Source organism: Nicotiana sylvestris, chromosome 3 (genome assembly GCF_000393655.2).
Source record: "Nicotiana sylvestris chromosome 3, ASM39365v2, whole genome shotgun sequence".
Classification (NCBI taxonomy): Eukaryota; Viridiplantae; Streptophyta; class Magnoliopsida; order Solanales; family Solanaceae; genus Nicotiana; species Nicotiana sylvestris.
This window is the reverse complement of record NC_091059.1, coordinates 143,270,560-143,324,726: the sequence shown is the minus strand read 5'-3', so window position 1 is coordinate 143,324,726 and position 54,167 is coordinate 143,270,560. Positions and strand designations below refer to the sequence as shown.

Here is a 54,167-nt window from a genome sequence, read left to right as displayed (position 1 = left end):
AATTTTAATCTAAAACAATTACATGCTGGAATTAACCAATATTATTTAACTAAACAATTTTCTTACAAGTTCCGAAATGGTCTATTCGTTTGATTTTTAACTTAGACGGAGTTACTACACCATTTATTTATTTTTAAGCAATATATAGATAGTTCATCCGTTAAGCTATCGTTGGATGTTCCACTATATATACATTAAATAGCTACATGATTCCGATTTTTGTAAGCTAAATAATTTATATATACAAATAAAATTAAGAATATAATTCAAAATAAATTTAGAACTTCAATTCTTCATTTTTCGTATTCATGCTTCCTGTTTCAGTTTACAATAATCAGCGTGTCAGTTGTGTACCTGATATTGGAAGCAAAAGAAAAGTGAGAGATCAGCAGAAATTCAGTAGCATACAACAACAGCAATCCCAGCAACTAGTAACAACCAGCGACGAGAAACTTAGTGACAGATTTTAAAATCAAGACAAAATCCGGAAACAACAACAACCAACGGACAGAAGCAAAGGGAAACTTTTTTCAGATTTTTGAAAGACTAGTTAGTGTTTAACCCTTAATTTCTTAATCCGTATCTCAGAATATTTGGACTATATATCAGGTGTATATTCTTCTTCTTTTGGATTTCCAGAATGTTTTTCTTTTTGTTTTTCTAAAGTCTTAGTATTTTTTTTTTCGGAATTTTTTCTCTTAAATTTTTTCTCTCCCTATTCTTTTTTTTCTCTCTATCTCTGTCTGTCTGTTCTTAAAATCTGATTTCAAGACCTCTCTATATATATCCCCCAATCCATAAATCTTTTAATCAATAAAAATCAACCCATTTTCTCTACCAAACCCATTATCTTCCCACTCATCCCCATTACATTAAATAAACATATCACACCACCCCATTATATTTTGTTCCTCATGCCTAACATAAAATAATGCAAGATTCCCCCCACTAAATTTTGTCTTGTCCCCCCTTTATATTAAATAACCATATCACAACCCACCCCATTTTATTTTGTCCCCCATGCTTCATATAAACAATTACAAAATGTACAATTCCTAAACTACCCCTCCAATCCTATTGCAAATTACTATTTTACCCCCGAAAGTACTATAAATTACCAAACTACCCATCAGCTATAACACATCAATTAATCAAACTTAACCAAAATATAGACAATATGATTAATTTCTAACAATGTTCAAACAACAAATTTCATGAACATGATTTCTTCAACATTTCAACAACAAATCACATGAACATGATTTCTTCAACATTTCAACAACAAATCACATGAACACAAATTGAACAACAAAGAACAACTAAAATTTGATTGAACAATATTTTAGCAACAAACAATCCTATTTTCATATTCAACAAGAACAACAACAACAACAACAACAAACAAGTATATTCAAATTTCTAAATTCAATAATATTGAACTTAAAACCAATTCTAACAACATTACAACCAACAATTCCTATATTAAACTTAAACAAGATTATGAGACCAATTCAAGAAATAATCATAAATGATAAACAAGAAATTAAACTATACAAATTTCGGATTCAAGATCAACCAAACAAAGTATGAACATGAATGAAAATATTCAATAACAATAACAAACATACTTTGTTCAAACTTCGAATTAAACTTAAACAAAACAAATAAACATATTCAAATCACTAATCTTCAAATAATCAACTAATCTTTCTTAAATTAAATCCAACAAAACTTATAACAAAGATGCATGATCCAAAAATTAAAACCAAAACATAACTTCGCATTAAATTACTAAATTAAAAACGAACTTCAAACAAGATGAACACGAACTAAATCTATATTAACAACCAACAACGGATTTGAACGATTTAAACTAATATTTTTCTATATTAAAACTAAATCCTCTTAAAATTAATAAAACAAGCTGAAAAATAATTAAATTGGATCTTCAACTTAAATCTAACAACAATATAATTAAACTAACAATTTTTATCTAAAATAAATAAGAAAACTAAAGCAAACTTATACTAATTCCAAATCTGAAAATATCAAACAAATTATGGACAGAAACAAAACTTAGAACAACTAACCGTAAATGACCAACGACGAACTCGAACGAACTTTAAACGAATCCAACGAAACTTTGACATAAACGGACTTGAAGACGACGAAGTGACAACGAAACAATAGCAGCGAAGAGGACGATGAAGTGAAGCAGCAAATAGCTGGAAGAAAAATGCAGCAGCAGTGGCGATGCGGGCAGCAGTAGCAACGCTACTCAACTAGTGGCAGCGATGGAGACGACGATGCTCGTTTGGACGAAGCTTTTGCTTAAGCAGTAGCAGCTGTGGTGATGCAGTGGCAGCAGCAGCGGCGACACAGTGGCAGCAGCAGCGGCGACGCAGTGGCAGCAGCAGCAGCGACGCAGAAACAGTGGGGGAGCAACCATGGCAGACGCAGCAGCAGTAGAAGAAACAACGACGCAACAAAGAAGAAGGAGAAGAAGATTCGCAGCCATGGGAGCTTGGCGAGCTCGTCGATGGCGGATGTTATTTGACGATGAAGATGAAGCTTGGGACGAAGAAAGCTGAAGATGGGGCAACCATGGATGGAGATCATTTGGAGCTTGAAGAAGAAGAAGAAAGAAAATGAGGGGGGTGGCGGATGGTTAGTGTTAGGGTTTTCTTGGTTTTTTTTTTATTTTTTGTTTTACTTTGTTTTATGAAAAATGAAAGAAAAGAGGGTTTGGATCTCTTTGGGTTATGGACTGGGTCGATCCAGTTCGAAATGGACTGGGTCGTAGGGAAGGTTGGGCCATTTTTTTGGGCCTGTGGCTTGAAATTGAAGAAGAGGCCCAATTCCGATTTTTTTGTATTTTTTATCTTCTTCTTTTCTTCTTTTATTTATCTAAAACTAAATTATAAAAATAATTAAATTATTATTAAGAGCTAAATTAAGTTATAAAAGCGCAAATTAACTCCCAATAACAATTAACGCACAATTAAGTAATAATTAAGCATAAAATTGTATATTTGGACATTAAATGCTAAAAATGCAAACGATGCCTATTTTTGTAATTTTTATTTTTTGTAAAACAAACTTAATTACTAACAATTGTAGAATTAAATCCTACATGCAAAATGCGACATATTTTTGTATTTTTATTAATTAATTTAGCAAATAAACAAACACAGACAAATACAAATAATTATCCAAAATATCACAAAATTGCACACCAAGAAAAATTATTTTATTTTTGATTTTTTTGGGAGTAATTCTCATATTGGGCAAAAATCACGTGCTTACAGCTGCCCCTCTTTGCCCGAAGACACGAAGGGTTTTCGTGCAAAGATAAAGCGAGCGGTTTTTGCCCTTCCGAGTACTCCGTTGAAGCAATTTTTTGGAAAAGATTTGACCGAACCTTTGCTTCAAAGGTTTCCTACATATCCTGGGCTAAACAGGAATCAGGTCAATGTAGTTCGGAAAACTTTGGTAGCTGGGACTACCCTGGGATTGCGATGCTTGCTGTTATTGCTGTTGTTGTTGCTACTACCGCTTTACTGACCTCCTTATTACAACCAAAGGAAATTGAAACTGAACTAACTACTTATGCCTGTCAACCGCTAGTTACAAGATTCCTATCTATAATTCTTTTGCAACTTGATCTTGGGTCTCAGCTAATTCTGCTTGTAGACTTCGATCCGAATCTTGATGCTTGCAAGTTGTAGGCGTTTGTTTATTTCTGCAGTATTGAATGAAACGGGATTGGCGGAGCTCGGGAATTTGATCCAATTTTTTGAGCGACCTGCCCTTTGTTTGTTCCAATATGTGGGAACATCTTTTTTTTGTTCTTTTCTTCTTTTCTTTATTCTGGATTGAGACTCATCCCGTAGGTCGTCTCGATCCATGCACCTCAGGGTCAGACCTGCTGAGACAACAAAAACAAACGAACGAAATTTCTGCCCCAGTTTCACTAGGAAGATTTCGTGAGTTAATTGTCATGAAAATTTACAACACTGATGAGGGGATTGGAAAAAACCCTAATCTACAAAGCGCAACTCAGGGATTGGAGCCCTAATGTCGGCTAACAGAAAAAATGCTTAGTTCAGGGTTGGAGCCCTAATGCTGGCTAAATGGAAACTTGCTCAACTTAGGGATCAGAGCCCTAAATTGGGAGGATTGCCAGGTTATGCTGGACACTGTTCGGGTTATGTCGAAAAGATTTGTCGGGTTTTGCCGGAAAAAGGAAAAGAGTTCTCGGGTTATGCCGGTAGGTCATCGGGTTATGTCGGAAATATTCATCGGGTTATGCCGGAAAGATTCATCGGGTTATCCCAGAAAAGGTCCACGGGTTATGCCGGAAAGATTCATCGGGTATGCCGGGAAAAGGTAAGAGTCCTCGGGTTATGCCGGGGAAGTCATCGGATCATGCCGGGAAGATTCATCGGGTTATGCCGGGAAGATTTATCGGGTTATGCCGGGAGATTCATCGGGTTATGCCAGAAAGATTCATCGAATCATGCCGGGAAGATTGATCGGGTTATACCGGGAAGATTCATCGGGTCATGCTGGGAAGATTCTTCGGATCATGCCGGGAAGATTCATTGGGTTATGCCGGGGAAGTCGTCGGGTTATGCCGAAAAAGGTCCACGGGTTATGCCGGGAAGATTCATCGGGTTATGCCGGGAAAAGGTAAGAGTCCTCGGGTTATTCCGGGGAAGTCATCGGATCATGCCGAGAAGATTCATCGGGTCATGTCGGGAAGATTCAACGAGTCATGCCGGGAAGATTCATCGGATCATGCTGGGAAGATTCATCGGGTTATGCCGGGAAGATTTATCGGGTTATGCTGGGAGATTCATCGGATTATGCCGGAAAAAATTCATCGGGTTATGCCGAAAAGATTCATCGGGTTATGCCGGAAAAGGTCCACGGGTTATGCCGGGAAGATTCATCGGGTTATGCCGGGAAAAGGTAAGAGTCCTCGGGTTATGCCGGGGAAGTCATCAGATCATGCCGGGAAGATTTATCGGGTCATGCCGGGAAGATTCATCGGATCATGCCGGGAAGATTCATCGGGTTATGCCGGGGAAGTCATCGGGTTATGCCGAAAAAGGTCCACGGGTTATGCCGGGAAGATTCATCGGGTTATGCCGGGAAAAGGTAAGAGTCCTCGGGTTATTCCGGGGAAGTCATCGGATCATGCCGAGAAGATTCATCGGGTCATGTCGGGAAGATTCAACGGGTCATGCCGGGAAGATTCATCGGATCATGCCGGGAAGATTCATCGGGTTATGCCGGGAAGATTTATCGGGTTATGCCGGGAGATTCATCGGATTATGCCGGAAAAATTCATCGGGTTATGCCGAAAAGATTCATCGGGTTATGCCGGAAAAGGTCCACGGGTTATGCCGGGAAGATTCATCGGGTTATGCCGGGAAAAGGTAAGAGTCCTCGGGATATGCCGGGGATTTGGATAGAAAAAGCTCCTTGGGTGATGCCAGGGAGATCCGTGATTTATACCGGGATAGTTGAGGAATGAGGTTCTATGTTACCATGATTTGTTTTTCTTCTGGGGATTTTCATTTTCCTTTCCTGTCTTTTTTTTTTATTTTTTTATTTTTATTTTTTATTTAAAAAATGCATGAAAGAATTCCGGGGAAACTTACTTTTGGTCGTTTTCCTGCTGCAAAGCTGTTTCGATGCTCGCGCGCTTCATTTCTTTTGGGCTAACCTGCTTCTTACATGGTTGCTTTGGATTGCACCTGTCTCAATTTTCCTAAGCAAAGAAAAATTGTCAGTTTGAAAACGGTGGTTGATTCGGTGGCCTTGATCATTCCAATTGCTTGGTCTTGGACTAATTCCTGTTGAAAAACTTTGCCATTGATTGGATTCACAGGCGACCCGTTTTAAACTTATCAGACTCGCATTTCCGGATTTGTGATGATTTGTTCGTGTAAGGCTTTGGTTCTTTCATCCCATTCTGCTTGGGGATTCTTTACGAGGCCAACTCAGTGGGGATTTTTTATTGGGGAGACTCTGTGGGGATTTGTACAAGGCAGACTTGTTGGGGATTTGCTGGGCAGACTCTTTGGGGGATTTTTACAAGGGAGACTGGGATTTTTACAAAGGGAGACCCTGTGGGGATTTGTCGATTTTGTGTCAGGGATTTTGATCCTCAAACCTAAACTGCAGTGGCTAACCGCGTGGGACTTAACCTTTCCAACTTTATTTTGCCTTTGTAGGCTTTTCTTTTCTTTCGAAGTCTTTACTTTGGAAGCAAATCAACTACCATGGTCAGTCGGGATGGGACTGACGCACCACTGAGGCCGCGCATTTTCTTTGACTCTTGCCAGGCGGGGCCCTGTGAAACCGGTTCTGCCACCTTTTCTTTGTAATTGTTACGGAATCAGAGTTAGATCGAAAGGGATTCAAAGAAAACTATGCAAAAGGAAAGCATATGAGTTTAAAGAGAAGTGTCCCTTTCGGGGGAAAAGGACTTATCTAGAGTGCATGCTGGCTTCAAACTGACATGACATGCCTTTTGGACTGGATGTCCGATCCGTATCAAACTCCAGCTTCTCATGAACCTATTGATCTGGGTTTCTAAACCGGAGAACCTTTCCAGGACTTTTAGTGATGAAGTATCCTTTTTCCGGTCGACCACGCCCTTTGCGGGTTTTCGCTAATCGACCTCTCTCATATTTTATTTCTCTACTCTCATCGCCTCATGGTGCCCGAAGGTTTTCACAGATAAGACTTTCTCACTTTATTCTTCTCGATTTGATTTCTATCAGATTCCAACAATGATGTTTTCCACTTTCTTGTCTTTGTCGATTGATCAGAAGGACTTGGACAAGGTTTGGGGTGAAAAGAATCGGGATTGAACTACAACTTTGGAACCTTTTGGGCGGGATCATTGCCGAACCATTATAACTTCTGCCCCAATCTCACTTTTGGGGGACTTCTTGGATTTTTATTTTGGTGTGACTGAACCCCAAGGAGAGGTTGCCTACGTATCCTTTCGGAATCAAGTCAGACGTAGTTCGGGCTGCTTTTGTTTTTTTGGAATTTCTTTTTGTTTTTCTGCTTTACTTTGTTTTTCACTTCCTTTTCCTTTTCTCATTTTCATTGTATCTTTTCTTTCTTTCTTTTTTCTTTTTTTTATATATATATTTTATTATTATTTTTCTAATTCTTTCTTCTTATTTTTTTTATTTGTCTTTTTCATTTCAATTTTTTTTTTCATTTTATTTTTAATAATACTTTCAGGTTCCAAAGAGGGTAATCAAAGAAGAGTAACCGGCTCAAATAGGTTTGCAAAGGGTTGATAGTGTTTGGGTAGCAAGAATGAAAGCCTTCGTCATCTCAAACTGTGCGAAGACATCGCCGGAGCGATTTAGGCATAGTACTGCATCTGCTTTCAAAGCGGGGTCGGCGTCATTTCTTTCGACGTCGCCTAGATACAAATGCTCCTCTTGGAAATATTTTCCAATGACGTATGGACCCTTCTTTGTCGGTACAATTGCTCGTGACAAACCGCAGTCATTAAGGTTAACATTCTGTACGGGTATAAACCCATTTACTGTCCTCAAACTCTGCTTTAGTGACGGACATTTTCCAAACCATGAACCAATTTTCTTTAGTTGTCCCTATTTTCTCAAATTCTTTATATTTCAAATTTTGACACTTAACCAAACCTCAGCCCCTTTCCAGCTTTAAGGAGCACTTAGCTAATTAAGAAAGTATTTCTCCCCACTACTACATGTTTTGTTCTCCTTTTAATTCACTTGTTCCCCACTAGAGTATCTTTTTCCCATTATCCCTTGTCCTTCCCTTTATTTAAATTCAAATAGGTATGGGCACCTATTTCTTAATCCATTTCCTTTCAACCTTCCCCCACCATTATGTTTTGTTCCCCATTAGCATTTAAACAATTCATTAGTTTAATGGTACTTTAGTACCCTACTGTCAGAACATTCAACTTAAACCAATTTCAAACCTTTCAATCCCAAAATACCCTCTTAAAGTCCCTGAAATTACTGAAATTACCATTCTACCCCCATCAGCTATATCTAATCCTCCTAATCAATTAACCAAACTATAGCAGCTATAACCAATCTTAAATGAGAAATCCTAACAATTGACTAATCAAATCATACGAGACTAACTCCCAATTGACAACACTTAGGAATCAACATTCAAGATCAGATTCATATCAGAACAACATTAAGATTCATCAAACTCAAATCACAATTTAAGCTTGAAACTCAATTCAGACCAAATATCATCAAAATAAAGATTCAGTTATTAAACTAACACACTTCTAGATTAAACCTAAACAAGAACAAATGAACATTGTCAACATACTGAATGAAAACAAACTGACTTATATGAAAAAACATGGTGAATAACAATGAGAAAGGGAAATTGGAACAATTTGAAACAAATGATACCAACAAGCTTATTTCAACACAAAATTAGAACAGAAAATAAACAGGAGGGTAAACCTACTGGAATGAACCAAAAATTAAACTATTATCATGCTAATCTAAAATTCAAGCATACTAGACTAATCGACGACACTTATTCAATCGATTACACAAATTATAACATATAAAAATCGACAACAAACAGAAGCAATGATAAAATTAGAGCAAATAAAAGGTCTGATGGGAGAAAGAAAAGAGTAATCGATAGAAGACGAATTTGAACTCATCTTAACAAACAAATAACGAAACATGAAAAACAAACAGGGAAACAGAAGAAATACCTCCGAACTCAGAAACTGGACGACCCTGACTTGGGCTCTGACTCGGACCTTTAATTGAGGTCGAACGGACCTTAATTGAGTGTTCTCAACTGAGAACACTTCGACTAAGGTCGACTGGACACCCAACTTCCTTTAATTTGGACAGATTTCAACCTTTGGTTTTCTAGGTTTCTTGGGGGTTCGATTTGGGGTTCGAACGGTTTTGGTCTGATTCGAACCAAACCAACGGTGGTTTGGTGACGAGGGAGGTCAGGGAGATGTCCGGTATGAGTTTGGGACTGGTTGGGGTAGGTTTAGGTTCTGCTCGAATCTTCGATTGAAGATTCGAGAAGCTGGAGGTTGATTCGATTGAAGATTCGAGGAGCTGGGGTAGGTTTGGGTCTGGTCCGTCTCTGAGCTTGAGAGAGACGATGGGGTGAGGGCGGGTTTGGTTTGGGGCGTGGGGTAAGGGATTAGGGTTATATATGGAGGGAGTGGTTTAATCTTGGCCGTTGGATCAAGCACGATCAACGGCCTGGATCAATTCACTTAAAGGAAACGGTGACGTTTGGTCATGCATCGAGACTGGGTCGACCCGGGTTGAAATGGACCGGGTTATGGGGGAAGGCTGGGGCCGTTAGATCATTGGGAACGGACGGCTCGGATCAACTTGCCTAAAACGGCGTCGTTTCAAATAATGCTGGGTTGAACTGAGCCGGCTGATGGAAACAAATCAACGGCTTAGATCTGAGGCGCCGAAACGGAGTCGTTTGGACTGTCTGAGAGACTAGGCTTATTGGATTGGATCGTTTGATATGATTTGGGCCTGATTTTGCATTTGAAATTGGCCCAGTTCCGATTTGGTCCAATTTTTCACTCTTTTCTTTTTCCTTTCATTTTCTTTTAATTCCTAAAAACCAAAATTCCTAAATTAAATTGTAAAACCAAGATTATTTTAAAAAGATATTAATGACACAATTAACACACAAAAATAATTAACACACAAGATCAAACATTGATTAAAATAAAATCACACAATTAAACAATAAAAATGACAAAGCTACCAAAAATTCATATTTTTGTGATTTTCATTCTTTAAAATAGGACATGGTTTAATTAATTCAAAAATGCATAATTAAATCCTAAATATGCATGCAACATGTATTTTGGTATTTTTCAATTAATTAAAACAAGGTAAACATTCACAGACAAAAATAATTATCCAAAATGTCACGCAAAATTCTCAAAATTGTACCCAAAGGCAATTTGTTTTATTTTTCGATTTCTTTTGGAGTAGTTTTCGTGAAGCAAAAATCACGTGCTCACAAATGTCAGTCTTGTCCCAAGTAAGTGGAAAAGAGTTTCAAAGCTCACTACCAACTCCCAAAATTATAAAGCACGGAGTGGTCAAAGCATACTAAGGATAACATGATGTAAGAGAGGGGTACAAAGAATTACCAGAAGTTTCATCGGTAGAATGGATTGGTAATGTCATGGGAGATGCAAAGGTTCAGATAAAAGGGTCAAAGGTAAAATAACATCATGGGTATAGAACACTCGGTTCGTCAAAATTCATGGGGTGTGAGAGTCAGTCAGAAAGTCAAAGCGATTCAGGGCCAGTTCGGAGAAGCCAGCCAGAACAAAACATTGCAACAGAAGGATCTTCAGCAAGAATGTCATCAGCTAACCACCACTTTAAACTGACAAAATTTTCTTTGATTGAAACAGGGGCAGAAAGTTCGTTGGATTCGGAGAAACTCTCCGTGGAGAAAGGCAGTCACCAAACAGGTTTGATTTTCGATTTTCAGGACCCTCCTGGAAAATGGGACCTAGTTTAAATGTTCAGAAATAGCATAATCTAGCATAAATGCATCCCAAAGGAATATAAGTTGGCTTAGAAGTATGCATGTTCGAGATAGGATTCAATTAGGAGTTTCCAGGACCCTCCTGAATAATGGGACTTAACTTTAAAATTTCGATTAGATAACAACATTTAGCGTAAACTCTACTGAAGGGTAGTATAATTCAGACATGAAAATTGTTGCCTTTGAGATAAAATTTGACCTTTGATTTTTAGGACTCTCCTGGATAATGGGGAGTAGTTTAAAGATCCTCTTAGATAGCAAGATTTAGCAAAAGTCACACCTGTAGAAGTTATACCTTAGATTTTAAATTGTCGTTTAGTTAAGAGTTGTAAGGACCCCCCTGAATAATGGGACCTAGCTTTCAAATCCTTAGCAACACTTGGTAATATGATTTAGTTTTACAATCACATCTGTCCCCAGCCGCCAAACTGGGGCAGAAACTTTTCTTTGTTTTTGTCTATTTTGTTGAAGTCAGGAGCCCGCCTAGAGAGCAGGGAATACTTTCAAGTCAGCAATCAGGATCCCGCCTGGAAAATAAGGGAGTACAATTTAAGTTTTAGCTTTCAAATTCTTTGCTTTATTCATTTTGAATTCAGGAGCCCGCCTGGAGAACAAGGGAATACATTTCAAGTTGAAGTCAGGAGCCCGCCTGAAGAGCAGGGAATACTTTCAAATGCAGTAGTCAGGAGCTCACCTGGAGAGCAGGGAATACATTCAAGCGCAGCAGTCAGGAGCCCGCCTGGAGAACATTCAAATTATTTGCTTTGTTTATTTTGAAGTCAGGAGCCCGCCTGGAGAACAAAGGAATACATTTCAAGTTGAAATCAGGAGCCCGCCTGGAGAGCAGGGAATACTTTCAAATGCGGCAGTCAGGATCCCGCCTGGAGAGCAGGGAATACATTTAAGCGCAGCAGTCAGGAGCCCACCTGGAAAACAAGGGAGTACCATTTAAGTTTTAGCTTTCAAATTCTTTGCTTTGTTCATTTTGAAGTCAGGAGCCCGCCTGGAGAACAAGGGAATACATTTCAAGTTAAAGTCAGGAGCCCGCCTGGAGAGCAGGGAATACTTTCAAATGCAGCAGTCAGGAGCCCGCCTGGAGAGCAGGGAATACATTCAAGCGCAGCAGTCAGGAGCCCGCCTGGAGAACAAGGGAGTACCATTTAAGTTTTAGCTTTCAAATTCTTTGCTTTGTTTATTTTGAAGTCAGGAGCCCGCCTGAAGAGCAGGGAATGCATTTCAAGTCGACAGTCAGGAGCCCGCCTGGATAGCATGGGAATACATTCACGTTTTGAAGTTTGGAGCCCGCCTGGATACCATGAGAATACATATCAAGTTCAGCAGTCAGGCACCACCTGAAGAAGGGGAAAACATCTCAGTTTACAATTCAAGGTGGCAACAAATGGATGTCTCCGGGAGAATGGAGGACAACAAGGCAACAAGAAACACAAGAGCAAGTTTGAAGATATAGATAGGACTTTTGTAATCCATAGACCATAGTCTAGTCTAGCTTCTTGTTTTATTTTAACATGGTGTAATAAGGGGGTTCAGTAAGAAGTAGCAACAGTAGCAGCAACAACGAAATCACAGCTTCCTGGTAGTCCCAGCTACCAAACATTCCTGAACTGCACTAACCTGATTCCTTTTTAGCCAAGGATATGTAGGCAACTTCGGAAGTAGGGTGCGGTCAAATCATTCAAAATTCTTCCCACGGAGTATTCAAACGGGCAAAAATCGCTCGTATCCGCTCACTTTATCTTTCCACGAAAACTCTTCGTGTTTCCGGGCAAAGAGGGGAAACTGTGAGCACGTGATTTTTGCCCTACATGAATTAGTCCCATATATTCAAACAAAATAATTTCTTTTCATTATTTGAAATTTTTGAGGATTTTGTGGCATTTTCTGATAATTGTTTGCATTTGTCTGTGCATTTTTATTTTTATTTAATTAATGAAAATTACAAAAAAACAAAATATGTTGCAGTTGCATTTAGGATTTAATTTTACATTTATAGGACTAATTGACAAATTATAGGGAAAAATCACAAAAATAGTTTATTTTGCACTTTTAATTTTAATTTTGAATTTTTGGTATTTTTTCCTTTAATTTGGTTTTTAATTGTTTGTAGTAGCAATTATTAGGGTTAATTAATTTAATTTGGTAGGATAATTTGGTTTAGGATATAATTTAGGTTTTAATTTTAAATTTGGAAAAAGAAAAAGATTTTTAAAAGAAAATAAATTGAGAATTAATGGAAAATTGGAAAAAGAATTGAAGAGATAGAATTGGGCTGCCTTCAGTTAAAAGTGCCCAGGCCCAAAGCCATTTTCCCCGTACCCATCCGTTTGACCCAGGCCCAGACCGTCCAACCCGGTCCAAACCCCCCAGTACCATACGACGTCGTTTCAGCAAGCTTGATCTGGGCCGTTGATATCGCCTGATCCAACGGATCAGAACTGGGGGGGATTTCAATATATATATGTCCGAACGCACCCTACCCCCCTCATTTCATCGTTCCAACACCCCCGTCTTCAGATAACCCAAGCCTAACCCTAACGGAACCGCCCCCTTTTCCGCCACCATCCACCGGCGACGCCACCTCCAACCACTCCCAAAATAACACCCCATGACCATCAAGAGCCCCTCATTCCAAATTCCCCCTCCATTTGCCTCGAATAAACCCAGAACGTCTCGAATCTTGTTTTGAAAGAAAACCCTAGCGCCGCCCTTGTGCTCTCCGGTGGCGGCGGCGCCTCCGTTCAACCCCAAACTAACACCCCACAACCCCCAGGATCCCCTCATGCCAAATCCACAACTACTCTCATTCAAATCGGCCCGGAGCTCCGCGAATCTCGAATCTGAGGTCAACCCCAAAAGTTCAAAACTACTTTTTCGTCAATCCTGGTACATCCATGGTCAGAAGGCATCGTTCTTCGAGTTTTGAAGTTCGTATTCAAATGATCGACCTTAGCTCTGTTAGGGCTTTCGTCTCCGATGGATTCCGAGTCTAAATCGGTAAGCTCTTTTCTTCTCTTATCTTCTCTTCCTTTTTGATTGTCTTATTCTCTTCTTCCTCCCTTTTTCTTTAGCTTAATCTTCTTATACCAGTCTGGCTGAAACTCGACTAATCTCTCGAGTTTAGATTGGTCTTCCGGTCATTGTCCTTCTCTTCTTCGAGAAAGTTTATTTTCTGATATATTTTGTCTGTTGTGTCAATAGCATGGATAACTCTCCGATCTTGTTTTCTGTTTAGCCATCCAAGTTATTTAAAATTAAGTTACTTCAACTGAGTTAAATCCTTGCCTAGTCATTGTTAATTGATTAGTAAGTTAGTAAATTTGCTTCGAAATCACTGCATGTTATCATGGCCTGCAGATTTTTCTTTTCAAATAGATAAGTATTCGTTTGGGCTTTGGTTTGTCTTTGGTCCATTTGGCAAAGAGCATCCCGTCCAAATTGGTTTGGGTTCTTGGGGTAAATTCAGTCGTGGGTCAATTTGACCCATGTCTCAATTGGGGTTCAAGGTAAATAACAGGGGTATGGGGGTTAGTTTGGGTAATCTTAGTGAGGGAATCTATTTGTAACTGTCTGAGAAGCTTCTAGGAAGCCGGGGAGGGGACTACTTTGCAAAAACTAAATTTAAATTAGGGGTGTTTAAGCTAAAATGGAAACTAAAAAGGGACTGAATAGCAAAAACGTATCTCCTTGGGTCTGCCCTATTTGCTTGCCTATAAAGGCATCTCTTCCTTGTCATTCAAGGTAGAATTAGAAGACCTAAGAGCTGAAATTCAAAAAAAAACAACTGAAAATCACTTTTGCATTGAAATCCTGATTAGAACTTTTGGAGTTTGTTCCTTTTACTGCTGAAAGAATACCTGATCCTATCTGAGGTTCAAAATGGTTTGAACATTGGGTAATGAAAGCCTTGCTTTGAGCTAGGGAATTGGTTCCTCTCTTCTGGACTTATTTCATTATTGTTTTGTTAAATCTGGGTGAATTCCTGTTGTTGTTGCCTACTGATCATTTCTTGCTTTCCCCTTGTTCCCAGGTACTCATTCGACCTCAATGACATGTTGAAATGGGAATGGGAATATTGATGATACCATGTTTTATGGCAATCTATTTCTGATTATTAGGTTCTGAACTCATGTGTGACTTGTTAATTAACTTGTGGCTATTTACCTCTTCCAGATTTTGGTTTAAATGTTGGAACAAAGTCATTATATGTTACTGTATTTTGTTAGCTGATTCGAATGGTTGTAATACTTTATTGAAGCCCCTATTTAGTTTCAATGTTGATTAGTAGTAATTCTGATTTTAAGATGTATAAGATTGGTTGTTCTTTGAGCATGAAGTGTGCTATGTTACAATACAGGAAAGTCTCCTACTTGATTTAAGTGAAATCAACCTGTGTTTGTTTTCTTTTCTGGGTTTATAGTTAGGCAGCTCCAAGTCCATTGGTGACTTTAAATTATTGATTAGTAATAAATGAAGTCTTTCTGAAACTTTAAATTGTTTTCTTCTTGCTGGAAGTTCGATTTGGTGGTTTTCAATGATGAAACGACCTGCATATGAGCTGTTGATAATCAGGAACTGTAGCTTCATTTCAGCATGTATGTTAGCACCCAGAATGTGTTCTGTATTGGCTTAAGGACGTTGGTGTTTGTTCAAACTCTAAAATCTCTATTACAATGTATTTTATTTCAAGTCTTAGCTTCAGATCTTGAGATTGGGCTACCATCAGTGGCCCAGTCGTGATCGACTTCGCCTTCTGCAATTAGACTATCGGTCTGGGCTTTAGGATTAAGCCCAGTTGTCTCGTGTTGGGCAGCCAGTCGTTGGGCTACAACTATGCCCAGGCCTTTCAGCAATTTAGCATCGGCTTTGTCTATTGTTAGCTCATTCGCTATTAAAGTTTAACTCAAACATTGGCTTAAAATAAATAGAAACTCTCTTATGCCTTTTAATCAATTACTTACGCTCATTAATTAGTTGAGGTGTGCCAAATTAGCCAAACATACATTTTATGTCCCTCGAAAGAGTAGTTCAAATATCCTTTGAAATTAGAATCGAGGCGCACCATTTAGCGAATTTTCCATGGCCCTCGGAAAGTTAAAACGCGTAGTTGCTTTAGGGCGCGTTATTTAATAATTTTACTTTCTTAAACTCGGGTGCGCATTTCATGTGACCCAAATCAAATCTTAAAACGTTGAATGAAATATGTTTAGGATTGCGGGTGCATTTCATGTGGCGCAATCCAAAGACGTGTTTTAAACGACGTTCAATCTTCTTTAAAAATCAATTAAAAGCGGTTAAAAGGTTAAATTTGCACATAGGTTCAATATATCCTAAAATCAGATTATTAAGCCGAATATAACAGTTGAACGACCATGCTAGAACCACGGAACTCGGGAATGCCTAACACCTTCTCCCGGGTTAACAGAATTCCTTACTCGGATTTCTAGTTCGCGGATTGTTAAACAGAGTCATATTTTCCTCGATTTGGGATTCAACCGATGACTTAGGACACCATAAATCTCCCAAGTGGTGACTCTGAATCTTTTAATAATAAATCCCATTTCGATTGCCCTTTAATTGGAAAAACTCCCTTATACTATAGCTCTTTACGGGGTATAGGTGAAAAAGGAGGTGTGACAAGTCTTATACACGTGAATAAAGAAATTAAACTATTAATTACTAAACTACCCCTGTAACTAACTCGACTACTAACCTCCTAAGTCTGGTAACTAACTAAGAGCAGTGTAACAACAATATTAGTGACTATACTACTACACTTGATAATATTCAATAATCTCAAATACCCCTCCCCCTCCCCCCCCCAAGTTGGAGGTGATGAACTCACAACCAACTTGCCAAGAAGATCATAATGCTTGATCCCCAAGTGCTTTTGTTAAGATGTCTGCCAGTTGGTTGCGATTAGAAATATGATGAAGTGTAATCAAATCATCATGCAGCTTGTCTCTCAAAAAGTGACAATCTACTTCAATATGTTTTATTCTTTTGCGGAACACAGGATTCCTAGCAATGTGCACAGCTGCTTGACTGTCACAGAAAACTAAAATGGAGGCATCACATGAGATTGTTAATTCTTCTAGTAATCGTTTGATCCATACCAACTCACCAACCACCTTCCTCAATGACATGTACTCTGCTTCTACAGAGGACAATGAGACAGTTGTTTGCTTCTTTAATTTCCAACTGATTGGGCTACCTCCTAGGAGTATAAGATACCCACTCACAGACCTCCTAGAATCGGAGCATGTATCCCAATCTGAATTACAATAAGCTATGACTTCATAAGAAGGATCATTAGATAGAAAAATGCCTAAGGTAGGATCAGCCTTCATGTATCTAAGGACATGTATGGCAGCCTTGAGATGGGGTTCTCTTGGTGCTTGCATGAACTGACTTAAGTGTTACACATTGTAGGTGTTGCACACTGTAGGCAATGTCTAGTCTTGTGTTTGTGAGGAAATTGAGCTTCCCAATCAGCTTCCTATAATATGATGGATCAGGCAACAAGGTACCTTATTCAGCTTTAAGTTTGGTTGATAAATTAAGTGGAGATGAAATAGGAGAATAACCCAAGTAGTCATATTCTTTTAATAGATCAGTAGTGAATTTCCTCTGAGAAATTAGTACTCCATCATCCTTTTAAAGCATCTCTAGGCCCAAGAAGTAGCGCAGCTTGCCTAAGTCTTTTATTCTAAACTGATTGTGAAAAAATGTCTTTAGTGTTGTGATTTCTTCAAGGTCAGTCCCAGTAAGGATCTCCTCATCAACATATAGTGCCATAAAAAACTGATGAATCACCTTGTTTCTTATAGAATAAAGAGTAGTCATTTGTTGCGTGCCTGAAGCCTCTAGAGTGCAAGGATTCTAACAGCTTATCATACCACTATCTACTGGCTTGTTTGAGGCCATATAAGGACTACCTTAGTCTGCACACAAGTTATGTATCCTCAACCATCAGACCTTGTGGGATTTGCATATACACTTCCTGATAGTTTATATGCGTATCCCTGTTATGTTTTGATGATCTAACAAACTTACTGTTAAGAATCAGATAAGGAACCTGTTACACATCCTCAGGAACTTAAGATCAACAAGTCTCCAGCTGGAGACACGGTTCAACTCTTCAGAATCAAAGAAATAGTAGAGGAATAGTTAGTTACTAGTTCCCTTGGTGACTGTACAAGTCAACCTCCCCAGCTGTAAAGTTGCTGCCTACACACGCAACTGTGCAAACATAGTGCAACAGTCAACTTTATGGGGAATGCCCTTTACCTAGCTTACATAATTCAAGTGATGTCACAAATAAATTATTATCATCAAGCAAAGGTAAAACAAAACACTTGCATATTCGAGAATCAATCAAGCATTCTCTCGAGTTATCTATCAATCTTGCAAGTGACTCTCAAGGATATAAAGAACAAAGAATAACATAACAACAAACTAGTTCCCTGCATCGATTTATTACATGTCCTTAGTTGTGTTGTACCTTTATTAAAGCACTATACTTGTAATTCCTACTTAGCTTAGTTAGAAGAATTGTGTAGGGAATCTTTGTAAATCATAAACCCTTGTGTTTGTGTTTTGGCTAGAGTTAGTCGAGTTGTAAGTCTTTGTAATAGAGTTATTACAAAGTGTCTTGTAATAAAGTTGTTACAAGTTGGTGAGGAATTAAGAGGTTAATTCCTATGTTACAATAGGTTGTAATCTAAAGTTTGCTCAGTAGTGAAGTTGAAATCCTACAAGGGTAGCTCGTGCTTTTTGATCCCATGAGCTAAGAGGAACATGGTTCCTGACAAACGATTCAAGCGAAAAGATGCCACTGACAATGTTGTGAAACAAGCTCTTGCTGCATGGGGAGACTCTTCCAGTGAATCTGAAGCAGATGATGATCAAGGTGACAGTTCTATGATGGCAGTGGAAAGTGAAGCAGTTGAGTATGACTCAATCTTTGCCCTGCTGGAAAAATCTGAAAATGATGACGATGATGATGATGAGGTAAACTTTCTAGATGTTCAAAGAAATCTAAAGTCTTATTCTCCGAAAAAACTTATGTTTTTGGAAATATTTTAATTGATGTTTATCATAGTCTTATAAATGATAAAGATGCATTAACTATAGAATTAGGATAAGCAGAACAGTCAAGAGATGATCTAATAGTTGTTGTGGTAGTTTTAAAGGAAACCATTGAGAGTCTGAAGAAAGAAAAAGATGCCTTAACTAAAAAAATTGCAAACATAAAATATGAGAGAGATGATTTAGAGGTTGTTGTGGTCGATCTAAAAGAGACCACTGAGTGTGTTAAAAAGGAGAAAGAAGTCTTAACTGAGAAGGTTGCTAACATTGAGCATGAGAGAGATGACCTATTAGTAGTGGTTGTAGAGCTAAATAAAACAATTGAGGAACTAGAAAAGGAAAGTAGGCCTGGGAACACTCAAAAAGGAAAGGAATTTGATGTACCTGATAACTGGCTCTACACTCACTATTAACTGGGCACTTTAAGGAAAACTGTAAGGCCAGATTTTAGTCTCACCAGAAAAATAAAATTTTTGCTGAAAAAGTAACTATTACTAGGAAACATGGTCCTTCATATAAGAAACATATGATGCATGTTGGGGCCAAAAAAGCCCTCATTCACCCATTTCCTTGTTACAAGGGACCCAAACTTGTTTGGGTTCCTAAGTCTAACTCTTGATTTCCTTGTGCAGGGATTAGCCAACAATGGTACATGGATAGCGGCTGCTCGAAGCACATGATTGGAAGTACAAATGATTTTCTTTCACTGAAGGCCCTGCAGGGAGGGAGTGTATTCTTTAGAAATGGCAAGAAGGGATACATTCTGGGAGTTAGAAGGATTGGGAAGTCTCTTTCTCACTCAATTGAAAATGTGTACTACGTGAATGGGTTGAACAACTTGTTGAGTGTTTCCCAAATCTGTGATAAGGGAAACAAAGTGGAATTTGTATCTAACATATGCACAGTCACTAATCTTGTGACTGGTGAAGTGGTGTTAGTGGCCAAATGATACAAAAATATCTACGTTGTTGACTTTGAGTCCTTGCAAAATGGGGATCTTAGTTGTCTGAGTGTTGTTGATGATGATGCTAAACTATGGCACAGAAGGCTGGGTCATGCAAGTTTCACATTGCTAAACAAATTAGTCAAGAAGGATCTAGTTCGTGGTCTTCCCAAGTCAAGCTTCAAGGATCACAAGGTGTGTGATGCATGTGTAAAAGAAAAGCAAGTCAGATCCTCTTTCAAGCCCAAAAAGGAAGTTAGTACCTCAAGGCCACTTGATCTCCTCCATTTGGATCTATGTGGATGTATGAGGGTGCCAAGTAGAGGAGGAAAGAAGTACATCTTTGTTATAGTGGACGACTATTCTAGATTCACATGGACTATGTTTCTGTTACATCTCGCGTTTTTCGTACGTTAAAATTCCGTCTTCAGTTAATTGACGTAGATTCGGGGATGAGATTTTCTTGAGATTATAAGCATTATGCTATTTCAAACACGTGATGAGTAAATTCGTGAAGGAGAGAAGGTAAGCAAATAGAAGAAAATAAGTTTCGTCGAAATTTGGCAATTTGAAATAAAATACGGTCCAAGCTATAATACCTCGTATTTATGGACTAGCGCCATACAAGGTAACCCATGACCACGATAGTAGCATACGTAAAGTGTGTTAAAAGTGAGTAGTATTTTAAGTAATTTGAGATAATTCTTAATTATGTGGGTAATTGATTAATTATTGGGTAACAGGATATTATCTAATTAACTAATGAGTTATAGGATAAAGACTAAATCTCCCCCTCCCCCTCCCCCACCCTCACATGGTAGCAAGCCACTACCTAAACATATGATTCTTAGTCATTATGAATTAGGTGGCAAACTAATATATTAAATACAAAACACTACATGTTTCTATGTGTAAAGACATAGAAGATTAGCATTTTGACTTCATTTGGATATGTTAAATACAAATACTACAAAACACTTCATTTCTAATATGTTAAATACAAAACAGACGTTATGAATATATAAAGAAGAATTTGTAACACCTTCAACCAATTCCTACAAGGATTCCAACGTTAGCAACCTCAATCCAACAAGATTTCTTAGCACCTTAGCAATATGAGATTTTGCGATTCTAAGGGAGTACGGTGCAATCTTTCTCTAGAATATCATACGGATTTCAATGCTAAATTTTTCTTTCACTTTGGCATGATCCCATAACGATACATAAAGAGAAGTTCGTATATCTGAATTTATTCATTTATCCTAGTCTCATAAGTTATAGTATTCTCCCTTATCGGGACTTCATATTCAATATAGTTTTGTCTTCTTCCAGCCAAGAGAGCAGAGAGTCTATATATATACAGTATTATAGTATTTTCACTACCATCAATCTATAATCGATGGGCAGACCCCTATTAGGATACCTCTTATTAGATGGTAACTTACATATCGAGCCTACTATGGCTGAGCGCCTATGAGCGAGCCTACTACGACAGAGCAGTTATATATATACCGAGCCGTATAAGGCCGGACATTTATTTTACTTACTATATTAAGAGAGTTGAATCAGTATCAGTAGGTAAGTGTACCTCCAGATCATCTTTGACTCCCAGTTACTTTCAGGTATTATATTATCAGTTCAGTTGCAGCTTTCAAATATTTTATTACCTTGCATACTCGGTATATTATTTCGTATTGACGTCCTTTTTTTGGGATGCTGCATTTTATGCGTGCAGGTTCAGACAGACAGACGCGTAGACCTCCTCAGTAGGTGTTGTCCAAGTTCAGCTTTATCGATAAGCTCCATGTCCTTCGGAGTTGTCGGGTCTAGAAGTTTTGTATACATCTTGTGTATATATGTATATAGGTTATGCGTAGGTCGGGTCCCTGTTTCGATCACAGTACATCCATAAGTAGTGGCGTGTAGACATAACCTGTCAGTTAGTGCAGCATGTTGGGCCTGTAGGCCCTGTATGTATATTTTGTTGTCTTGTCAGCTGTAGTAGTTATGACGGCCTTGATGGTCCAGCTTTATATTGATATTTAGTTAGTGTTAGTTTCCATTCAGTTTTATATTTTGCTTCGCAAATTGTCTTGCAATGTAGCCCATGGCCAAAGTATGACATTATATGTTCAGAGTCCCTTAGTCGCAAGTTGGTACGCAAGGATAGATGAGGCACCGGGTGCCGGTCTCGGCAGTTTGGGGCGTGACAGTTTCTTAGAACCAAGGATGAAACCTTTCAAGTATTTGTGGAATTTGTGAAGAAGATCCAGGTGAAGATGAGCCATAATGTAGTATGTATCAGGTCTGACCATGGGACAGAATTTGATAATGCCAATTTCGACGAATTATGTGCTGAAAATGGCATCACTCACAATTTTTCAGCTCCAAGAACACCTCAACAAAATGGTGTTGTGGAGAGGAAGAATAGGACTCTTGAAGACATGGAAAGAACAATGTTGATTGACAGTGGCATTGCAAAAGATTTTTGGGCAGAAGCCATCAACACTACATGCTACTTGGTGAATAGGTGCATGATCAGGTCTCTTCTGAACAAAACTCCATATGAACTGCTGAATGGAAGAAATCCCAAGCTGACACATTTAAGGACCTTTGGCTGTAAATGTTTAGTTCTCAACAATGGAAAGGAAACACTTGGAAAATTCGATGCCAAAAGTGATGAAGGAATCTTTCTGGGCTATTTATCACAAAGCAAAGCCTACAAAGTATACAACAAAAGAACCCAATGTGTTGAGGAAAGCATACATGTGATCTTTGATGAATCCCATATGGAAAGGACTTACATGATAAGAGTGATCAAGACGGAGAAAGTCCATTGTCCCTAGTGAAGTTATTAACATGGCAAATTGAAAGGCTGATATGATGAGCCATGTCAAAGATTCAAATGAGAATGGTGCAACCATATCTCCAACTGATGGAGAAGAACCTGGTCCCTCAATCACAACAACTAAAGCTAAGAACAGAGTTGTCCACGTTGTCCAAGGCACCCCACGTGCTGAGATGAGAAGCAATCAATGTTCATAGTCAGAAATACTTGGACCTTCTCACAATGAGGTTCATGTGTCTAACTGGAAGCACAAAAGTTCACACCCTCTTGAAAACGCAATCACTCCTCTTGATTCAAGCATTTAAACCAGATAAAAGACAAGAAGCTCACTTGCCTTCTCAGCCTTTATCTCTCAAACAAAGCCCAAAAATATCAAGGAAGCATTGAAAGATGCAGATTGGATTACAGCTATGCAAGAAGAGCTCCATCAATTTGAGAGGAACAACATGTAGCACCTAGTTCCACGACCTGTTGACCGAACTGTTATATGAACCAGGTGGGTATTCAGCTTGATGAGTTTGGAAACACAACAAGGAACAATGCAAGGCTAGTAGTTCAAGGCTACAATCAGGAAGAAGGGATTAACTATGATGAAACTTTTGCTCCAGTTGCTCGAATGGAGGCTATCAGAATTCTCATTGCCTTTGCATATCATATGGAATTCAAATTGTTCCAAATGGATGTCAAAGGTGCATTTCTGAATGGTTTTCTAAAGGAAGAGGTCTTTGTCAAGCAGCTGCCTGGATTTGAGAATCATGAGCAGCCTGAGCACGTCTTTAAACTTGACAAGACTCTGTATGGGCTAAAGCAGGCTCCTCGCGCTTGGTATGAAAGGTTGTCAAAATTTCTTCTAAAAAATGGTTTTACAAGAGGAAAAATTGACAACACCCTTTTTCTGAAGAAACGGGGAAGGAACCTGCTCATTGTGCAAGTCTATGTTGATGACATCATTTTTGGAGCAACAAACGATTCTCTATGTGAGGAATTTGCAAAACTCATGGGAAGTGAGTTTGAAATGAGCATGATGGGGGAACTAAATTTTTTTATTATGTTTACAAGTGAAGCAAACTCCCAAAGGGATAATTATAAGTCAACAGAAGTACATCAAAGAGCTGCTGAAGAGATTTGACATGGAAGGATAAAAAATTATTGATACTCCCACTCCCACAGCTACTCGTCTACATTTGGATGAACCTGGTTCCTCTGTGAATGAGACCATGTATAGAGGTATCATAGGGTCACTCCTGTATCTCATAGCAAGCAAACCGAATATTGTTTTTAGTGTGGGTCTTTGTGCTATGTTTCAATCTAATCCAAAGGAATCTCACCTGAAGGCAGCTAAGAGAATCCGGAGATATCTCAAAGGAACGTAGGACCTGGTTCTCTACTATCACTTAAGAGACAATTTTGATCTAATTGGGTATGCTAATATTGACTACGCTGGGTATCTGGTGGACCAAAAAAGCATTTCTGGCATGGCACATTTTCTGGGTTCATGTTTGATCTCATGGGGTACAAGAAAACAAAACTTGGTGGCACTCTCAACTGCACAAGCTGAATATGTGGCGGTTGCATCTTGTTGTGCTCAACTGTTATGGATTAAACAGTAGCTGGAAGATTTTGGTATTTTTTCTGATTGTGTGCCTTTACTATGTGACAATACCAGTGCTCTCAACATGTCCAAGAATCCAGTTCAACATAAGAGAACAAAGCACATTGATGTGCGACATCATTTTCTCAGAGACTATTGAAAAAGGGCTCATCTGTATGAAATTTTGCAACATAAAAGATCAAATTGCAGACATATTCACCAAAGCACTGAGCAAAGAGCACTTTGAAGGGAATCGCTTGTCACTAGGGTTGATGAAATCAAGCTGAGGACCTGGTCCCTCAATGATTGGCTACGAAAGAAATGTACAAGTAAAATAGATCAAAAGTGTTTTCTGGCAAAGTCTAACTCATCTCTATTCCGTTACGGGTAGACGCGCATGACGATTACATAGTAAAGAAGCAAATAATGCATTGCACGTTGGTTAAAGGATGAAGCTTACATTTGCAAAAACTGTCAGGGAACCTGGTTCCCTCGACACAGGTTAGTAGTTCCTCTGTACTCTCATGCACAATTTTTAAATGGCTGAAATGGTGCCACGTCATTAAATTGTCAGTTTGTTTTCTTTCTTGCTTTTTGAACTCAAGCGTCTCACCCCTTTATGAATTAACCCGACTACCCAAATTGCCACCCATTCCTATCCGATCCCTCACCCCTATTAATTGACGTCTCTCAGTCACTTTCACAACTATCCACATTACAAATCCAAAATTCCTCTTTTACCTTCTTCACACCAAATACATTATTCTTCAACTCACTAAACCCCATCATGACTGAAAATCAGGAATCCCAAAGTACTCCAATCATCGTCTCCACTGTGTCTTCACCCGTTGAAGCACCAGTGTTAGAGCCAACACTCCCCACTCCGACCAGTCCAAACCCTAAATCAGAGTCACAACCGCCTACTTCTCCGAACCAGTCAAGTACTGGTTCTCATCGGAGTCGCAAAACTTTGACTCCCAAAAAGTTTGTGGTTGTCAATTCTCCTTCTGCCTCGCCTGAAGAAATGGTCGAACAAGATACTATATAGAGAGAAGAAAATCCAGAATTTTCTAGTCAACCTGTGGAAGAAAGCTCTGCAAAGGAAAAAGATTGGGTATTATCCATGCCGAATCGATAGTGACAGCCCCTGGCCTTGATTCTGCAGGTAATATTCTTCCTACTTCTGAGTTTACCATGAGGTTACAAAAACAAGAGACCATAGAAAATATGTTGTCAATAGCTGCTGAATGAAGTGTTATTCGGGGTGGAGAAAGTGTGTCTGAGTCTTAGGGGGAAGAAAATACACTAGTGGAGAGTAGGGAACTGGTGCCTATTGAAACATTAGCACCAGACAGTACTACTGGGGCACCAACTGAAGGGACCTGATCCCTCTACCCAAGAGGAGCCAACTCCTGGTTCCTCTCAATCACCCTAGGTCAGTATTGATCCTGCTCCCTCTCATCACTTCTACACTGAGCCTTTGTCCATAGTTGTTCCTGAGATGTGATCCTTGTCTGAGGAGGAGAAGGAGGATAGTGAAGAAGAAGATTATGATAATGTAGCTCTGCAAGCTTTATTAGTGCTAGGAGTAGAAAGGTACCTACCCAAGGGTCAGTGTCTAAGAGACCCATCATGATGTTGCAAAAGAAGGAAGAACTCGAGTCTGTTCTAAAGAAAAGTAAAGCAGAAAAGAAGACAAGGAGATTTGGTGAAAAGGGGAAAGGCATTGCCTCTTGCACTAGTTATTGAGGTTGATGAGGAGGAGGAAAAGGAACTTTATTCTTTGGTTCGTAAGTCCTCGAAGAAACTTGGTGTTCCTGCATCAATGAAAGATTCATCTGTAAGTGAGATGGGTGTGAGCAATGTCGAAGGTGAAAAACCTAGTGCAAATCTGGTTGAAGATTCTGGTGAACAAGTGGTTAAAGAGTCTGTTGAAAAAGAGTCTGTTGAAAAGATGTCTGGGAAATCTACTGAGAAACGAAAGAGTGCTCGAAAATTAGTGAAAAAGAAGGGTAATGCCAGTGAGGAACCTAGTTCGTCCAAAAGGGCCAAGGTTGATGATGCCCAGGATGCTGGGAAGGCAAAATTGAAAAATTAAAAAGTGTTGTGGGGATGTACATTTGCCCCTAATATTTTGGATATGGATGGAATGTGTCAATTGGTGGAGATCTGTGAATTTCAACTGTGGACATACCTGTTCACAAGTGCCAGTACCAAAGTGTATGAGGAAGAAGTGCGCAGCTTTTATGCTGACTTCTTTAAAGTTAAGAACGATCATATTTGTATGATGGTGAATAATGTTAATTTTGTGATGGACTCTGCTGTGCTGGGAACTATTTTGGGATTGCCCGCTGAGGGTTATCTTCTGTTCGGGGAACCTTCTCTTCGAACTTTAGAAATGCTATCTTGAAAGATACGGCAGTTCAACAAGGGGAATAGATACAGAAGAAGGCTCTCCTTCCAGTGTACCAATTGTCGTTTGAAATGAGGAACAAGGTATTGCTCCCTCGTGCAGAGAGAAGGTCCATTACATCTCGCCCAGACCTGGTTCTCATGGAAGCACTAGATAGTTACATACAGGGGCAGATTTACATGGGAGGGGGTGGTTCACGTGAACCCATCCTCCTTTCCCTAAACCTTGTATAGCACCAGTAAATTTCTGCACAAACTACTTGAATTTGTATGGGTGAACCCATACTCAAGTGAACATTGTAATGCACTGGTAAAGAAGTGCACCTTCCATCCACCGGGTAGGTGGTTCGAATCCCCACAATACCCTTTTTAAAATTATCCATTATTTCACTTTTTAATTAATAAATTGGCTACATACCCATGCTCCTGGGCCCGCAGTTTAAAGTTTCTCATGCTCTTTAGCACACACGTTCTTTTTTTCTTTTCCTCTCTTTATTACTACATAATTGCTTCTTTAGTCTTTCAGTTATACTTTCAAAATCCCTAAATTAAAAATACCTCTCCACACAAAACTCTCTAGCGCTTTAAGTCTTCTGCAAATCAGCAAAATACCAACTTTTCTACAAACAAAAGTCACATATTTTTCCAGTCTTTTTATCAATCTCACTTCTTCTTTTGTTTCTTTATCTTTTTTATTTGATTTATGAAGTTGGGTTGAAAAAAAAATAACGTTCATGAAGCCAGAAAATTTAATAATGGTGTTCAAATGTTTAACATCCTTTGTCAGTGGGCTATGCAAGAGTGTTCAAAGTCTATTTTTTTAAAAACAAGTAATAGTTTACCCTATACATAGTATAATTTTTCGGAACAATGGTCAATTCGTCATACATAGCTTCGCCCTGGGTGCACCCATTCTCGTGAAATCCTGGATATGCCTCTGGTTACATAACTATCAACCTGCCTGGCATCATGATAGAACACGTGCAGAAGGTGGCAGATTTCAAGGATAGTAATCATGGGCTGCCTTACGGGCTTCTCTTTACTAAGGTGTTTGAATTCTTCAAAGTCCTTTTGGGATGAGCTAAAGTGGGTACCAGTTAGCAAACTTTCTCCAAGGCCACCCTCGAGGAATGTGAATGCATTGAAAAAGTTGGAGGGATTGGCAGCACTTCTACTATTTCCTAGTTGATCAACACTCAAAACAGTGCCACTGTTGAGATAAGGAAGCTGAAGGCAAGGAATGCCATTCTTGAGGGTCAGCTAAGTCAGCTTCAGGAAGCACCTGGTTCTAACAGCTCTCAAAGCACAGAGGTTGCCCATTTGACCAAGGAAAATGCCGACCTCCAGAAACAGGTTGAGGACTTGAAGGAGATGGCGCTCAATGAGCAGGTTTCAGCTAATGCTCGAATGGACATCCTTCTTCGATCCCTTACCTCTTCATCTAGGCATTCCCCTTCCAGTGCTCCCTAAACAGTGTCCCCTTAAGTGTCAAGTTCTTAGTGTATGTCCTATGTTTTATTCTGATGATGTTTATGACTAGTACTTTTGTTTTTGGTCTTTTTATTTTGTGGATGTGTTTGGAAATAATGGAATTGCTCCCTGTTTAATTATCCAAAATTAATGAAAGTTTCATCCTTTTGTTGTGTATGCCTTGCTATTTTGCTATGTTTTAGTTATGATTGTGTGCACACATGTGGCATGAGTTATCTAGAGCTAGACTTCTTTTTGCTTAAGGCCTACTATTGATCTTTTTATGATGCTAAAAGAGGGAAAAATAATTAAGGGGGAACAGATTCAGGGGGAATACAGGAAATGCGAATGCCATTCTAGTTCTTAGGGGAACTTGAATTATAAGTTTGTCATCATCAAAAAGGGGAAAATTGATAGTTTATATGTGTATCCTTGTTATGTTTTGATGATCTAACAAACTTACTATTAAGAACCAGATAAGAAACCTGTTACATATCCTCAGGAACTTAAGATCAACAAGTCTCCAGCTGGAGACACGGTTCAACTCTTCAGAGTCAAAGGAACAACAGAGGGAACGGATAGTTACCAGTTCCCGTGGTGACTATACAAGTCAACCTCCCCAGCTGTAAAGTTCCTGCCTGCACACGCAACAGTGCAAAAATAGTGCATCAGTCAACTTTATGGGGAATGTCATTTACCTAACTTGCTTACATTATTCAAGTGATGTCACAAATGAATTATTAACATCAAGCAAAGGTAAAACAAAATACTTGCACATACGAGAATCAATCAAGCATTCTCTCAAGTCATCTATCAATCTTGCAAGTGACTCTCAGGGGTATCAAGAACAAAGAACAACATAACAACGAACCAGTTTCCTGCATCGAGTTATTACATGTCCTTAATTATATTGTACTTTTGTTAAAGCACTCTACTTGTAATTCCTACTTACCTTAGTTAGAATCATTATATAGGAAATCTTTGTAAATCATAAACCCATGTATGTGTGTCTTGGCTAGACTTAGTCGAGTTGTAAGTGGCTTGTAATAGAGTTATTACAAAGTGGCTTGTCATAGAGTTATTACAAGTTAGTGAGGGATTAAGAGGTTAATTCCTAGGTTACAATAGGTTATTATCTAAAGTTTGCTCAGTAGTGAAGTTGAAATCCTTCAAGGGTAGGTCGTGGTTTTTTATCCCGTGAGCTGAGAGTTTTCCACGTAAAACTCTATTGTGTCTTTTACTTACTGTAGTGTGCGTGTGTTTTGTGGGAACTAATAGAGAACCTGGTTTTTTATATAGTTTGGTGGACCCTTAGTTTCTATCACTTCCTCATGTAGATATTCGTGGAGGAAAGCATTGTTCACATCCATCTGATAGAGATCCCATCCTCTCTTTACTGCAATGCTGATTAAGGTCCTAACAGTAGTCATCTTTAATTTGGAGAAAAGGTTTCTATATAATCAACTCCAACCTCCTATGTGTATCCTTTTACCACAAGCCTTGCCTTGTATCTTTCCACACATCCATCTGCTTTGTGCTTGATTTTGTACGCCCACCTGCACCCTATAACTTTCTTTCCTGTAGGCAAATTCACTAAATCCCAAGTATGATTAGTATATAAAGCTTCAAACTTTTGTGTCATTACTACTTGTCAGGCATAATTCATAGTTGCTTCTCATAAGATCTTAGTTCACACTCATGTGAAATATTCTTTACCAGCTACTGACTATCATGGCTTAAAGCATTGAAGGATACAGAATGACTGTTGGCAACAAAGACAGTGAGTGATGTGGATGAAGAAGGAACTGGTTGATGTTCAGGACTTATACTATTGCTTGAATGGTCATGTGGTTGTATATTTAGTAGTGTACACACATAGTCTTTAAGGTGGGAAAGAGTGATGAGTGTTCTACATGTGCTCCTATGCTATATAGGATTAGGTTGGTTATTATCAGGTTCTATGTGATGTATTTTCTCAAGGGGTGATACATGTGTTTCTGAATGACTTCCAGTTATAGGACTATCAGTATGAGCTCTGTTGTCTGATTCTTGGCTGAGGTGTGAGTCATGGTTATGTAGGCTTAAAGAGTTTGAAGAATTTGGTGATGTATTTGTAATTGGGGATTGTGTATCTTCAGATATAGGACTATTAGTGGCAAAAGTTGATGCATTTCTATCAATAGTACAATGATCATCAGAATTATTCACTATGGTGTTTGGACATGAAGGATTAGAATTTACCATATGCAAGCAGAAGGAAAGGAAGAATGTTCAGGTGAAATGGCAAAAGGAAATACATCTTCATGGAACTAAACATCTCTAGATACATATAGCCTCTTTGTGACTAGGTCCAAGACCTTATATCCTTTAACCCCAAAGGGATACCCTACAAAGATATGGGGAGTATCCCTTAGCTCAAATTTATTTTTGTGTGTCTTGAGTGTGGTGGGTAACATAAGCAAGCAAAGCTTTTAAAGTGTGAGTAGGTTGGTTTTCTGTTATAAAGAAGCTCAAAAGGGCATCTATTATTAAGGACTGTGGAAGGTACTTGTTTATCAGGTAGGTGGCAGTTAGGATACACCCCCCCCCCAATATCTCATTGGTAATTTGGATTGATAAAGTAGGGCCCTTGCAGTTTCTAGTAGATATTTGTGTTTTGTTTCTACCACACTATTGTGTATGGACAGGTTTTCTGGTGAATTATGCCTTTGTCTTGAAAGAATAGCATGGCCTCACTATTTAGAAATTATAGCCCATTCTCAGTTCAAATAGCTTTGACTGAAGAATTGAACTGGTTTTCAATTATAGAAATGAGTGCTTCAATGGCTTGAAGGGTATTGCTTTTACTACTCAGAAGATGTGTCCAGGATGATCTGCTAAAGTCATCAACCATGGTAAGAAAATATCTATAGTTGTCATGTGTGGCTATATGATCGGGGCCCCATAAATCTATGTGCAAAAGTTCAAAGGTTTTAGTAGTAGATGATGTTTTCTGGAGAAATGGTAGTCTTTTGTGCCTTGCCATGGGGCATATAGAACAGAGAAAAGGTTGTTCGGAAAAAAATTAACAAGTATAGCAGATATCCTTCTCATTTTCACAAAGGGTACATGACCTAGTCTGTTATGCCACAGATGTTCAACACTGTCCCCATGAGATGCAATAGATGATAGAAAAGAATGTATACCAAAGGAGGAGTCAATTTTATTTCTTGAATGAAGGTTATTTACATTGTTGAGTGAATGTGGTGATCTATTCACAATTGACAATGAATGTAAAGGCGAACTGTGACTCTCTCATCTATTTACAATATCAACTAATATAGGAAAGCACGAACGGGAACAAAGAGTAGAAGGACTATAAGATATACTAGACTTTGGACAACTGTGACACTTTGAGCATAGGAAGTACGGACCACTCCTTGCTTTACCAATTCCAGAGGCCTCATCGTTAAAGGGGCCTGCATCATGCAAAGATATTTGCTGAAATTAACTATGCAATTGAGATAGTCTGTTAATGAGTGAATAGAGATGAGGTTGTATTTAAAACTAGGTACATACAACACTCTGACCAAAGTTAACATTGGACCAAGAAATATATCCCCAATTTCTGTCACTTTCACCATATATCCATTAGGTAGTGTAACAAAAAATGGATAAAATAAGGTTCTAATGTTATTCAAAAAAGATTTCCTATAAGTCATGTGATTTGAAGCCCCAGTATCTAATATCCACAAGTCAGCAACTGATTTAGAGCATTTACATACAGTGGTTTCAGCAATCTTTTTATAAGTAAAGCAAGCTAGAATACCTGCAAAGCTTGCAGCTCTACAGGCTATGTTGTTTCAACTTTCCCTTGTGTTCCTTCCTGGAAATTTCTCCAATAAGCTGAGCAGCTGATTGTATTGCTCCTTTGTCAAGTGCTGAAATCCCTGATCATGAGTTTCACCTTCAACTTCTTCACATTCTGCATGAACATTTGCAGCAAATATTGCATTCCTCCCTTAGTTAACTTGAAATCCTGTGGAAAGCCATGTATCCTATAGCAATTATACGTGGTGTGCCCTGACTTTTTGCAGTAGTCACAGAACAGTCGAGACTTGGCAGGTGGATAGCTTTGCTTGTTCGAATTGTATGAGTTATGGGCGGCACCATTTCCTCTTTGATTGTAATTTGTCCTAAACTTATTATTCCTAGGTTTATTTACATTCAATGACGTGGACTTCATAACCAGTCTGTTGCTTGGCCTGACTTCTCTCTACTTCTCTTCCTGAATTAGAATGGAGAAGGCCTGTGTTATACTGGGCAGTAGATTCATCATAAGTATGTTGCCTCTCACTACTGTGTAGACTTCGCTTAAGCCCATTATGAACTGAATCAATTTTCGATCCTGCTCAGCCTTGTGCATATTGGCCTTTAGTACATTGACAATTGCATTGTGCATGTGCATTCAGGGTATTTAATTTCTCCCAAAGCCTTTTCATTTTTGTGTAATAGCCTGTGATGTCCAAAGCCCCTTGGCTAAGGTCGTTAATTTCCTTCTGCAATTGATACAATTTCGCTCCATTAGTTTGATCATATCAATCTTCCAGTTCTTGCCATAATTTCTTAGCATCACTGATATATTGTAGACTATCAGTCAAGTCCTTTGAAGGTGAGTTTAGGATCCACGATGTGACCATGTGTCGCATCGAGCCCACTGATCATAAGTTGTATCATCAGCATTAGGTTTCTTGCATTTCTCCGTAATGAATCCAACCTTGTTCTTCACCGATAATGCTTTGAGAACTCCTCTTCTCCAAGATCTGTACCCAGTTCCATCGATGGCAACAGGTACAAGTGTCGTTCCGGCACTCTCTAACGGGTGCATGTACACCGGGTTGGTCGAGTCCAAATTATTGGTCGTATTCTGAGTTTCCTTATCTCCGGCCATCGTTTGAGGACGAATTCTAGAAAGCTAGAAGAATTCATCTCTGAATTTGAGGAGAAAAAAAAATTCAAAACCCTAGCGACGAAGTGTGAAGTGTAGATTTTGATTTGTTAAGCTGAAAACTAAGATTGAATGAAAGATGAGAACGTCGATGATAAATTCAAACTGAGCTCTGATACCATGTCGAGATTGTAACTAACAAAATGAATCAATTGAAGGTTGTGCTTAAGCTCTCATTTTGAAAGGAGAAGCTTCTGGACAGAAATGAAATTGGGGAAAATAGTATGATTTCCTATTCAGCTGAAGTGAGTCTTATACACGTGAATAAAGAAAGTAAACTGCTAGTTACTAAATTACCCCTGTAACTAACTCAACTATTAACCTCCTAAGTCTAGTAACTAACTAACAGCAATGTAACATAAATATCACTAACTATACTAGTATACTTGATAATATTCAATAATCTCAATCGGTAGTTTCAGGCGACAAAGCTACATGTAAGCTTGCGGTTAATGGTCATGTATGCTCACGTCACGCACCTGAAAAGCTTTGTGCGTTTGCTTATGTATTTCTGTGAATATGTAATCTTTGGTAAATCAATTTGAAACTTATTTGCGGAAATTGTCCATAAGTTTGTTGAATCTCAGGGTTGGCAATATGATACTCTGATGTGTCCTGCCTATTCCCTTGTTGATTAGTTGTCACACACACTAGTTACCTAAACCATGGAGTAATTATCAGGTTGAATGCCTACTCCTACTCTTCTTTTCTTGATCAGGGAAAGTGCATAGCTGTATTATCTGAACCCTAGAAGACAATACTACAAAATTGAGAGTGACGTATGAATTATGAGATTTCTTTGAAGTTATTCAGAAGTAATATAACGCTGATATGGAATGATTTGGCGTACGTATACCGAAATTGAAATATGCCTAAAAATGTCTCAAGTGTCAGTCTTGCAGTTAGATTATTAAACCTTATAATTAAAAGCCGAAATTTATCACATCGTCGTCATATGATTCAAACATTAAGCCATCAGGAAAACAACGAACATAAGCTATATGGTTGCATATCACATACCTGCAAAAAATAGAAGTCTTGACTGTTTTTATTTTTTGATATATTGTAGAATTGAGGATACAACTATGTATATTAAATTAACCGACTGCTGCATTTATATGAACTGATCAAGATGCAAGGGTCATGCTTGGGCAACTGTCGACTGTGCAGGCCAGTATGTCTCTATAGTCTCGAGATATCCTGAACGAGTCGTAGACTTTACCATCTCTGCTTTTTTTGTACTCAAACAACAGATTTGAATGATCAAATGCTGTCAACTTCACAAATCCATGGTCATAATCCCTGAAGATACTCCATGTAGTTTGGATGGGGATAAAATCCGAAAGGCTTGCTCCAGCTCCTCCAGCAGCAACGTGTATAGTTCCATTCAAGGCGCCCTTATAAAAGTGCTTCTCATTGTTTGTACAAATATTCTGCAGTAAACAAGGAAGTGTTATCTTATAATTAGTAAGAAATAAATGTAAATATGATGGGTGGAAACATCCTAATATTTGCAGTCTGCTTTAACTAAACGTCGGATGATAGGCAAAATCACATATGAAGATTTGCGCCTCCTTTTACAAAAAATGAAAGAAGACCAAATTCGGAAGTTCAAAAATTACCTGGTAGATGGGACACGTCCGCTCATAGTTATGAACATGGCCAAAAATGGCTATATCAACTTTATACTTCTGCCAGAGCTTTTGAAGGCTTTCCCTACCCATAGGTTCTGCAAAAGATCCCTCATTAGCGTAAGAAGAATCTGAAGAATATCCCAGTACCCGATGAGCAAGGAAGATTAGCCATGGTTGTTTTTGTCTGTCTACAGATGCTAGACAATGTTCAATGAAGTTATATTGCTCGGTTCCCTCCCTCCAATCGTGTTCTGTATCAGCTATGCAGAACCGGAACATACCATAATCCGTAGAATACCTGAGAGAAGAAAACAAGAATACTGAAACTAGTACAGTCAAACCTATATACAACAGCCTGGTTTCTTCCAATATTTTTTGGTTGTTATAGTGAAGTGTTGAAAATTTGATTCCAAGGAAAACTTGACCGTTATAGTGAAGTATTGTTATAGAGGATGGTTGTTATAGAGAAGTTTGATTGTATCTCAAAGGACTGTTCGAGCAAAAATATAAGTATTGGATGGGGTAGATTCAGGATTTTGTCCTACTTTCGACTCCTATTTTATTTTCCCTTTTCTTTGGTTCATCAACTTTGTTTTTTCAAGGTAAATTTTTAGTTCTGCAAAGACGCTGTTTCAAAGCTAACGATCATTGAAGGAGAGCTTCCTAATTCACGGATCAGATGAAATGGAATTTTTCAAAAGAATATAATCCATGAATAGAAAAAAGATTGGGGCTGTCACAGATACGGTGAGATTCATAGTTGAGCAATAATGATGATATATCCCAAGAGTCGGAAAAAAAAATCCTACAGAAATGAAATAATCAGATAGGTGAAATCACCATACCAGAACTTATCCCTGTTCTCTGTAGGAACGTAAAACATATTCTGAACTAAAACTCCACATTCTCCACCTGAATCCATATTGCCATAAAATGAGCCCGTACCAGGCCAGTCGCGCTCATGGTTGCCACTGCGGAATGAAGTTAAGAATTACCACAAAGCAAGCAGAAAATTCTTAAACGTTCAACAAGGTTCTCCTAATTAGAACTGCAGTGTACCTAGCAAGCATATAAGGTATAGTTGAAGCAATTGGCTCAATTTGCGAAGTAAACTGATCCCACTGTGAAATGTAGCCGTTGGCATAACAGATATCACCAATGTGGAACACTATATCAATGTTCTTTAAATCATTAATAAGCTGATTGGTAGTGTTAAGAGCGCCAGGTTGGAATTGATTATATTCATTGGAGCCATCAGCTTCATCCTGTAGTGCGTAAAGATAAAGCAGATCATTACAAGATCAACCTGATTAGAAAAGTAAATTTCAGAATGCTTAACCAGTTGTTTGGAACTATGATTTTGTGAATGAAAGCAAACACATAATGAAAAATACCACGAAAGTTGAATTTGTTCCTTGAACGAGGAAAATGTAATTTGAATAAACTGTTTTGCTTGTCTGGTTTCCAATTTTATCCAAGAAAGAAAGAACTACCAAATTGACATCAACATTTTACTATAGAGTTTCTGGTAATAATCTAAAAGTAACGGATGATTAGAATTACTTTTAGAACTTGAGGCAAGGCTACCAACTGAACTAGTTGAACTTATAGACACGAAATGATCACAATTAGACACTCGTGTGTTTAAGTAGTGACATCATAACTCACAACTATGACAACTAACAGTCCTAACTAGTTGATCTATCCATCTTGAGTCCGAAAGTCCAGTTGGATGATGAATCGGATATGGGATTTGCACCACCATTGAAGCGAATGTTGTCATTTTTCTTTTCCCACATTCTCTCACCTTCCTCAAAAGGTGATAATACTCAAAATAACTTGAAAATTTTGCATTCTTATACTACTTTGCTATTGAGAAAAAGCTTTTTTCTGGCCTCTCTTCCCCATGAACTTGACAATCCAAATGGAAAGATAACAAAAGCTTCAAAATTAGTACTCAACAAAAAATAACATGTAGCAGCATAAAAGGAATGCAAATCTATGTGAAAGGATCAAAACTAAAGGTTATAGCAATGTAACTAAATCTGAAGATATTACCTTTCCCATGTCCCCGAAAATGACAACACGTTGTATAGAATTTTGACCGGGATAAGGAGATGATTTAAATTGATACATCTGACTCCAAATATACGTGCCATTGAAGAATCTATGACCAAGCATGTAGGTATACCTGCAAAGACCAAAATGCAGTGTGATCCTGAATTTCACGTACTAAAACAACAAAACATGACACTCGTGGTTCTATACAAAGTACTAGCTCCAACTCATCTATAAATACAATGAAGTCAATTTTCGTTTTGGAAATATAACAATTTGACATGGAATTTTGGAATATTAAGTGAAATCCAAAGCTCCCCTAATGGAAGATAGAAGTACGCATGCACAGGAACAATTTTCAATGTTCGCTCATCTCTGGAAGATATGAAAAAATGAATGCCAAATTTATACACAGTTGTCGCACGCATGGATAGAAAACATACAGCGAGTTCGGCCAAAGTTCTTTCAGAAAACTAGTGTGGATGAATCCAGGATCACGCCATCCAACAGTTCGTGCTGGTGCTCCTGCAAGTGGCATCATATTTGAGAAATACCACTGACAATCCACCTTAACATTTGACACAATTAGATAACATGCTTTGTAGGATATGTTGGTTCTCGAGGTAATACATGGTTCAAGAATAGTTTCTGTATAACAAGCATAGAAAGTGATCTACTGTTTTGAATATGTCAAAATTATATGAACTAAGTCATACCTATGTTTTACCTATGATTATTCTTCATGCTAGTTCTCTAATAACTAATCAGTTGGTTTTATCCAATTAACTCCAGCAAGCGTGTTAGTCGTGATTACCCCATTTTTATTCTATACCCAAAAACATCCTCAAATGTAAGAGAGTTCAACGCACCACACATGCTGCTACGATCAAATGTCAATGTTCCTGCTGGAGTACGCCCCTTTTGTCCTCCTTTTCGACCCCATTCCACGAAAGGTTCTGCTTCATTGATTCCATATCCACTTGTCCACGTCACAGTCATCTGAAAGTCCAAAGAAGGTTGTTTCCTCAATTTATTTGTCCGACACATTTGGGATAAACATAGTTGACTACAACCTAGTCCACAAAAGCTAATTTCTGATACAATTAACAAGGCACTGATACTGCAAAAAGGATCCTGCCTACAGAAATTAAAAATAAATATTAAGCTGCCGAAAGCTTATTTTGACCTCTGTTTGCAGGGAACGAAGCACTTACTTCATCCCATGTCTTTCCTTGGGCTAAGCGTGGGTATACTGGTGCATTTGGATTTGCAAAGGCAACCATGTTTGATACTGCAACCAGCTTTGGCTGTTGCATAAGGAGATAAATTAAGGTAAAATGAGATCATTACAAAATTACATGTTATATAAAAACACTGCAAAAACAGAAAAGTGAAAGAGGAATAGAAGGAAATCCAAAAGAAAGAGACAATTCTATACAGTTGTAGAGATCAATACAATGAACATAGCCACAAAACAAAAATGGTAATGTTCTGACAGAATCTACTCTATTTAGGTTCCGAAGTTTTGAAAGCTCAAAAGCTTTGCAAAATTGAATTCAAACAAAAAATGGATCAGGAAATTATTTAACTACAAAAGGAAGAAAATCAAGATATAAGAGAAAGTTTGGTCCAGATAATAATTCGTAAGTGATTGAGATAATTTAACAGGCGAGTTAGATATTCTTGAAGAAAAGTACATAGTAGTGATGGAAAAATATATACATAAACTTGCATTCAGAGCAAAAATGCAAACTCAGGACAGAATTGACAAGGGTGAGAAAGCTATGAATATACACTGAAGAGTCCACCAGAAAACAAGGCAAAAGAAAAGTCTGATCTCTGGTTAATCAGTTGAAGCTTCAGTGATCCTTTCCCTGTGTCTTTGTAGCGACGGCTCGAGTAATTGGCATATTTATACTGCAGGAAAAAAAATGCAAGTATGGGACAGCCATAGTTACTCTTTATCCTTTCATCCAAGAGAAATTTTTGGATCCAAATCTACTGAAACCGGGTAAGAACACCAACCTTTATAGGCGTTGTACACAAGAATGGTGGAAATGTTCTTGGATTATCAGGGAAGCAGCTAGATGCACTAACCAAAAGAAAAAGTCATGGTTATGCGTCAAAATCACAGATTAAAGCTATTCACGCGATGTTACCAAAACTTCACTACTAATATTTTCAAAGGGACTAGGATTTTAGTGTTTAACTCAAATGTTTAGATAGCTGTTCATTTAGGAACAAGATTCGATTTATGAACTTCTAGTCATAAAATAGTAACAAAGAGTAAGAGAAAAATATGAAAGCTGTTGATAAGTAGGAAATCATACTGGTAAGTAAAATGATGCAGTTCAACTTTTTAATATCAAATTCATTTTGTATTGCCAAATATGTCATTTATCAAGGCCAAGCAATAGTTTGATTAAAAATTGATAACTGCATGAAATTTTACCTGAAATTACCTGGAGAAAATACCCCAATCCAATCATCTGCTGAGGGATTTGAAATGTTGTACTCTAGAACAACCCATTCTTTGTTTTCGCCCTGCAATTTGAAGGGGAAATTTAACAATGAACGGGAAAGAATTAGTATATTCTCATTTGCAAATCTAGATTAAATAGGCCATTGTTTATTGAAGACCACAGGAAATTCAACTATAAGAAAAGCTATGAGAGCTTACATTAACCCCAAGAACTGAAGGAGTGGCTTTAATAGAAGCATGAATGTCAAGGGCAAGTATGGTCTTATGAATGGCAATCTTTGAAAGAGGCTGCTCCCCATGACATGTTACCCCTTGACGGCTAACCAGAGTCAACATAATTGAAAGTAAAGCTACTAAAGTTTCCATTGCGTCCAGCGCAAAATCTGAAACCAACAACAACAAACCAGGGTAGTGTATCAGACCTTACCCCTACCTAGTGAAGATAGAAGCACAAAATCTGAAACCAATGAAACAGTATTGATTAGAACAGAAAATCAAGGAAAAATGATGTATCCAGTAATGAAGATAAGATGCCTTTTGAAATTTAATAACATGAATAAAACAAGTATAGCAACACTAGGTGTATAACTAGCTAATTGAATCATTTATGCCTTGCATATAATCATGAAACCAAGTTCAACTCCCTGCTTGAACCCCCAAAAAAGAAAATAACAGATGCTAAGAACTTCCCTAAAAATTATCTTTTGCAAGCATGGTCAGTTCCAAACAAGGATACAGAAGGAGAATGTTGATACTAAAGTTCAAGAATAGTCTTAACTATACCCAATCATTGATGCTCCCACCTCAATTATCTCAATAACACTTGGAGTGATACCGTCAGCTCTTAGACAAAATTACATAAGTTTACCCAAAATGCCTCAAACTATTAAGAATATCCTCACATATGATTGCAGACGATTCATATAGTTGACTACAACTACTTTGGGATTGCGTATAGTTAGATTGATTGATCTTGATTATCTCAAAGACACTCTTAACATGGTGTGATACCGTCAGGTCTGAGACAAAATTACATAGGCTTACCAAAAATGCCTCAATCTATTAAGACTATCCTCGCATATAGTACTATTTCTTTGCACTTATAGTTAGATTTCTATTTGGAAACAGCCTCTGTACCACAGGATAGGGGTACGGTCTACGTACAAACTACCCTCTCAAGACCCACTAAGTGAGATTATACTGGATTGTTGTTGTTGTTACTGTTGTTGTATGGACATTAACGGAAAATGTCTGACTAAAATCATGACCAACCATTATGTCTGTATCCAACAAAGCAAATACATACTGCAATATATCGGCAAGTTTGGTATCCAAGAAAATCTGAAAACAGTAATTTCAATAGAAAAAGGAAGAATGGAATACTAACCTTAAACTACTTGGAATTTGAATGAAGTTCCAGATACAAATTTAAGTAGCACGTGGGAACAAATCCATAAAGCTAAAGTTTTATGTTGATTTAGCAGCTTAATTTAAGGGAGAAAGAAAAGCTTAGAATTTAAGGGGAAGATCCAGTCCATTACATGTTTTCTCGAAGATGATGAAGTGATTATTGTCTTATTCATAATGATTGTGACATCTTATGATTCCAAAGAATTATTCTTGGAATAATCATTTTGTACTTCTTGTTGCAAAAGTGTAGCTTAACGATGATAGGACGAAATATATATTGCTCACTCCATTTTAATTTTGATGATATAGTTTGATTCCATTTAAAAAAGAAATTATTTTTTTTGAAACTTATGGTCTTTAAGGAGTCGTTTGGTATGTGAGATAAGGTAGAATAAAGCATGATATTAACTTTAATTTGGTTGATGGTCCGTCAATCAAATATAGTATTAACTTAGTACTTATCCCGTCAATCAAATATAGTATTAACTTAGTACCAGACTTAATCCTGGATATCCATCTTATCCCACCTTATCTTATAAAACTTGGTATTATTTTATCTCACCTTTCAGATGGGATAAATTAGTCTAGAGATTATAATCTCTACACTATAATCTCGGAATAATTTAGTATGTATACCAGACGACCCCTAAGGGGTAAAAGCTTTGTGGGTTATGACATTTGTGTGTGTTTGACCAAAAAATATAGATCTTGGATCAACTAACTAAATTTATACAAATGATGGTTAATCTTAGTTAACAATAATATCCAAAAAATGAAATTCTTGGAAGTGCAATAAATAATATGTAGATATACTTCAATAGCAACGACGACACATAATCAATATTTAAGAAGTCAAAGGAAATAATGAAGTATTAAATAGTGATGAACATCCATAAATGGTACTTATGTAAATAAAACGAATGAGCTACCCAAGAAAGGATGGAATTAGTGAATGTTCTTTCTGATAATGATGAGTGATGGATAAGCCTTTAAATATCTAAGTTATTCTCGGATCCAGTGAAAAAGTGTGGACAAGAATCTTAGTGTAAAGGTTGGTTTTGTATGCTTGCAATGAGATCTAATTCTCTCTTTTAAAGTCAAAGTGTATTTTACAAAATGAATACTGGATGTCCTCTATCATTATGTCTTTTTTCGTTTTATAGGAAAAATATTTCTAGAAACCATAATAGTACAAATGGAGAGAATATCCACTGGACTATTCTCCTTCAGGTCCTATCTTAAAGCTAGTTGTTATAAATCTATCAAGGGCATGCGACTCTCCACTAACTCTTTTACCATCATCAATGATCGAAAAAGCTCCAAGTGCGGTCTCTAGTGCTTTGGTAATATCGGATCTGGAATCAGGGCTGCGTGGAACAATTTCCTCCACCGAAAAGAAAGTTTCATCCTCAACGGTGGTGGAAACATTCTCCCCACGATAGGGGAATACCATTGCCAATGGAGCAACACGGCTCCTCTCACTAGCACTAGAAGACACTTCAGACATGATTCGACGCAGTGAAGTGACAAACAAAAAGGAATGAAAAAGAATGTAGGTCACTGGAAACTGAAGAAATTTAGAGAAGAAGAAAGCAGGAAATAAATGGGGTGTCTTAAAAATGCTAGAAAGTTTAAACTCCAAAATCGGATTCAAAAATCTCTATTTATAAGGGTCATGGCACCAAAACCAAAAACGGTTCATCATGATTGGCGTCAGAACCGAAGCAGCATGTCTGATTAAAGGTCATACGAAAAATAAAACAATGCATCAGGAACATGCGTCATAATGACGCATGACCTTATGACACCATCCTGGCCTATGGATAATATAACTCCAATGAATTGCCCGAGAAATACGAAGTATTTTGAAATATGTGGCTCACAGAGGGCCATGTAATCTACTCGTCATAATAACCACGACCCGTGCAGTCCGCTTGATTAGCTCGACCACCAATAATATGATCCGCTCATCGAACCCGCCCGCAAAATCGACCTCAATAAGCAGAGGGACTAATTGTATGGGTCAAAATCTATATCTATAATATAACTGAAAATAATATCGGTAAAGCATCTCGAGGTCTCCATGGGTCGAATTGATCTAATCAACAATGAAGATTATGGTCGAATAGTCAGCAAAGATCGAAGTAGAGGAGTCATCAATAATCAAGGCCAAATTTGGCTTTCCTGATAATATCGAGTTGATCTCTGCTGAAAGGGATGCGGTACAGGCCCATCATCCCGGGTATTGTGCTCCCTATGCCTATCCTTTCCAAGTTGGCTATTCTTTTCCTCTCCTTCCGTTGGTCGAGGAGTTCTATCATCACTACGGAGTTTGCCCTGCTCATCTTGTGTTGTATGTTTATAAAATTATAAAGATGCTTACTAAGTTTGTCGAGCTAGCCGGGGTCGAATTGACACTTCGACACTTAATACACCTATTCTCCCCTAGCTTTTATAAGGGAACGATATTGAACCTTCGCCTCCGAGGGGGAAATGCTTGGTGGTGAATATGGATGACAAGGTCAATCATCAATTTTGGTAACTTCTTTTTTGTCAAAACCGAGGACGTGGTGGCCAATGTTGATGGTTTTCCCGAGGCTTGGAACTATACTCGTAAGTACCTGGTTTCTCTACTCGTAGGTACCTAATTTCTCCCCTGTGTTCGTCCATGGATTTTGACCTCTTGCCTTTTTCCTTTGTAGCCAAGACCTCACCTCATCCTTTGGTCGCTCATATTTCTGATTGGGTCGAGCGGCTCCTTCCTCACATCATAGGGATCCATGACTGGCCAAGTTTTTTCAAGAAATTTAGGCTCGCTCTCCTTCGACTAGTAATTTCCTTTCTTTAATCGTGGTCGCTCTTTTCTATATTGTGTACAGGTTCGTTTTGCTAATGTAACTTTGTCTTTTTCTCAGGCAGGGGTTCTCGGAAGAGCCGAGCACCGGTGCCCTCTTTCCGAAGGGCGGTCGCTGTCTCATCGACTTCGATTCCTATTACAACCATATCATCAGTGCCGACCGCAGCTGTCGTGGTTCAGGAAGACATTTTCGTTCCATCTGCAATTTCTGCTCCCAACTCTTCTTGTTAGTTGACGATGACGACATCCTTCCTGATGGCGGTGTGAAGATGCCTCATAAGCGGAGTGACGTGGATACGGGGTGAGAGAGGTCGGTGGTCATTGATGTGGGAGGTTGTGGCTTTGTCCTTCAAGAAATGGCCATAGTGTACATTAGAGAGAGCCCTAAGTCAAGTTCTGAGGCCTCTCGCTTGGAGGTAGCGAGCATGCATCCTATGAGGTATGCGGTCGAGGGCGTGATGCATACTAAAGGCCCTACCCTTACGAGTCACGAGGAGGTCTCATCTTCGGGGGTCGCGATGGACGTGCCTTCTTCGGCCGATGATAGAAGAAAAATCGTTGCTGATGAGGATGTCAGATCTAACTCCGGCATGGATGCAAATAAGTTGAGGATGATCGGCGTGGGGCTCACTCAACTCGAAGTCAGGTTGGAGGGGGTTCAAGGACTATTGCGATCCTGATGGATAATAACTTTCTCGTGAACACCGAGTAGATAGTTCCCTCTCTCGGTCCTCTTTGTTCTGAAATTGAGGGTATGACCCTCAAGACCATAAGTGATAGCACCCTTTCAAATAATATCGCATGTCTTTCCCTTTGGGTAAGTGCATTTGTTGCTTGTTCTTCTCCCCACATTTTGCTCCCTTTTACAGGTTTTGAATCCTTTCGTTTGTTTTGCAGACGGTCGTTGTGAAGATTGAAAGTGCTCGGAGGGAGCTGATACATAAGGATATCTATGTGAATTGAAGGACAAGTACTTTAGGTGTCTTGAGAAGTATCAGGAGCTTCGGTTCCGGCTCAGCGAGAGCAGCGATGTGCGCCAGCTGAATGATGACTTGGAGGAAAATAACGAAAAGTTGATACGAGTAGTTGGGAAATGTAGCATCCTAGAGGGGACGTTGAGGATTAAGGAAGAAGTGCTCAAGCTTAGCAGGAGGTAGAAACCCAGTATAGTGATCTCCAAGCTCAGGTAGTCTTGCTGCGAGGTCATCTTGAGGAGTGTCAATTCAGGGCGGAGGCTCTTAGTGGTGAGGTCGCTGATGGTAGGCTATAATCCCCTTTTTAGTCACTTATTGCACTCTAATTCACTGCATTTTACTTGTGTTGAGCTTTAATTGGTAGTATTTTGCACTTATTGTGTGTTTTATTTCTTGTAGAAGTGATTCCGAGTTCTTGTAGATGTTATGGAGCTAATTCGAGCTATTTGGAGCTTTGAAGTCTGAGTAAAAGCCTAATAAAATATGGTGGGATCGTGTTCGGGGGTCGAGGACCAATTCTATATGTCAACAAGTGAGAAAAAAAGATTACTCTGGAAAAAATGCGCTACCGCCACGCACCATGCACCTTGGGGATCACCACGCTAGTGCAAAAATGGCCATAAATGATTTTTCCAAATGCTCTGGAATTTCCCACAGGCACGGCGCATGGGGTGGCGGGGGGTGCGACGCGGCAGTACAAAAATGTTAGAGTGATATCCTATTTCGGCTAAGAAAGGGTAGTTTCTTCCGGGGTTTGTTTTGGGGGCAGCTTAAATACACCAAAATTACCATTTTAGAGGGACTTTTGACAAATTTGAGACCTAAGGAGGAGTTGGAAGAACAAAAGCACAAGGATTTCATCATTCCTTCCTCACTCAAGATCCGAGTTTGTATCGAATTTATGTTTTCCTATACTTTAATTATCTTCAAGATGAATTTCTCCATGTCTATGGAGTACTTCCCTTTGGGGTTTGACGGATTTGGTGTATTGATGACTGTTGTGGATTATAACTCTATTTTTATGTATTTGAATCATTTTGGAAGAATTAGTTATTGCATTTATATTCACTAGTTCATATAATTGAGAGAGGCATAACTTGTGATATATTTACATTATATTGTTAGTTGAGTTCATAGATTCTTCTAAGGAATCAAAAAATGCTAGTTGAATCATTGATTAAACCTAGTTAGGAGAATAATCGAAGAAGGTTTTCCTAAAGACCAATCCACTATGCATTCTTGCATATCTTCACAGTGCTTAAGTTGGTGTATCTCATGAGGGTAAGACTTAATTGAGAGAGAAGTTCTGTTGAACGTTTGAACTAATAATAGAGTGAATTCGAGAGTCTCACTTGTGAACGTTGGAAGTGAATTATCTAGAGTTAGATCCCGAACAATTATATTTCACTTATCCTGTCAAAACTCTATCTTCTCCCATCGATAACCTTAGTTGCTTATTCCTTGTCTCGATAGTCACTAGTCAATATCTTTTGATTCTTAGTTATTTTCAATTCTTAATCATATAAATCTCAATTATTAGTCCTCCTAGATAGCAATCAAGCTAGAAACTACGAGAATACTGTTAAAATTCAATCCATGTGGATACGATATTATAATATACTATCTTTGATTAGCAAGCATAATTTAAGTGTGTGTTTTGCGCTCGTCAGTCGCCGAAAAGATGGAGGAGATAGAGAAGACAGAGTCCGCCCGGTCGGAGGCTTTGAGGAAGACGGAGTCCCTTGAGGTGGTGGTTCAAACTCTTCATTCCGAGCGAAAAAATGACTTGTCAATGGCAAAGCTTAAAGAAAAGCAGCTCGATGAAAGGATTGGGGAGTTGGAGAAAGAAACTTCTGCTCTTTATGATCGGGTTGCTGCTCTAGGGGCCAAGAAGGCTAAACTACTTGAATAACCTTCTTCATTTGCGGCTTCTGGCTTTTCCAACATTCCTTGTGAATTCTACGAAGAGTGGATTCAAACTGAAGCCCGACTGGACGTGCTTCGCAAATTGCATGTAGCGGGCTCTATTTATGTTGCAGACTTCGAGGGTGCTCATGTCAAGGCTCGGGTTGTTTGCAGTTATGATCCGACTACTCCTCGTTCTAGGGAGGAAGAGGATGATGAAAATGTTATATTGCCTCGAGGGCAAGGCCTGGTATTATTCCATATACCCTCCGGGGCGAGGATAGAGAGGGCGTCGGGGGCCGAGACCATGAGGGTATCCGTAGTCAGGGTGATGATGCTATTGGAGATCGAGCTGGCGAGAATACTGAAGGTCGCAATGATGATGACCAGTAGTTTTCTTTTAACTTTTGCGTATTTTTGCCGACGTCTTCAAGAGCCTTTTGTAAAAAGACATATATGAAATATCAAAGTCATTCCTTGCATCTTTTGTTCATGTGGTTCTCTTCTGTACTTGTGTATTTTTTGCTTTTGTTGTTTGCTTGTTTCACTTTTTGTCCTCATTGTTGTTGTCTTTCAGCTAGCCGTAATCTTGGAGCCAAATATTCATGGGTCATATTAGCCCTTTGTTTAAATAGGTCGAGTGTGTTTCTTCGTTGAGTTCTAGCCAAGGGTCGATAGGTGTTGTTTGGACTTTGTTGATTTTGACCTTTTTTTGCGGCTAAGGGCCGATAGTTGTTTGTTCAAGCGATGTCGAACATAACCTTTTCATTAAATCGTGGCCGAGGGCTGGTAGGTGTTTATTCGAGTGAGGTCAAACATAACATTTTTGTTAAATTGCGGCTAAGGGTCGGTAGGTGTTTGTTCGAGCGAGGTCAAACATAACCTTTTTGTTAAATTACGACCGAGGGCCGGTAGGTATTTGTTCGAGCGAAGTCAAACATAACCTTTTTTTTTAAATCGCGATGAAAGGCCGGTAGGTATTTGTTCGAGTGAGGTCGAATATAACCTTTTCATTAAATTACGCCGAGGGTCGGTAGGTGTTTGTTCGAGTGAGGTCGAATATAACCTTTTTGTTAAATCGCGACTAAGGGCCGGTAGGTGTTTGTTCGAGCGAGGTCGAACATAAACTTGATACAAAAAAGGTGAAAAAGTGATAGACGTAAGTTTCTTATTACTTTGACATTGTTGTTTTGGTTACATTAGAGAAAGTTAAGATTTTGGGTGTTGGATGGCATTCCAGTTCCAGTTTACCTAGTCACTTCATTGTTGGACTTGGAGAGTAATAAGGAGTCGAGCAATGAAAATAACAAGTCACTCCCTATCGTAGTTCGAGTCATTATGTTCCCTTTGTCGCCTCATTAAAAACCTCATTGAGAAAATCCAAATGGGACAAAACTCAAGTAAGGGAAAAAATAGTACGACTTGGGGACGCTTTCTCTCAGAAGTTGAAGTCTTTGAGGGGGATGATGTTCCAATTGTTTGGTACTTGCTTTCCTTTCATTGTTTCTAGTTGGAATGAACCCTTGTTTGCTTTGACTGTGATTTTGTAGGGACCATCCTAGTTTGTTCCCAGCTTGCCTTCACGGGGGTCTTTGCTCGCTTGAGTTTTGGCTTTCAGCACGTAGTCCCTGACTTTAAGTGGTTGGATCTTTGCTTTCTTGTTGTAATAGCGTTATGCTTGTTGTTTTTGGGCGACCATTCTTATGTACTCCATATCTCTTTGTTCGTCAATCTCGTCAAGTTCCTGCCTTCTGCTCTCATCATTACTCATACTGCTTTTGTAGGAGTACCTTAGGCTAGGTTCTCCGACTTCGATCGATATTACTGCCTCGGTCCTATAGACCAAAGAGTAGGGCGCCTCTCATGTGCTCGTCTTTTGAGTATTTTGATAGGCCCATAATACTTCTGGTAGTATTTCCTGTTACAACCCATATCCACATGTGTTAGTTCATGCCATATATTAGTTAACATAAATCCAAGAAGGAATTATCTTTGAGATGATAAGAAGTCAATCCTATTGGTCTTAAGTGATACAAGAGTGTATAAGGGTGATTAACCAGTATTAGAAGTTAAACGAATCAAGGATGTTGTAACTCGTATTTTCAGGTAATCTAGCAGTGCTTAATACACTCAAGAGGTAATTTATTAAGGTATTTTAATCATATAATATCCGTATCATAAGTCTTGAAGTCAAACGAGTTATGAAACAAAAGTCGACAAAAGTTGTCGCAACTTAGGTTCATAATTTTACTTAAACATTAGGTCAAATATTTCTAATCTTTTCTCATAATTTACAAGGAATTACGGGGTGATCTACCAACCAAATTAAATATCTATGAGTCTAGTTTCCAACGCATTAAACCGTTCATCGATACGATCTCGGAGTAGAGAGATATTCGCGTTTTCGCGAGACTGCGCCAAGCACCTCTCTATGGGGCCCACTAAGGCGGTTTAAGATATTTGGACCTATATAGGATGCCTCCAACCCGTTTTAAGTCATTTCTTTTCACTATTTTCAGACCTTAGAACCCTAGGAACATCCTCTCAAGGTTCTCTCAAGATTCAAGACCCAAAAAAGGGCAAACAACACAAATCAAGTGTCGGGAATTCCGTGGCGCTAGTAAGTCTCTTGTTCTTCTTGTTATTGCTCATTTTTGTGTCGTTCCAGCTCATGTGGGAGGTTGTTTTAAAGGGTTTATGTTCTGTAAATACTCCCTCATGTTCTTAATATCAATCCTAGGTGATTTCAAGCCTTCTAAAGTGATTCTAGTGCCGAAAAACACTAATTGATCGCTAGTTTCGCTTTTTTGTTGTTGTGGCAGCATTGGAGGGATATTTCATGGAAATTTAAGGTCAAATTGGAGTTGTTCTTTCTGTATAAAGGTAAGGAACCTCTTACTCTATATGTATTTAAGATTATCCAAGTTGCAGCTAAGCCATTGAAGCTAGAACTTGTGAAATATATATCGAAAGGCTTGGAAGTAATGTTATTGTTTTGTGGACTGTTTTGCGTTGTTGTTGGGCTGCGTATTTTACTACTATCTTGTGGAGTTTTGGAGGAGTAAGGGTGTGGAGAAACACCATATATATGTAGGGTTATGGGCTGATAGTTATTCGTAACATTTCCAGGTTGTTTGACACGACTACGGTGGTCGTCGTATGTATGGAGTGATTAGGCTGTGTGTGGACTATTTTGGGAGGCTCAATATGTTTATTATTGATGTTGTTTGGGCTGTTTGGTGACTGTTTTGAATGGTGTGAGGTCATATATATAGGGGAGGTGTTGTCCGTTTCATCGTAAAATAGGTTGTGGTCGATACATAATAGTTATGACGCTTAAATGATAACGATAGTATCGTTTCTCTTATTGTAGACTAAGGAGTTTTGACAATTGCATAGCTTGAGATTGGGGCAGTATATACAAGGTATGTGAGGCTATCCCTTTCCTTCTTTTGCACGACTCCGATTGTACATAATGTAATGAACGATCTTCCAAGATACTCTACTCTTAGAAGCTAGCAGTACTTACATTGTTTTCCCTCTTATGGAACGATTGATGTTAATGTTGCTTCTCTTAGTCTTATGTTATCAATGTTGTTGGTACTTCCTGATTCTTATAAGGTTCATAGTGAAGAGTTAGTCCTAATAACGTGTACAGAGGATACCGACCTTACGTCACTCCGAAAGGTTTAGAATGTGATTCCATGAGTCGAGCATGCATTATATATATGTATCTATTTTACTCTACCGAGCCACGCTATAGTTGGCCGGGTACGGCACCTATTGTGCAACCACTGATCAGTTGGGTTTTACCGAGCTCCACGTGGCCGGGTACGATTCTACCGAGCCTATTATGGTCGGGTACGATATGATGATGATGATGCCCATAGAGGCGAATGCTTTAAAGGTTTATGTATTTATACATATGTATCATGCATTTCATGTAAGTAGCCCTCAGAGGTACTAAGATGTTACAGGTTGTATATTCTCTATCCTTGCTTACATTACTGATCGTATTTATGGTTCCTTGCCTTACATACTCAGTACTTTATTCGTACTGACGTCCTTTTATTTGTGGACGCTGCATGTCGTGCTGCAGGTCCTGATAGACAGGCAGGTGCAGCTCCCCCACCACAGTAGACTGTCCAGTTCAGCGGTGATTGGCGAGATCCCTTCTCCGGACTTGCCTTGGTCTTGGTATGCAATTTTTGTTATAGACATTATGGGTATGTCGGGGCCCTGTTCCGGCTATGTTGCAACACTTATGTTCTTTTAGAGGCTCATAGACAGGTGTCGGCTCATGTATAGTTTGGTATGCCTTGTCGGCTAGTTTTTGTTGTATAGTCTTTCATAGTAGCGTGGTAGCTCATACCTTATATGTAGTTTCTTGATTGTCTGGTCATCCCCTGCTATGTATGTTCATGCCGTCATATTTTATTGCTGGTTGTCTATGATCTAGGTCTACCATTTATATTGATCTCGTCAGCCCTAAAAGATAATAATGAAGGTTAGATGAAATGTGCGTTGGTGCTCGGCAAGTGTGGTCGGGTGCTAGTCATGGCCCTTCAGTTTGGGTCGTGACAAACTTGGTATCAGAGCAAGTCTGTCCTAGGGGTTGTCTATGAGCCGTGTCTAGTAGAGTCTTGATTATGGATGTGTAGCGCGCCACATTTATAATCAGGAGGCTACATGACATCTAGGGTTGTTACCTTCTTCCTGAATCTAGATCGTGCGTAGAGTTGAGTCGTAAGTGTTCGTCTCTAATATTCACCTTGTTTTTTTCAGTGATGCCTTCGACTAGGAAGAAAACGATTAGTAGACGACTTGATACAGCAGCGGGAGAGGGTACCAGTCAGGTGCCCCAAGTTAGAGCAGGACAAAGTGAGGCTCAAAGTGAGATGCCCTCTCATACCTCATCTACTTCATCTCCTCCAAAGGATATTAGAAGGCACCCAGCGCCTCCAGTTCCTCCGTCTGGCACTCCAGACCAGGATATGCGGAGTGCTTTGCAGTTATTGACTAGCTTGGTAGCTGCTCAGGCTCAGAGGCAGAATACAGGTGCTGCTGAGAAACCAGTTAGTACAAGAGTTCGTGATTTTATTAATTTAGACCCTCCAGTGTTTACCGGATCAGACCCCAAGGAGGACCCACAGACTTTTATTGACCAGGTTCATCGTACACTTCGGGTTATGCATGTTAGTGATACAGAGGCAGTAGAGTTGGCTTCTTATCGGCTACGGGATTTAGCAGTTCTCTGGTATGATAGTTGGGAGAGATCCAGGGGTCCGAACCCTCCTCCAGCTGTGTGGAAGGAATTTTCTGAGGCCTTTCTTCGTCACTACTTGCCAGTTGAGATACGACGAGCTAGAGCTGATAAGTTCTTGAACCTTAGACAAGGTAATATGAGTGTGCGAGAGTACAGTATGCAGTTTGATTCTTTGGCAAGGTATGCTCCCCATATGGTGGCCGAGATGAGTGATAGGGTGCATATGTTCGTGAATGGGTTGGGACCACATCTGATAAATGAGTGTACGACAGCCTCCTTGGTGGAGGGCATGGATATTTCCCGTATTCAAGCTTATGCCCAGACCCTAGAGGATCGTAAGCGCCAGCAGAGGGCAGTTAGGGAGCAGGATAGGGGCCAGCATAAGAGGGCGAGATTTGCAGGGTATTCTGATGACTTTAGAGGCCGCATCAGGCCACAGTTTTCGAGGAGTCCGGCACCACCTGTAGCTAGTGCTCCTCCACAGTTTCAGAGGCCTCGATATGATCGATCCTATTCTGGTCCAGGTCAGAGTTCGCGGGCATCTGGCTCGCAACATCACAGGGATACTAGTCAGATGAGACCCCCAACACCACATTGTGATCAGTGCGGCAAGGCCCACTTTGGACTGTGTCGTCGAGGTTCTGATGCATGCTATTCGTGCGGGCAGCCTGGCCATATGATGCGGGATTGTCCTAATAGAGGAGGTGATGGTATGGCTCAGCCGACTGGATCTGTGTCTGGTTCTTCCTCATCAGTTCGACCTCCAGCACGGGGTTTTCAGCAGTCGACAGGTCGTGGTAGGGGTAGAGGTGCAGTGCCGAGTTCGAGTGGTGCTCAAAATCGAACCTATGCTCTAGTAGGTCGACAGGATCTCGAGTCGTCTCCAGATGTTGTTACAGGTATTATATCTGTGTTTTCTTATGATGTATATGCACTGATTGATCCGGGATCTACATTATCATATGTTACACCCTTTGTGGCTAATAAGTTTGGCATTGAACCTGAATTGATAAGTAAACCCCTCGCGGTATCTACTCCGATAGGAGATTCTGTGATTGCTAGAAGGGTATATAGAGGTTGCACTGTGATGATTTGTAGTCGTCAAACCTCGGCAAATTTATTTGAGTTAGAAATGGTTGATTTTGATGTGATAATGGGAATGGACTGGTTGGCCTCATGCTATGCAAATGTTGACTGTCGTACGAAGATGGTTAGGTTCCAATTTCCGGGTGAACCCGTCATTGAATGGAAAGGGAACATTGCTACACCGAAAGGTAGGTTTATTTCCTATCTTAAGGCAAGGAAAATGATCTCAAAAGGTTACATTTATCATCTCGTTCGCGTTAGGGATGCGGAGGCGAAACCGCCTACTTTACAATCAATCCCTGTGGTCAACGAATTCCCAGATGTTTTCCCAGATGAACTCCCAGGCCTTCCTCCTGAAAGGGAGATTGAGTTTAGCATTGATGTGTTGCCTGACACTCAACCGATCTCTATTCCTCCATACAGAATGGCCCCGGCAGAGTTGCGAGAGTTGAAGGTGCAGTTGAAGGACTTGCTGGATAAGGGCTTTATTAGGCCTAGCACTTCACCTTGGGGTGCACCAGTCCTATTCGTGCGGAAGAAAGACGGGTCGTTACGGATGTGTATCGACTATCGACAGTTGAATAAGTCTACTATAAAGAACAAGTATCCACTTCCAAGAATTGATGACCTGTTTGACCAACTCCAGGGTGCCAAGTATTTCTCTAAGATTGATTTACGTTCAGGGTATCATCAGGTGAGGGTTAGGGAGAAGGATATTCCAAAGACGGCCTTCCGGACAAGATATGGGCACTTTGAGTTCTTGGTGATGTCGTTCGGGCTAACAAATGCCCCAGCAGCTTTTATGGATCTCATGAATACTATATTCAGGCCCTATCTTGATGTGTTCGTGATTGTATTCATTGATGACATTCTAGTGTATTCTCGTTCGGAGGCGGAACATGCGGGCCACTTGCGGATAGTATTACAGACGCTTCAGGATCGTAAGTTATATGCTAAGCTCTCCAAATGTGAATTCTGGCTGAACTCAGTAGCATTCCTTGGCCATGTGATATCTGATGAGGGTATTAGTGTCGACACTCAGAAGATCGATGCAGTAAAGAATTGGCCGAGACCTACAACACCATCAGAAGTCCGCAGCTTCCTAGGGCTAGCAGGATATTATAGGCGGTTTGTAGAAGGATTTTCCTCTATATCATCACCATTGACTAAGTTAACACAAAAAGCTACCAAATTCCAGTGGTCTGACACTTGTGAACGTAGTTTTCAGGAGCTGAAGAATCGATTGACATCTGCACCAGTGCTCACTCTTCCTGAAGGAACAGAAGGTTATGTGGTATATTGTGATGCCTCAGGTATAGGTTTGGGGTGCGTATTGATGCAGCGTGGGAATGTGATTGCTTATGCATCAAGACAATTGAAGAAGCATGAAAAGAATTATCCAACCCATGATTTGGAATTGGCTGCAGTAATATATGCTTTGAAGATATGGCGGCACTACTTATACGGCGTCCATGTTGACATCTACACAGATCACAAGAGTTTACAATACATCTTCAAGCA

The 54,167-nt window shown here is 39.2% G+C and overlaps 3 protein-coding genes across 3 annotated transcripts; 2 read left to right on the top strand and 1 right to left on the bottom strand.

The window, feature by feature from the left end:
• Positions 1-18,432: 18,432 nt before the first annotated feature.
• Positions 18,433-19,672, top strand: LOC138888113 (uncharacterized). The gene is made up of 3 exons (XM_070169926.1): positions 18,433-18,645; positions 18,828-19,065; positions 19,356-19,672. The coding sequence occupies exons 1-3, from the start codon at positions 18,433-18,435 to the stop codon at positions 19,670-19,672; spliced, it is 768 nt and encodes a 255-aa protein (XP_070026027.1).
• A 5,220-nt stretch (positions 19,673-24,892) lies between these two features.
• LOC138888112 (uncharacterized) lies at positions 24,893-26,203 on the top strand. Its single transcript, XM_070169925.1, has 3 exons — positions 24,893-25,132; positions 25,625-25,701; positions 25,780-26,203. Exons 1-3 carry the CDS (start codon positions 24,893-24,895, stop codon positions 26,201-26,203), a joined length of 741 nt encoding a protein of 246 aa, XP_070026026.1.
• Positions 26,204-33,872: 7,669 nt separating this feature from the next.
• On the bottom strand, positions 33,873-40,655 carry LOC104236493 (probable inactive purple acid phosphatase 1). The gene is made up of 13 exons (XM_009790409.2): positions 40,536-40,655; positions 39,347-39,531; positions 39,119-39,210; positions 38,692-38,758; positions 38,461-38,583; positions 37,881-37,973; positions 37,536-37,665; positions 37,110-37,191; positions 36,667-36,799; positions 35,668-35,873; positions 35,454-35,579; positions 34,597-34,906; positions 33,873-34,407 (listed from the first exon to the last, which is right to left on the bottom strand). The coding sequence occupies exons 2-13, from the start codon at positions 39,512-39,514 to the stop codon at positions 34,102-34,104; spliced, it is 1,836 nt and encodes a 611-aa protein (XP_009788711.1). The 5' UTR covers positions 39,515-39,531; positions 40,536-40,655; the 3' UTR covers positions 33,873-34,101.
• Positions 40,656-54,167: the final 13,512 nt, after the last annotated feature.

What these genes read in the sequence shown, in the direction of transcription:
- LOC138888113 (XM_070169926.1), top strand. Translation starts at nt 18,433, where the DNA reads ATGGTTCCTGACAAACGATTCAAGCGAAAAGATGCCACTGACAATGTT. An exon ending in ATGACGATGATGATGATGAG is followed by an intron (nt 18,646 to 18,827) that starts GTAAACTTTCTA and finishes GTAGTTTTAAAG; the next exon opens with GAAACCATTGAGAGTCTGAA. An exon ending in TGAGGAACTAGAAAAGGAAA is followed by an intron (nt 19,066 to 19,355) that starts GTAGGCCTGGGA and finishes TTCCTTGTGCAG; the next exon opens with GGATTAGCCAACAATGGTAC.
- LOC138888112 (XM_070169925.1), top strand. Translation starts at nt 24,893, where the DNA reads ATGACTGAAAATCAGGAATCCCAAAGTACTCCAATCATCGTCTCCACT. An exon ending in CTGCCTCGCCTGAAGAAATG is followed by an intron (nt 25,133 to 25,624) that starts GTCGAACAAGAT and finishes TCCTTGTCTGAG; the next exon opens with GAGGAGAAGGAGGATAGTGA. An exon ending in TTAGTGCTAGGAGTAGAAAG is followed by an intron (nt 25,702 to 25,779) that starts GTACCTACCCAA and finishes TCTGTTCTAAAG; the next exon opens with AAAAGTAAAGCAGAAAAGAA.
- LOC104236493 (XM_009790409.2), bottom strand. Translation starts at nt 39,514, where the DNA reads ATGGAAACTTTAGTAGCTTTACTTTCAATTATGTTGACTCTGGTTAGC. An exon ending in TTTCTGGTGGACTCTTCAGT is followed by an intron (nt 37,974 to 38,460) that starts GTATATTCATAG and finishes CTTATGCAACAG; the next exon opens with CCAAAGCTGGTTGCAGTATC. An exon ending in AAGGAAAGACATGGGATGAA is followed by an intron (nt 37,666 to 37,880) that starts GTAAGTGCTTCG and finishes TTGGACTTTCAG; the next exon opens with ATGACTGTGACGTGGACAAG.